The sequence below is a fragment of the Filicampus tigris genome, chromosome 3 (assembly GCF_054856515.1).
Source record: "Filicampus tigris isolate MCC_2025a chromosome 3, RoL_Ftig_1.0, whole genome shotgun sequence".
NCBI lineage: Eukaryota > Metazoa > Chordata > Actinopteri > Syngnathiformes > Syngnathidae > Filicampus > Filicampus tigris.
Genome location: NC_141219.1, coordinates 7,210,291 through 7,281,723, shown reverse-complemented (window position 1 = coordinate 7,281,723; position 71,433 = coordinate 7,210,291). Strand labels below are relative to the sequence as shown.

The 71,433-nt window shown below is 40.7% G+C and overlaps 3 protein-coding genes and 1 long non-coding RNA gene across 9 annotated transcripts in view; all 4 read left to right on the top strand.

Annotated features, from left to right (window-relative positions):
* The window catches only part of LOC147149719 (uncharacterized), a 29,002-nt gene extending 24,112 nt beyond the window's left edge, over positions 1-4,890 (top strand). The window contains exon 3 of the long non-coding RNA XR_015086300.1: positions 4,774-4,890. This is a non-coding gene — a long non-coding RNA (uncharacterized LOC147149719). The remainder of the gene's footprint in view (positions 1-4,773) is intronic.
* Positions 4,891-11,901: 7,011 nt separating this feature from the next.
* Positions 11,902-16,028, top strand: htatip2 (HIV-1 Tat interactive protein 2). 2 transcript variants are annotated; one of them, XM_086026745.1, is made up of 7 exons: positions 11,902-12,093; positions 12,821-13,010; positions 13,123-13,230; positions 13,708-13,845; positions 14,317-14,378; positions 15,226-15,449; positions 15,665-16,028. In XM_086026745.1, the coding sequence occupies exons 1-6, from the start codon at positions 11,963-11,965 to the stop codon at positions 15,440-15,442; spliced, it is 846 nt and encodes a 281-aa protein (XP_085882871.1). In that variant the 5' UTR covers positions 11,902-11,962; the 3' UTR covers positions 15,443-15,449; positions 15,665-16,028. The 2 variants fall into 2 exon arrangements, with proteins under 2 accessions (XP_085882871.1, XP_085882870.1); XM_086026744.1 differs by having other exon boundaries at positions 15,226-16,028.
* A 542-nt stretch (positions 16,029-16,570) lies between these two features.
* prmt3 (protein arginine methyltransferase 3) lies at positions 16,571-62,489 on the top strand. Of its 3 annotated transcripts, XM_086026444.1 has the most exons (18): positions 16,571-16,659; positions 16,734-17,800; positions 18,169-18,285; positions 18,509-18,629; positions 19,923-20,005; positions 20,114-20,163; positions 20,261-20,366; positions 21,045-21,189; positions 21,650-21,791; positions 23,566-23,631; positions 27,007-27,128; positions 31,297-31,396; positions 40,678-40,756; positions 45,315-45,502; positions 48,746-48,832; positions 55,553-55,603; positions 56,054-56,141; positions 62,251-62,489. In XM_086026444.1, exons 2-18 carry the CDS (start codon positions 17,572-17,574, stop codon positions 62,358-62,360), a joined length of 1,884 nt encoding a protein of 627 aa, XP_085882570.1. In that variant the 5' UTR covers positions 16,571-16,659; positions 16,734-17,571; the 3' UTR covers positions 62,361-62,489. The 3 variants fall into 3 exon arrangements, with proteins under 3 accessions (XP_085882570.1, XP_085882572.1, XP_085882571.1); XM_086026446.1 differs by having other exon boundaries at positions 16,614-17,800; positions 18,509-18,606; XM_086026445.1 differs by lacking the exons at positions 16,571-16,659; positions 16,734-17,800 and having other exon boundaries at positions 18,165-18,285.
* Positions 62,490-65,029: 2,540 nt separating this feature from the next.
* The window catches only part of slc6a5 (solute carrier family 6 member 5), a 24,519-nt gene continuing 18,115 nt past the window's right edge, over positions 65,030-71,433 (top strand). For 2 of the 3 annotated variants that reach the window (XM_086025787.1, XM_086025786.1), the window contains exons 1-6: positions 65,960-66,403; positions 67,162-67,312; positions 67,824-67,955; positions 68,060-68,233; positions 70,462-70,612; positions 71,056-71,188. In XM_086025787.1, the coding sequence (XP_085881913.1) occupies positions 65,960-66,403; positions 67,162-67,312; positions 67,824-67,955; positions 68,060-68,233; positions 70,462-70,612; positions 71,056-71,188 (1,185 nt within the window). Of the gene's footprint in view, positions 65,228-65,959; positions 66,404-67,161; positions 67,313-67,823; positions 67,956-68,059; positions 68,234-70,461; positions 70,613-71,055; positions 71,189-71,433 lie in introns of those variants that run through there. The other variant, XM_086025788.1, reaches the window with a different exon arrangement.

Here is a 71,433-nt window from a genome sequence, read left to right as displayed (position 1 = left end):
GGGTGCTGAAAGAGGAACAGTTGGGTGGGTGTGGTGCGCGGCGCTGTTTGCCAGCGGCCCCGTCGACTGCTGACACCCCTGGCCCATCTCCTCCTCCCAATGCTAAAGACTTGCATCCGCCCAATTTGGTCCTGTTCTCGCTTTAGTCACACCACCTGCCTTCATCATTCTTCGCCACACAACCAGCCCTTCGCTGACAAGACCAGCAGACGGAATAAACCCCCGTAACTCAGCCGCAACGCCCCTCTTTACACATGTATGCGCACACACACACACACGGACTGACAGCGCTGGTGTCCCCTTTATAGGATTATAACAATCAATAAAGAGCAATGAGAGATGATCATCGTCCAATTCTCCATCATTCGGCTCAGTCTTAACAGGGGCAGACAGATGTGACTACTTGACTATTGCGTCTTCAAATAAGGAGAATCAACTGAAGCACTTTTTAACTTTTTTTTTTAGAATTAGTCAACTTGTGTTTAGGGTAGTGTATTTGCTGATTTGCCAACTAATTTCCGCCTATATTCTCAGATTTTAGTCGAATTTTATATAAGGGAAAATGCAGTCATTTTTAGTTTTTATTGATTTTGTTTTACCGCTGCTTGTTATATTGTTAGAAATTGCAATTCCTTATCAACCGCCTTTAAAAATATGGCATGTTTAGCTTTGTTGAAGTTCTCGCCTATTCATATAGGCGAGCCATGGCAGGTTTATTTACTGTATATAGCACATTTCATACACAAGGTAACTCAATGTGCTTCACATAATTGAAAGTACATTTCAAAGCCTTTACAAACAAGAGTTAAAGACATTTAAAAGAATTGTAAAGAAATAAAAAGTAGCTTCGTAAAATTACGAAAATAATGTACAGTGCAAGAACAAGATTTGGGGAATACATTTTTTTTAAATGCTTAAAAAGACCTTAGTCAAAGGTACGGGAGGGGAAATGCGTAGTTTTTAACCTTGATTTTAAAGCATTTACTCTTGGGCCTGACTTCACTTCATTTGTGTGCAGCATAACAGCTAAATGCTGCTTCACCGTGTTTACTTTGAACTATACACCATTTAGGCATTTTAATGATAATGTTCCACTCCGTAATATTATCTACTCTATGTATAAAAGTAGGGGTTTTTTTTTGCGTGTGTCGTTTGTTGAAGTGAGAGTTTTAGCCAAGTGCTTGTCTACAAGTCAGCGCTGCCATATCCCATTAAGCTCGAACCTGTTCCTCCATGTAGCCAGCACCAAGCCACTTTGCCTATCAAAGCGCCTTTTAGTCCGAGGTTCCCTGACACAAAATTCCCCCAGGTGCCGCTCAGATCAGCACCAAAGCAGTCATTACTGGATCATAAGCTGCACATTCAGGCCGAGCTGGACAGGAATCCCCAGTAGAGTCTCATGTACGTGGACTGATTTGCAACCTAACCCTCCTGTCCCCACTGACAACGAGCAGGGTCGCATGTGTAGCTCCTCTTAACTCCTGTGCTCTGTCATTGTATCTTTGCTCCCATTATGTTCCCTAATTGGCTGTGAGGGGTATTAGAAGAGGTCCTGGCTATGGGGAATTAATAGTGACATCTGATCTGATGTCCACTTAAAATAAGGACGTCATTGAGTCACCGAGTGCTTAAAGAAGAGTTTTCCTTTGGGGTGCGGCTTAAGATCTGATGATTGATGGCTTATTATAATACAAACCCCCCTTTGGGGGAACAGATTTTACATTTGCCTTCCTGTTGTCCAAGGTGATGTTGCATTTAATACCGAATGGCATTTCAGCATGTAGTGTATAATGGCCGTTGTGTTATTTTACTGCTATAGTTTGATTATGAACTTTGACAACTTCTACAGCACATGTCAAACTCAAGGTCCGGCCCGTGACATCATTTTATGTGGCCCGTGAAGTCAAATCATGTGTGTTGACTTGACATGTTTTTTTTTTTTCAAATTGTCTTCACTCGTATCACTAAATATGATATTTTGCAAACATTTGTTACCAATCCCTCCTTTGAAATAAATTGGAAAATTGCACAAACTATTTACTGGCTTTTGATTGCAAAACTAGTTATTTCAAAGCATTTCACTTCTATTGACAGCTTATTCCATTTGCGTGCAGCATAACAGCTAAATGCTGCTTCACCATGTTTGCTTTGAACTCTGGGTTCCACTAACTGACCGGAGTCTGCAGACATCAGAGTCCTACTAGGTTAATATTCCGTAAGAATTTCTCTCATGTAATCAGGACCTACGCCATCCAGCTATTTATCTACCGGAAGCAGAATTTTGAAATTGATTCTCCAGCTGATTGTGAGCCTTTCGGACTGGAGTATTCTATTCTGATCTCTTTGTTCTGGTCAGAACCTGAGCTTCAGCGTTTCCGAATGAATACTTTACAGAGTGACGAGAAGTCACAGAAAGAACTGGATATCCTTGAAAATGTCTTGATAGATGAATATGTCTGGCTCAAAACACATGAATTTTTTTGTAAACAACTCTTGTTGACAAAAAGTTCAAATAGTTACACCGTTGTACAGCAACATTAGTAGATTTCCTCCCAACAAAGCAGAAAAAATTCTGTGACACATCCAATAACTGAAAAACCCACCCCTGAACACACAGACCTCTTGGTTAGACCGACATATTAAAAAAAAAAACAGGTTCCATATAGTAAACGAACAAATGAGCTTTGAGGTATACAGTACATACACACATCACATAAAAAAAAAAAAACTAAAAAAAAAAAACATCAATAAAATAATAAATCATAATTATAATAACAAGAATTAAATGAATAAATAAATGAAATATACAAATTAAAATAAACTAAATCCATTTTAATCATAAAATAAATAATGAATGAGCGAATGATGAACGAAAAAGAGGTCAAATAAAATAAACGTCATGCTGCTTGTTTTAAGCGCGAGACAATTGCTGCTCGTACGCAGACCAACCATCAAACGAGTAGAAATGTTACCGTTTGTGGTGAATCATAGCTGGGGGCTCCCAGTTGGGCACAAAATTAGCCTCCACTAGACGCAAGTGTCCCACTCCTTCATACTAGCAAAACACATTTACTTCAAAATAATCTTTTTACATTTTCCTCGTCTGAAATCAATACCTTACGCATTATGCGTAGCCACCATATTCTCCATTCACGAGTGCAACGTGTAACAAGTGCTCAGTGCGTCTGCAGACACCAAGTGTGGTCCGTGAAAATCTCCTCCTAATCAACCCCAGTGCCCCGCACTTTTCAACCAGCAGCCCTTAACAAGTCTCCCTCTGTTTACACACACTGATTAGTTTGGTAAGTGTGCAAGAATGTTCCAAGGACTGTGATCTCCGAATCAATGTGCCCCTCACTCGCATCCTTTATCTCGCCATCCCTCAGTCACAAAAGCCCAGAGATCCTCTTGGAATCAGGAGGAGAAATTAGCGGATCAGAGAGGGCTAGCGCCTGAGCAAACAGACTCTGTGAGCTAATGGACCAGCCGCTTTCTCCTCCCTTCAAATTATTGGCGGAGCAAGGGAATGTAGCCAGTCCAGTCCTGGTGATAATGCTAAAGCTCGCTAATCCCTAACACACACATTGGCCTTGCACTCTTCTTGATACACACACACAGGGAACGTGTAATCTCCACACCACCCAGGCAGTGCCTTCGGAGGGAATGGGAATGCGAGAGTAGCACAGAAGTGAGACTCACGGTGCATGTACAGAAGTAGCCTTGAGCCTTTTTGCGTGGTGTAGCATGCTAGTCCTGTGGTTCTGGGTGTCAAACTCATTTTCGTCGCGGGCCACATCATAGTTGTGGTGTCCCTCGGAGGGCCGTTACGACTGCGAACCCATGGAAATGTATGATGGCTTTATATTATCACATACACACAACAAATTGATGCGTAGCTAGTTTTGAAATCCGAAGCCAGTAAATTGTTTGTTCAACTATTTTTCGAGTTATTTTAAAGGAGGGTTTGGTCACGAATGTTTGCAATATCTCATATGTAGTGTTAAAAATGACGATAATTTGAAAGAAACATGTCAAGTCAACACACAGGATTTGACTTTGCGGGCCATATAAAATGATGTCGGGGGCTGGATCTGGCCCCCGGGCCTTGAGTTTGACCTGTCATCTAGATCTTCAAAAAACTAGCAACGGTGTATTTTTTTTTGCTTGCTACTGATACAAACAGTGACACCAACAGCACTTGGGAAATGTTTATTATTGTTTTTTTTACTTAGTATCGGTGTACACCGTGCCATGGTTCTCATATTAAATTAAGTCATAAATTAAAACTCATCAATTTGTATTGATTTGGATACAGATCTCTCATTAACTTGTGCAGGTGCATTTCATGTACTTGAGGATGATGTTGTTTCAAATAGACAAATGAATGAAATCTGTATAAGGGTGTCTAAAGGTAAACAAATAATGGAAGAGTTCTTAAACAACGTGTACAGTATAATATCTCTCCACATTTGCTTCAGCAACAGCTATCTCAACCGGGAGGATATGCTAATGTCAGCTCGAAGGCGGAGTACTTTGGGTTTATGAGGGATTAGCGCTTATTGGCCATCTCCGACTCCCTGCCGAGCAAGCACGCTAATACAGGTGTTAGTAAACTGGCATTAGCCTCCAGCTAATTAGCCTCCATTCACCAAGTGATTGTCCGGCGGGCTCTGCCATTTGTAGTCATGTTTGCTCATCAGCAGGGAGGTCTCTGTGCTGTGGTGGGTCTGTCATGATCTGACATGATCTCCCTTCCTGACCGTTCCTTCTCAGACACAGGCTCAATTGGCTTTTTGGGGAAGATCAGCACAAATGGAACAGCATCACACTGAGATGGAGACTGTGGGACGAACATGGCATCTCTGTCCTCCGTCAATACACACACTTAGCAGATGGATGATGACGAAAGACGTGTTATGAAGCTCATTGTAATGCAGGCCTGCGTTTCGCCTTTGACATGAAGAAAAATAAATAAATAATGATGTTTTCAGTCTCCGAAACCATTTTTTTGGTTTTAGTTTAACATCAAAGTTTGACTTGAAAATTAGCATTTTGCGCCTCATCAATACACAATGAATAACAAAATGGATAATCAAACACTGAGATGGTCCCAAATTGCTTCCCGGAGCTGGACGCACACATGTGGCTAACATCACCTACCGTGGGTAGTCGGAGGTCCAGGCAAATTCGATGTGTTACTTATGCCTCACCAGCTAGCAAGCAACGAGATTTGGCTGGCTACCAGTCCGGCTAAAAAACGTTGCGGGGTCGCTCTTAAGTCAGTAACAATCTGCTCGGTGGCGGTGATTAAGCTAACGGTACACCTCTGACAAGAATCCTTCTGGCGAAGGGATGCTGAGGAAAGACGAAGAAGCCATGCTAATTGTTAAGCTAACCTAAGATTGACACGTAATGGTAAAGCACCGGAATTACTGTAAGTGCTTGTTGATCAAGTACACTTTTCACAGAAGTTTGGCTAGAAAGGCGTTAAAGCGGAGCGTCCCCAACTTTGTACAACAGAATAGCAGGTAAATTAATAAGTGTCTGTACTCTGGAGAGAAACTCTAAACTGAAATAAATTAAGTTTCGCTACGGTGTACGTCAGCCAGGTGGAGTAGCCTGTAATCTTAAAAGTATTAATATAAATATCATGTATCATGTATCAACATAATTATATCAGTAATGTTAATTGTCTGTTTTTACAACTTAGTATTGAATTTATTTTGACTTTTGAGTTCTGCTCAGCAAATGTTCTCAAAATTACATTACAGTAGTTTTTAACTTGTTGTTTAAAAATCAAATTAACTTTGCAAAAACACCATACAACCCATTCAGAAATAATACAATGAGAAATTTCCCCACTGAAAACTAGACAAGAAAAGACAGTTTGCTGCCATTAACGATATGAATTGAAGAAATAAAAACATTTGATTCAAGAATTAATGCCAACATTCATCATATTGTCATAATTTTATCGGTTAATACAAACCTTGCTCCAAGAGATTGACCTGCAAAAAATTGTTCCTCTAATCTAGAAATTTGCTCCTCAAATGAAGTCATTGATTGGTAAAATTGCTCCGCAAAGAAAATAATAATTTCAAACCTTGAACATGTTAGCTTTTCTGACATTTCTGTTCTGCGCTTTGCAATTATTGCCATAATAGCTCCATATTAGCATGTGCGGCGGACAAAATGAAGACACAAATATCAGCGATGGACAAAAATTGAAAGATGGATATCACATGCTGCTCACTCTTGCTTGATGTGGGAACGAGACTAAAGGTTAGTTGGATGACATTCCCAAAGCCACTCTGTTGAAGATGCCGCCAGTTCAAAGGAGTCATTAAGCCTCGCCGCTCCTTCCACAAAGAGGAGATTTGAGACTGCAAATAGATCTGATCGTGGATATTTCTGTTTGGCTTTGAGTTTTCACTAAGAGGCTTTGCTGCATTATGCTATTATTACGTCATTTAAGAACATGCAGATTCAACTGTTTCAACTTTGATGCCTTCCTGGGAATGTCTCCTCGTAACTATCATTTCATCCTCCTTTGATTCAATTGAGAAGCTTGTCATTACTTCTCAGCGAATACAAAATTTGGACACTTTGTGAAGCCGTGGAGGTCTTGAAAATAGTGTGTGTGTGTGGCCGTGCATAATTTTACTCCTAAAATATATTTCAGGATGAAAAATCCATCTAATGGAGTCTGAGTGAATGAAATCCATTGACAGGGAAATGGAGAAACAAGTTAAGATGATTGATTTGAAGCCATTTTGATGAAACACATTCTTTCACTGAGGTTTATGCAAATGAGCAGTTTAACTCAAAATGAATTCCACTGAGTAAACACCTTTAAGGCTACAAATAAAACACATCTTGACATGTTAATTAATTCTGGTAAAATGCCGCTCGGATGACTTCTTTTGAATCCGATGCCGCAAGGCTTCACTGAATAATATTGGAATCTCGTCACTTTTCTTGTGCAAACATGGAGCCTTGAGAATGCTTAACTGTATTTGCACGTTGCTTCTTTTCAATTCTGTGTGGTCCTGTACAGCAAGCATTTGTTCAGTGTGCACGTTCTTTCTTCACACATTAAAAAACAACCATCCAATTCAGATTTGCACATTCACAAACACACCCCACATGCTTTCTGCACATTTCTTTTCGTTGCATATCCAAAAGCTTATTTTTAAAGACTCATTCTCAGAGAGCGTTCCAAGAAGTCAGATGGTTAGCCAGATACGCAAATGTCTTCTTCGCTCAACCTGCTGGGAGCTACCAGGTCCCCCAGACTCTTTTTTTTTTTTTTTGGGCGGCCTATAGAAACACACTTCTAATCTGTTTGCTCCTTTAATGAGCTCATTGTTCCTCGGAGGAGGAAAAGTAGGCCTCCCCACTGCTTAGCCGCGGCCCTTTGAGCGGGAAAGCGCCGCTGAGCAACACTGATACCATGTTTGGCTGGAGGTCTGAGCCGAGGAACAAAGCTGAGGAAGACACAATACTGTTCCTATTGTACCTTTGTTGTTTTTTTCCACGCACAACTTAATTGATTCGTTGAATTGATTGACCACTATTTTTATAACAGTTATTGTCGCATGAGAAAGAAATGTTTCCAATGCCCTCTGTAGCCAAACATGTATTTGTCGAGTGCAAACTAGACTGTTCTATACCATTTTTACTGGCAGAGACTAAAAACTACATCCAACGTCTGCGTGACAAAACAGCTTTGTACCGACAGAAAAGATCAGTTTCTACTTCTGCTGGCATTGAACATTAATTGATCGTGTATCAAACGCATGATGACCCGCGGTGGAGCTTGATTGCTATTGAGGTGCATGACATTAAAAGGTTATATTGTAGAGGGTCAAAGTCAAGAAAAGGCGTCATCTTGACACCAGCTGCATTCGAACACACAGCAACAAATAATGGCGACAGTAACACAAAAACACACACGCACACACATGCCTCGTATAGGTCCGCATCCATCGCCGCGTCTTGATCAAGCAGGGCCTCTCTAATTGAGTTAATCCCCACTTGAGGATCAGGACTGTCCCCTGAGGTGCGACCCTCCACCCAGGCCGCAGTCTGCTGCTCTCGCCTCTTCTCAAAGCGCTGTCCCCTCTGTGGCTCACGTGGACTGGAAGGCTGTTTATTGGGAGACAATGGAGAGCAGATTGTGCTGTCAGGCTCGATTAATTACCATCATTAGCATCACACTTCGGAGTCTGTGAACGGCACTCCTGAACCTTAAGCTGCGTTTGTATCTCGACGTCTTCATGTGTGCCATATATACAGAGGGTGCGCACGTGTAGGCAAGCTTTGTCTGTTTGCCTTGATTGTTTTATGCCCAAAGCAAACGGATCAAAAGAAATTGTCGATACAATAGTTGTGTAAATGCTCAACCGCGCAATGTCATTATTTTATAATGTTAAGCAACTTGACAGTGACCATGTTTAACTGTATAGTTTGGGGTGACCAACTCAAGTCGAAATTAAGTTTACACTTTGAAAGTTTTATATTTCTCAACTGGCCGGTGAGTAGGGATGTAATGAATCTGTAACAGAACCAAAATTGTGGTTTTCAAGCGTGCATGATCCTGTATTAGGGCTGTGCAATTAATTGGAATTCAATTACAATTACGATTATTACGCTCCACAATTACAAAATTGGCGTAATCGTAAAAAAAAGGTTATTCAAATTCATTTCTGTCCAACGAACCAAACAATGTTTGTTTACACAAGAAAATCATACTTGAATTTATACATTTGCACCTTTTAAAAAAAAAAAAAAATTTTGACCTTTGCAAATTTTATTTGAGTCCGCTGATAGTGTAGTGGTACACACGCCTGAGTTGTGTGCGGGCAGCGTGGGATCGATTCCCGCTCAGTGACAGTGTCTATGTGTGCCCTGCGACTGGCTGGCGACCAGTTCGGGGTGTAGTCTGCCTTCGCCCATTGACGGCTGGGATAGGCTCCAGCAACTCCCCGCGACCCTATATAGGATAAGCGGTTTGGAAGATGACATGACATGACAAATTTTATTTGGTCCAAAAGGAACTTATTTACACTTATTTGTCTTTATATATTTTGCATTTAAACATTTTCTTGTTTTATACCCAAAAATAAATGATCGTTTGAATCATCGTGATTTCAGTTATTACCAAAATAATCATAATCAATATTTATTTTTTATAATCGAGCAGCCCTCCCTTGTATCGTCTTTGAAATGGCGAAACCGCGACACGACCCTTTCAACTTCCAGAGGTTGTGCCTCCATTCCACATACAGCCGTATAAGATCACCGTACGACCTAATTGAATTCATTAATATTATTATTTTTAAGTTGATTGAAAAAAATGGAATCCTAGATTGAAGATATGTTTCTTAATCAAGCCTACTCCAGCTGCCTATCACGGGAGCACTTTTTCCAGTAAGCGGGGTGACTACATGGCTATGCTACTAACGCAACTACGGGAACAGAGAAAGATGATACTTCGATAAAACCTTGACATTTTGAACCCTGTGCCGCACAAAGCTCCATGACCATAACAGCACACTTTATCATTGCGCAATTGACAAATTGCGAACCATGTCCATCAAACGCACTGTGAACATTTAGCAGGAATGCTGGAAGTGGTTCAGGCACCGGGGAAAATCAGCAAGTTAAACACCCTTGTTACTGTGACCATGGAAAATGCTAGACATATTACTAATGCTTTGGAAGTGGACGGATTTTCACCACATGTCTAGAGGCAGCTGGTATAGGCTCCAACACACCCACAACCCTAATGAGGACAAGCACTAATAAAAATGGATTCATACTTTAATATAGGCTCTTTTTTTATTCAATTAAAATATTGTATACTTTTTTAAAAAATGTACAAAAAAGTAATGTCCGCTTATTTTCAAACTTTTGGAACACGGGTTTGTTCAAAGAAAAAAACAACAACATACATTTAAGTTATTTAATAGAATTGATTTTAATATTTTGACTCAGGCACAGGCCTTGGTTTAATATGCATTGTCGTAGAATGTAGCTATTTAACTGACTCCAAAGATGCGTAGCATGAATGAAGGTGAAATGTAGGGCCGTAACAGGTGCAAATTATAATGCTAATGCATGCTACTGAACAAATTTGAACAAATGTTGACGATTAAATGCAAAAAGCCACGTCCCTGTCATATCAATACAGCCGTTCCACGTCTGTGTGAAAGCAAAGTCTTAAACCTGTACGTCAAATGTACATTAAAAGTTGAAAAAAGCCAGAGACGAGTGAATGAAGTGCTGCAACATGAATTCTATACATCCTTTAGTAAAAGACCAACAATGGTCAAACGTGATTGACCACCGACCACCATTGGTATTTCCACCTCCAACAGCGAGGCTCTAAAAAGGAAATTGAACCACGTTTCTGCCACGCACCCAGTGAGCCATAAGCCTTCTTACTGCGACTTCCTGTTCCGATCAATGCTTGAGACAATGACCCAACAGGTGCGACAGACAGGAGCCCAGCAGCAGCTTTCCTCCCCACCGCTAGGCCCAATTAGCACCTGCGGCTCAGGAACAAAGACGCGACATTTCATTTGAGCAGAGTGCCAGTTTAAGGCCTCTTTTCTTTCTGTCTCTTACTGCTGACATCTTTAAAGGATCATCCCTGGCGCCATCATATTCTATTAGATTGGGTCGATGCCTTGTGTTCCAAATGGTAGGGGTGTTCCAAACATGTGGAGTTGATGAATTCATTGCATGTGACTGGACTTGCCTTCTTTGTGCGGGGCTTTTGCCTAATGAAACCCCCCGAAGATCTGAGAAAAGTGAAAGGCCTTTTGAGGGCTTGATTCACACTCTGCAGACTTCATGTCACACACTCTGATATAGTTACTGGAACGCTTTAAAAACGTGTAGAAAAAGTACTGTAGTCTGACATTGACCATAAATGTTTTCATTGTACCTGACATACAGGGAGACAGACTTCATGTGCTGTAATTGAGAAATTTTCAAAACTATCTGGTGTCCTAGGTGTGAACACGTGGTTGAGTGGTTAATACACCTGCCTCACAGTTCTGAGGTTTGGCTTTCAAATCTCAGGTGAAACATTCCCGTATGGAGTTTGTATGTTCTTGTTCATCCTTGCGTAGGTTTTTGTCCAAAAGCATGCATGTAAAAAAAAACAAAAAACTCTTACGTTAACTACACGTATTAATGTGTTTCTTTTTTTGTGCCTGGAGTATGATCAAATTCTACTACTGAAGGTTGTCTTAGTATTTCACCATTGCTTCTATATACGTACTTGTATGTCATAGTGATAAGAACTCACCACTATAGTATTTCCTACCGCAATAGCTATAAAATGAAATAAAACAAAATAACATTTTTTTAAAAACGTTTATTTTTCGAAGTTAATTATGTTGTGAAGTTCCGCTACGTAGGCCTACGTCTATTATTGAATCAACTCACCTATTAAAATGTCACCTATTTAAAATATTTCGACTGACACGTTACACCGTCAAACCTGAGAACAAAGTGGATGTCATAAATGGGTTTGTTTACTTGATGCAGTATTGAATATTGACAGCATTATAGATATATTCCTAGTGTGCAGCTTTTTTATAGATATATTCCTATGCTACATCATTCACTGCACACTTGGAATATACCATGATGATGACGTCTTGATTTAGGTTTTATTTAACAATCTCACGAGCAGCTCCGCATTGCAAAGTATAAGGGAAAACTATCTGTTTCTAGTTCATTGCTGCTCCGTGCAGATTAAAAAATAAAAATAAACGAATAGACATGACAACGGATCATTCAACGTTGAAAGTGCAGTACTATGACTGGTGGTTAAAAAAATATATATATATGACAAGGGGTTCTTCCGCATTCCACAACCAATCAGAGCAGCGGGAAGACGAGGCAACCAGGAAGTCTTCTGTCAGTGTCGTCCTTGTTCCGAGTGATGCCTCTTATCAAAGTGCTAGGCGTTCCAGTAGCAAAAATTTCGGGCACAACCTTCTGCGCCTGTTTTATCGTCTTCGTTGCAGTTATTCTAAAGTGTTTGGACGACCCTGAGCCAGCTCACCTCGCGAGGTAAAGGTTGCTGCTTGACACCGGAGTTATTGTTCTATATGTGCTAAAGCTCAATGTGTACGTAAGTGGTAAGTTTACGTAAGGGGAAATCAGCTCGTGTAAACACAAACCGTCATTATTGTGGTTTGACGTGGTATATGAATGCACCACGTTAATTTGAGAACTGATTTAATTATTATGGTTACCTTTATCTAGCTACAGTTTCCCCTGCAATTTATTCAACCCCCATTGGCAATTAATGTATTCATTTATGCTTTAACATTTACTTTCAGACTTTGAATAGATGGATCATTCATAAAAATAATAGTGGCAAAGACAATAAAAAAGTTGCATTTGTTCATTCAGAACAAAGTACTGTTTTTTTCAAACCTTGTAAGCTTTTCAAGTTACAATGGGGGTTGAGTATTTTAGAGAACTGTACATGACAGTGGCCAAACATAACCACATTCACAATGTTCATTCAATAACTCTGACAGTGTTGAGTCTGTTGACTTAATTCCCCTTATTTCTGTAAAGGCATCGTGTTTAGTATCAATCTCGTATTGGATCTTAATCGGATTCAGTTCATTGGTCCACTGGTTTCTTTTAAAAATAATGTCATTACAGGCATCAATTGCATGATATCAAGGAACCAACAATTCGTTGCATGTTTATGCTTGCCTGCGCAATGTGATGTGTGAACAGAAAGTACGCGCGATGGTAAGAGCCTTGTTTTTCTGGTACACAGAATGACATCCGACATAAAAACTCTGGAGGAAAATTTCAGGCAGAAGAATAAGAGCTGTTTCATTCTCGGGGCGTCTGGGGAGACTGGCAAGGTGCTGCTTCAAGAGTTACTGCAGCGCAACATCTTCTCCAAGATCACAGTTATTGGGAGAAGGCAGCTCAACTTTGAGGGCGACGCCTTTGAAAATCTGGTCAGTGGGCCGACTATGAAGCCACATATCACACCTCCCATTGAGGTTGTATATTATAATATTATATATGTGTAATATTTTTCTTCACTTTTTTTGTCTTTTCTGCCTCCAGGTTCAAGAGGTGGTGGACTTTGAGAAACTTGAGGACTATGCTGCTGCTTTCCAGGGCCATGATGTTGGCTACTGCTGCATGGGAACAACCCGAGCAAAAGCAGGGGCTGTGAGTTGAACAGAATATAATAGAATGCCTTTATTGCTCCCGCAAAGAGGAAATTACAGTTTTACAGCAAAGTGGAGAGTAAGCTTGCACACCATGAATAACAAATGCGTTAATATGTAACATGTTAAGTTACATACAGATTATTAAGTCATACAGCAGCAGGACATGTAATACTGTATATTTTCACCATTTGAGGTGCAGGAGTGGCTCCTCTCCCCCACTTTTTACACTGAGTAAAGGGGATATCGCAAGACAGAGATAGCCTGACTAATCCTTTGATGTAGGGTGTGTTAATAGTATTTTTTCCTCCCCAATCTGCGCAGAAAATTGTAAATGTTCCTGTTCCTTATGCGTGTTGTCAACAGAGTTCGGCAAGTCACAAACTCCATGGTCGTGATGTGAAATGGGAGCATTTCTTTGCTTAACAATCAGAATTATTATTGCTAATTCGTCTGGTATATATCCGTTTGATTTCAGCAAGGATTCATCCGAGTTGATCATGACTATGTATTAAAATCTGCTGAGCTTGCCAAAGCTGGAGGCTGCACGCAATTCCACCTGGAGTCTTCAAGAGGAGCAGACAAAAGCAGCAACTTCCTCTACCTTAAAGTCAAGGTTTTTCTCCTTATGATTACATCTGATAAATATAATCCTCTTATGGTTTGTGTCCGCTAACACTGATGTTAAAGCAGTGATTCTCATCTGGGTTGTGGAGCCATTTTGGCCTGGTTGTGGAGGTAGCAAAAACGTGTAGTGGTTGCTCAGGTTACAGCAATGCAGACATAAGACATTTTTCATTATTACAGATGCCAATGTTAAGAATACATTTGTATTCACACTTCATCATCAGTTTATTAATAAGGTTCTCTAAAAGTTACTTTGAATATCTATCTTGAGAATGTGTAGTTAAAATATGATACGCATGATTTTTAAGCTAATTTTTAAAGAGCACATTTTCTTAGGTGTTCTTAACATCCGTTGAAGTGGGTCGCAACTTAGCTGCAGTTGGAAAATGCAGTTTGCCGTGTGTCAGTAGTTGAGAATCAATGTTTGGGAGCACCACTAAAAGTAATGTAATTCTTTCAGGGACAAGTGGAAGAAGACATACAGGCATTGGATTTTGACAGGTTTGCTGTTTACAGACCTGGGTAAGTTAGCTTTGAATTTCAAACCTTATAAAAAAATACATTTAAACCTTAGAGAAAAAAACCCAAGAAAAGCAGAATGTGTGGAAAAAGCAACATTCGGTTGTGTTTTATTCATGGATTTGAAATGGCTTTGAGAAATCACTCCCATTAAACAGGAAAGTAAAACCAAACATTTTCTTGACTATAATATGTTCTACGCAGCCCCACTAATCTAAACACAGCATTTTGATTAATATTGTGTTTGTGGAATATGAGTTAAGCAATAAAATCCACCCATTTTAGCCATCTCAGGGGGCGGCCATTTTGTCACTTTGGTCGAATGAACCACAAATGCTCAGGGCTCATAACAACCAATCGCGACTCATCTTCTAAAGCTGGGCTATGATTGGTCGTTATCTGAGCCCTGAGGGTGTGTGATTTCACCTTTAGTCGACAGAAGTGACAAAATGGCCGTCCCCAGAGATGGCTAAAAATGGGTGGATTTTGCTGCTTAAATCATATTCCACAAACACAATGTTAATCAGAATGCTGTGTTTCAACTAGTGGGCCTGCATAGAACATATTCTTAAAAAAATATGTTTGGGTTGACTTCCGATTTTAGGGTCGCGGTTTTTCAGTTTTGCAATTCATTTTGTGTTGGCGCTTTTACATTAATGATGGTTGCTGCCATTGTGTGACGCAAGACTTGTGCATTTCAATGAAAATGGTTCGCAAGTAGAATTTTAAACTTTTGTCAGAAATTTCCATACACCTAATGTTCTCAAATGCAGCACAAGTTCCAGAGAACATTTCTAATCTACTATCTCTATGTTTGGCTGTTTTTAATATTTGTACTGCCCTCCAACAGGGTATTGCTGGTGGATCGACAAGAGAGTCGTCCTGGCGAATGGCTGGCCAGGCAGTTCTTCGGTGCCGTCTCTGCTGTTTTCTCCACATCCATGTCCATCCCCATCCAAACAGTGGCGAAGGCTATGGTGTCAAACACTGTGCTTCAGTCTGGACACAAGGTTGAGATCCTGGAGAACAAAGCCATCAGCACTCTGGGAAAGACCGACAAAAAGTAACTCTCGAGTGAGTTTTGTGATATTAAAACGGACCTGTTGTTCTGTCCTTGTTTTAAATAATACATTATTCATACCGGATTTTTTCTTTCTGTTGATGTATTCTCACCTCAACACACAACTGCAACTTTTGTGTAATGACAGCAGTCAATGCTACTTTTGCATTTACATTTTACTGCTGTGAAGTAAATTAAATTAATCTCAACTACTAATTTCGCTTCTCAGGTGAATGCTGTTCGTAGCAGACAACTTTAAACTCAGGGTCATCGCATCATGTCAAAGGAGTATAATTATTGTCATTTTTTTCCTTTCTGTCTTACTTTTGCAACTGGAAGTATATTTGTATGCTCTGCTGTAAAATATTAAGTGCCCGGATTGTAACCCAGAGTTTTCACTCTTCATACATTGTGAGAACCACTGCCTTACATGTTGCTTGCTTATTTGCATGTGTTGAGTGTTTCGGATGGTTTGAATATAAGTTGACTTTGGTCAATGATTTTTCAATGAATGTTGTTTCTCTTTTATTTTATTGTATTGCACTTTGAATCTATTTTTTAATAAATGCAAATTGCCTTGTGGGAGAACTAAACTTTTTGTCGCTAGTCTCTTGTGTTGTAGCGCCCCCCTGTGACCCAGTTGGGTACACCTAACTGCGATAAGAGTTCTAAAAATGTATTTTTTTTTCCCATGTCATAAAAAGTTATATTCTGTAGTAATAATGTAGGCAAAAAAAGGTTCCTGCTTGTCTTACAATTATATTGTTCAAGCAGGCTGTTTGTGTTAAGATTAATTTATTTTGCATTCAAATACATTGCATTTAATCAGTTCCTTTTTAGAGATACAGTACAAAAAAATACATTTTCCTCAATAATATTGGGGGAAAAAACGTGTTTTGCATGCACTTTTAACAGCGGATAAAAGCTAAAATACATACTGTATTTACATTTTTCAATTTCAGTGTTTAAACCTAAATAAAGCCACACTATTAGACACATTGCGCATTTGTACTTACCTGCAAAGACTTCAGGAGGCGTCAGGAGGTTTCCATAGCAACCAGGAGGTTTCCATAGCAACCAGGCATACAGCAATCAATCCAAATGGAGAACAGCTGACTTCATCTACAGGACGGGAGTTTATAAATAGTAGCCTCTCAACTTGTGGCTGTTCACATCGAGCAGCCGAAACTATCGCTGAACAATGAGTCTCACAGGTTTTATGAGGTCAATTATACCAACATTTGAAGTTATGTTACTCATAAGGCTAATTCTTAATGAACGACGCTTTTCTTTTGCAGCCTCTTTTTCTGGCTCCTGGGTGGTCATGTAAATTGTGGGGGGGACGCAAATAGTTAACGACTGCAGCTGACATCCTTGATGAATGGAGCAATAGTTTGGAGAGTTGGTGTATTTGTTTGTGTAGGTGACATGCCTCACATCCAGGCAGGACAGATTCACGTAGGCCTCCGTGGGGACAAAGATTGGTCTCAACTTTCTGGTTTTATTAGCCTGATCCCGGATGGAAATTCCACTCAAGCAAGTTCTGATTCGGGAATGTCGTCAGCTCAGTTTGCTGTCAGTGTTACATCTGGACATTTTTTTCATATTCAGAATGAGACCATTGCATCAGTTGCATACTCACAAAGTGAATCACATCCAGGCCTTCGTGTTATAGCCCGACCCCAGATGCAAAGTCCCCTCATGCAACCTCTGATTTGGGAATGTCTTCGGCTCGGTTTGCTGTCAGTGTTACATCTGGACAGTTTTTTCATAGTCAAGAGACTGCTCTATCAATTACATATTCACAAAGCAAACCACATCCAAATATCGGATCTCATGATGTTTTTAACCAACAGGAACTGTCCAAAGTACTCGGCAGCAAGATGGACTCTGTAAATGAGGGACGTTACCCAAGTAGCGAATCTGCTCAGTGGCATCCCAGTGATGGGATTGCAAGAAAAAAAAAGGCTATGCCCAAATTCGCCACATCAGGCCTGGCTTGGAGCACAACCACAATCTGGCTCTCGTGGCAAAATTTTTCCATTCAAAAACCAAAATCTGTGAGTCTATGGGACATCAAGTAAAACAAGGCCACAAGTGAACTATTTCTCAAGCAGAAGCCAAGCCATCTTTCGAATGCAAGCCACAGTCCAAGGCAGATTCAAAGCTTTTTCGCCTCCTGTAATCCAGCCAGCAGAGAGTGAAGGCACTCTTGATCTTGGGTGGACTCCAAAACCTCCTGTGAATGCTACTAAAGGAACTGTGAGGTGGTCATTGCTGGAGTGGGTGGACAATCTCATTCCCTACAAACAGCTGAAAAACATGTTCCCTTTGCGCTTAAACCATCATAAGAGCGACACTATTGGTACGGTATGACAATGAGTATGTTAAGCAAAGTGTATGTCTAAATTTGAAATATTTATGTGAGGTGTTTGCAAAAAAAAAATCATTGGTATCACATATTTTACGTATGAACTTTTTCAGTAAAATACATTGAACTTAACTGTTAAGAATCAACTCTTCAATTCAAGCCCTTAGTTTTGTTCTGCTGAATAAAAACTCAATTTTTTAAAATCAGATTTTTAAAGGTATGTGTACGCTTTGTTGACATAGAGTTTTAGTTCAGCATTTATATATGCTTCATAGTGCAATATTTATCAAGAACGATCAATATGACTAACAAAGTCCATCAGATAAAAATAGCTTGGATTTTCTATTTCGCATTCGAGTTAGGGCGAGCAGCGACATCTTGTGGAGTGTTTTCCGGAAGTGTCAACCGCGTGGCCGTGACGTCACCCGGAAGTAATCGGGGGAAACAAAGCGGTATCATGGCAGAATGCACAGAAACACGTGAGTCTTTGAAACGATGAATACACGTACGTGATAACACCGGAGAATATAAACTTCGCCTGATGCACGCATTTCAACCCGGAATGAAATGTATAGCCCATCTAGCTAATGTGTTTGCACCACGGTTTGCACGGTGTGCTAATGGCTGCTAGCGAACTTTACATACCACAGGAGTGGGTCACTTTGACAATTAACTAGTAAAGTATCATTTTAATTTGACTAGATCCTTGTGCTGATGCCGAGGACATGCCCGCGTTATCGGACACTGGTAGCGACTGCGCTGATGACGACGAGCAGTGGATGGACGAGGACATTCAACAGGTCACATGTTTGTTTTGTGTCAGGTGAGGGCACAGATGTATAAAAGTTGGTAGGTCCGCGCGCTATGGCAGTCCAGGCGACGTGCTTTATGCGGCGGTCATGTTGGCGGAGGCAACGTTCCCATCGAAGGCAGTGAATGCACCCATCAATCCATTATCTGAACCGCTTTAGCCTCACGAGGGTCTGGTGTTGGACCCCATCCCAGAAGTCTCCGGGGAGTAGGCGGGGCACGCCCCCGGAGTTGCTGCCAGCCAATCGCAGCATGTACATTGCAAATAACTTGCTTGATAATTTCTCAACCGATTTTCATGGATGTTATTGTCAACGTCAAAACATGTGCTATTAAAACAGAATGTTTGATTTGAAAACATACAGACAAACGAAAACAGGCTTTCTGCCAATGTACCCCACAATTTTATTTGACTCTTTAGAGGCCAGGGAATCTTTTTTACATGCACAGATATAGTTGTATGTTTAAAAATATAAATAAATAATAGTTACTGAACTCGCAACAGATTGGAAGCTCTCAACTAAATTTAATAATTAAAAAAAAAAAAAGCAAAACTATTATTATCTATGACATGTTATTTGCAGGTTTCTTATATTGACTGTACGGTATAGTGTGTAACTGTATGCAGCACAATATGCAGACTTCCTTGCTATGTTTTGGTGCTGTCCACAAACATGTAATGTACTGACACCACCTTGCCCCCACTAGCTTAGACTCGCCGTAGGCACGTAGCTCAAAGGGGTGTGTTGTATTATATCCACCGGTATGTAAGTGAGGGATGCCAAATCTGATCTCTTATGCTCAAGCAGTGGTCACCAAGCTCCTAAGGACCACATTTCAGAAGTATGTAGAATATTGGTAGCCCTTCGCATTAATAACAGTTTTCAACAGCTCTTAACACTTCGGGATTGTTTATATCGCAGCGAGGCGACCGTTGATTTCGAATGATATCTGAGTCTAGCGGCTTGAGGTAGCTTGGCTCAATGATCATTCGATACTGTTACTGGTAATGTTTTTGTCAGTCCTCTACTGGCATCATTTTTCAGTAACTTTATTTTATTTTATTGATCACTAAGGGATTGCACACAGTCATCTGTTAGTTTTGCTTAGAGCACGCAATGAGAAAAATGCCTTTCCTGGCTTCATGATAGACCAATAGTGGCCAATAGTCCGTCCATCCATCCATCCATCCATTATCTACGCAGATTGAAACAGGTGGATTTAGACATAAATATTAAATGTAGTGTTTTTTTCATTATTATTATGTAGTATATTATATGTTATTAATGTCGTTTTTCCCCCCCAGATTACTAAATTCAGTGCCTGACACCCTGCAGCACTGCACAGTTGAGCACCAAGTGAACCTTATCGAAGTAATTAAGAAACACAGTAAGTACACAGAGAAGCACTATGCATAAACGGAATGTTAAATGATATAAATCCAAGTTCTGATTACAGTATTCCTCAGTTTCACTGAAACTTCTTTACCCCTATTAGATTTGGATGACTACAGTTACATAAAGCTGATCAATTTCATACGCTCAACAGTGAGTATTTGTCTCTGAACGTATTATTTCAATACCGGGTCATAAATTAGTGTATGACTTTTATTTTTTTCGATGACTTTTATTTTTTTTTTCTCAGAAATGTGATCCATCCTATCTCATGGGGCTACCAGATGGTCCCTTACCGTGGGAGAGTGAAGACTTCCTCCGGCCGGTTATACAGGATGACCCCTTATTGCAAATTGGTACTTACTATTGTTCCTTCTCGGTGTCTTTTGTAATTGAAGCATTATTTTTTTTAAGAAATGACGCCTTAACTAGTGGATCTGTTGTATGCCTCTTTTGCACTGCATTTGTCCCTGACCACTCTTGAAAGAAGCCCTCGCACGTGTGAGACATGAATTTGTACTGCCTTAGATAATTGTGTATGTGCAGATGTCTTATATGTGCATCCATCCATATTCGACAGTGCTTGTCCTTATGAGGGTCGCCAGCTGAGCTTGAACAAGAAGCAGGGAACATCCCACACTGGTCTCTAGTCAATTGCAGGGAACATATAGACAAACAACCAACAGTTCACACTCACTTTAAAGAGTCAAAATGTCCAGCAGCACGCGACAGCAGTACAACATGCAAACTCCGCAAATCTCAAAGGCCCAAGCTGAGTATCAAACCCCAAAACTCAGAACTTTGAGGCAAATGTGCTAACTGCTTGTTCACTGATGTATATATTTGATTTTTAATCGGGTCAAGTACTATCATCTTACTGTTCAATGCCCCCCTAGAGCTTATGGATGTCCAATAAAACATTTTCAGCCACCATAATTGACTTGGATTGATTACAAATGACGGCACTAAAGTAAAATGACAACTTTAAATGACCCATTCCACATCGGGTTTAAAATGTATTTTGTTCTTTGTAGACCCTGAGGACCTGTGCGGTCACCATGGCACGGGTGCAGCAGCATGCAGGCCATCGGAGGCGGAGACCGATCAGGCGCTACTGCTGAGGATATCTTCTGCTGAGGAAGCGCTTGCTCGATCCTTTGAGGATGTGCAAAACCTACGGTCAGTGATGTTTCTGATTTGTATTTGTAGCCTTCTAAGTAACATGTTCACACTTAGAGCTTTGTTTCGCGTTTTTGTTTGACCTCTGACGGACCATATGACTTGCTATTGCAATACAGCAGACCGGCCAGCAGGGGGACTCAATTTCAGCTACCTTAACAGCCAATGCTACCATGTGGAAGAAGTTTTAAAGGAAGGGAAAATTCCACTGCAGCACAGAGGTTAAAGTGAGGGGGGTGTAAGAGGGGGCTATAAGGGAAAATTACAGAAAGAGTTAGGAAGGGGAGGGAGAAGATGGGTGAGTGAAAAGGGAGCTCCAAAGATAAATGCCTCTCATCTGCTCCATTTACCGCTACGTCCTGTATGCTATAAAGGTTGAGTGTGCTTTCTGCTCACTGCTCTCGCTGTGCGTCCTTAATATATGAAATATTAAACTCAAATTTATCTCCCATACTTTTAGTCTTCTCGTCCAGGATTTGGTGCTGGACCAAGAAACCGGAAGGCCCGCTAACCCGCGCAGCGTTGCCGAGCTTCACGATGACGAGGACGAAGCCTACTTCGGCTCCTACGGTCATTATGGCATTCATGAGGAGATGCTCAAGGTGTGAGCTTACAATGAAAATGCGTACATCTTCCGAGCCGCTTCCCTGCCGCGCAGCACGCTCTGCAGTGGGTGGCGTGGCCGCACAATTTGAAAGCGGCATGTTAGTGGTCGTACGCATGTACTTTGGATGAGACGTTTCATCGAAAGTGGCAAGTCAGCAATAGGCTGTCATGTGAGACACCAACATTGCCCCCACGTTGAAATTCATTTTTAGACCGCTTTAAGCACTCGGGTGTCAAAATGTAGACAGCTAAGGTGTGTGCGCACATTTCTTACTGCAGTACTAGCACGTATCCTGGCAACGATCCTGATTGGACCACAGAGCTTTACGTTTTGTGTTGGTCGCACGTCAAGCCGATGCGAGTCGCCTCTGACGCACTGTGTTGGTGGTGAGAGGGACTAAGGAAAGTAAGGGAAACAAGGTGTGGTTCTTTTTCTTGCTTTGCAAAACTTTGAAATTACCCCCCAGTTTTATAGGTCTTTGCCAATTAGTAATAAATAGCAGAGGTTAGTTTCAGATGAAGGGTTTCAATAAAGTGCGCTGTCTACAAGAGACACTTGTTTAAGAGGAAATTAAACTACACCACTAATCTCTGGAAGCGGTTGTGGGAAATCGACATTGAAGTGTTGGTGTATATTTTCATTTGTTTTTCAGTTGTAATGCGGTGTCATTAGTCTGTGCTGGCCCGACAGGTGATGTAAAAAAAAACAAAAAAAAAAAACATATTTTTTTTATTGATTGCAAGTGGTGTTAAAAAAAAAAAAAAAAAAAAAAAAAAACATACTTCAAAGGCAAACTATGTGTTCCTCTTCAATTTAATCACCTTGGAGTTTATACAGGAAGTCTGACCTCAGCTCTCTGCAGTTATCCAACTTTTTCCCCCGCAGGCTTTTATATGCAGTGCGTCAGGTTGTCAAGACGTGATCACAGAGCTGGCGACGTGTAGTTTATGGTTTGGATTTCAAATATATCTTTTTGGTGGCACCAGTTCTGGAACTATTCGGACACACCTCATATTTGATGAAATTGCTCTTAGTTTTCGAAGAGTCCCAAATGAAGAAAAGTTGATTGAACCTATGTGGAAGAGGCTTACTGGTGTGGTCAGGAATGTCATGCCTTTTCCAATATATATTGATTGTACAATATGCACATCGGAATCATTTGATACATGGGAAAAACATGAATTTTGGTGCACGACTTTGAATTTATTTAGTGTCTTGGCTAATCCGCTCTTGACCAGAATTATTCACAGTATCATGGCTTTGAATTTAATAAGGCCAATCCTTATTAGTTTCCCCCATTAGTGATCATTAAGACACGCTGAGGATTTTTGGGCCGATCCCCGATCAACAAGTTTAAATGAACCGATGGCAACATAGAGTAATGTTTATACTTATTTGCTTACTTATTGGTTTGTAAGCCTCAAGTTAATGAGAGGAAAAAATAAATTCCATGAAAAGGAAATTCCATGAAATGAAAATGAATTCCATCTCACAAAAGCTAAAAATATTCTGTTTTGTGACAACAATATTGACACAATCGATGTTTGTAGCCGCCCTAAGTGCAACAAGTGTGTTCTTATGCAGCATAAAACAGGAAGATACACATGGTAACCGTTCACAACCATGATGAACAGAGTGAAATTGAAGATTTACCCAAATTGGGAAACTCTTTTGGAGAGACTTTGAATCAACCGTAGATTACAAAATCATCCATGCAGACAATGCCTCTCTCGGGTTTAAATGAAGGATTTCTCATGTTCTTTTCGCAGGACAAAGTGCGCACAGAGAGTTACCGTGACTTCATATACAGTAACCCTGAAGTGTTCAGAGACAAGGTGAGCTTATTCTACACAAATACATCCAAAACCGCACAGAGAATGGTTGTTTGTGCCCCATGTTTGCTTTCTTTAAATGGCACGCACATAAACTTCTACTACACCATCACAGATTATGTAATTTTATGTAAAATCCAAAGAGGTATTTTGTTAACAACCAGTACCAGCATAAGTTGTAACACTACTTGAGGTTGGATGTAACAACTACATTAGTATGCTTAAAAAAAAAAAATCCATACTAATAAATGTATGGAAGCACTTTATTGAATGATAAAGAAGGAACCATAAACTTGTAAGACTACAGTAGTAATAATACAATGAAAATACATACAATAAAATAAATATATACATAACATAAAGTACAAACCGGCCTGTATTGTGTTTTTGTGTGTTTTGTAACAAGAAACAGGTTAATGTGAAAAGTATTTGAACACTTGGAGATATGTGAAAGTGCCTATTGTGAACAGCGCTTAGTACTCAGTAAGTACTCAAACGCATTTGAACAGTTGAACAACAAACAAAACAGTTTTTAACAGCGTTTTTAAGGTGCAAAATCACTTAGTGAGTAAGTAACAATACATATCATTGCTGTCCTGTGAAAAACACTAAAGTCCATTTAAAAAAAAAAAAAAAAAAATTCACGTTAATGCGAAACATCATTCACGTAAAAATAAGAAAATTGAAAAAAAAAAAAAAAAAAGACAAGTGTTTTTCACGGCACAGCGACGATGTGTTAAATTAGCTTGTTGTTAGCAGTTGTAGTAAATGTAGTTGTCTCTTCAATGGGCCCAAAATGTACAATGCTGACATCTGATCCACACTTTCCTTGTCTGTGAGTTAGCAAAGTGTTTTACTTTTGTTCTTCTAAGTGTTGTCCAGGCAAGGGGAAGGTTGTAACACTTTATTTATTTATTTATTTAGCATCAAAGCTAGCAGAAATGCAACACATCAAATTAAACTAGAGAAACTACTACTTGAGCTCATGAAAGTGAAACAATTGTACCTAAAACACAATGGACACTATGCCAACATATTTGTGAGGAAAATCGCGTTTTGGCTCCAGAACAGGCAGTTTTTTTTACTCAAACTGAGAGTTTGTTAGTGGGGGCAAGGTGGTGTCAGTACATTACAACCATCCCCCGGTCTCCGCTACATACCAGGTATATTAGCACAATATTCCCTTGTAGAAAACGTACCATTTTCTCAGCAATGTTAATTCTGTGTAAATTTAATGACAGTCATCAAGGTGCCTGTGAGTTTAAATGTGCAGATTAGCTTGTTTAAATGCGCCGCTCGGCCTTTAACGCAAACATTTTTCAGGTAAAGCATTAATACGATGATAGTGTCTGATTGTAAAGCCCTGGGTGACTTTATTAGTGCACTCAATGTCGACTGCAGAGGGCCGATAACAAACGCTGGCTTCTACTAACAAAACACAACCCCCTCCCAACATAGACCGGAGTAGCCGTTAGTCCCAGGAAGCGGCGGTCCATATCGTGGCCATCCATTATATAGGGGGCTGCTGGTGAGCTCTGGGATGAGTGTGTGGAAGTCTGAGAGGCAGGTTGCGGTGATGGGGAATGTACATTATACCTGTCAGAGCCAAGCATTTGGCAAAGAGGAGGAGGGAGATTGAAAACAAGAGATGAAATCCTCTTGTTTTTTTTTTTATTTATTTATTTATTTTTTTTTTTTTCAGCCCCGCAAAGATTGTTTGGGAGAGTGCACATAAATGCGGCTGGTGGTGAGCACAGAGGTGTTGTTTATGTTGTGTCAGCGCTGTGCCGGCAGTCTTGTATGCAGGCGGGCCCATAAGGGCAGCGGGGTACCTGCAGGCACAGCTGCCTCAAATAGAGAGATAGGAAGTGTTACGTACAGATGAGTGCACGCTCACTACAGCTGGTGTCAGGCATTTACCACCAATGGTGGCATACGTTGAGCAAATGAGCTGATCGCCCCTGAAGCCCCAAAATAGATGTGATTAAGAAGGCGACAGCAGTGGAAGGGTTGCTTGGGGTCACATTTTTTTTAAAGCGGGAGTCAACTCAAACATATTTTTTTCAAGACTATGTTCCCAGCAGGCCCACTAGTTGAAACACAGCATTCCGATTTAATATTGCGTTTGTGGAATATGAGTTAAAGCAGCAACAGCCACTTGTTTTTCGTAGGGCTGTCAAAGTTAAAGCATTAACTATGGAGATTAATTTAAAAAAATTAACTCAGTTAACTCCTACTTCCTGTAGCAGCTGACCTCTGCTCACTTTGCATCCAAACTTAGCAAAGAGTCACTGACTCTGAAACTGACTTTTAGGAAGTTTTACTTTCAGGAGTTGCTCGACGGCCCTTTGGAAAAATCCAAAATAATTTGCACATTTTGCAAAGCCAAATTCAAATACCATATTAGTTGTACGTCATTGGTATATCGTTCAACTATTGTATTTTACAGGAAAAGAATCGTATTCAAAGATCAAAGAAAGCTATTAGAACAGTCTTTGAATCTAAATATACTTTTATTTTTTTCCCACATTAATTCCAAGATTGTGCTCAAGTAAATATCGGTTCCAAGCTTTGTAAAAAAAAAAAATAGTACTTGAAAAATAGATGATCAGTTATGGAAAATTTTGCGATGAATTAAAAAATTTTGATCGCTTCACAGCACTAGTTTTTAGCCATTTCAAGGGGCGGCAATTTTGTCACTTCTGTCGAGTGAAAATGACATCACAAATGCTCAGGTAGCGACCAATCACAGATCACCTGTTTTCTGAACAGAAGTGACAAAATGGCCGCCCCCAGAGATGGCTAAAAGAATTGTTTCCAATGGAACCTCCCCCATCTTGCGGTTTGGGTACAACATCGACTTTATACTTGGAGACGGAACATCAGCCTTTTGTTCCTCAGCGACAGGAACACAGACACACAGTTGTGACCCTTTTAAATCTTTGCTTGTCATCTCATTAACTTTTCATGTTGTTTTTAAAACCTTACAACTGCTCCATCTATTTAATATCAACCGACACGCGTGCCTATTCATCCTAAACAAGGTTGAAGGATTGATGGCCAGCGCTCGTTCTCTGACCATGTTGCATCTTTCTTCCTGCCGTGCCTTATCTGACCGTTTGCCAGCCGAGTCTTGATAACACAGGGCGGGCTTTATGCATTCTTTTACAATGATGAACGTTTCCTACTGACCCGCAATCCGGCACATGCTCCTCTTTGCTGATATGCAGTCTAACATCACAGACATGCAAATACGCACCAACGTGAGGACGTCTTGGAAATGTCATGTCCATATGCCTCTAATCTATCACGCCATCATTATTTCACATTGTGTTTGTTTTTTTTTTTTTTTTTTTTTTTTTTTTTGTCTCTCAATAGGTTGTTTTGGATGTCGGCTGCGGAACTTGCATATTATCGATGTTTGCTGCTCGGGCTGGAGCCAAACAGGTCATTGCTGTTGACCAATCAGAAATAATCTACCAAGCTATGGACATAGTAAGGTAAGACAATTTTGTGGGGACTTTTACTGTGCCTTGAACAAGTATTCACACCCCTTGCACTTTTTCCACCGCTTTTTGGTCACCTTGCAATCATAAACTTGTGTATTTTGGTGACGCGCATCTGTATTCAGCCCGCTGTACTCTGATACCCCTAAAAACAATCGAGTGCTTTTAATTGGCTTTAGAAGTCGCCTAATTAGTAAATAGAGTCCACGTGTGTCATTTCCTCTCAAATACACGCATTCTGCAAAGGCCACAGCGGTTTGTTAGAGAACATTAGTGGACAGCACCATGTAGCTGCAAACAAAGGTGGCTTTACAAAGTCTGCTGATTATCTTGGTAGCTTTTTCTGTTTTGGTTGCCATATGTCAAACCTTCAAGAGTGTCTCCATTATGTGACGTGGATGTGCTTTTGCTTTCCTCCCTACCGAGTGTCATTAGTTTGGCCCCGTTTTATTTATCCGTTCGTTTCATTGACACCGCGCCGACTGATTCTGCCTTGCTTGCTCCCGCAGTTGGGGTCTGAGATTGGCTTACCTGCACACATCGTTTTAACATGACCCAATTTAGAGCGCTTGGTTGTATGCAGGTGTCCGGCGTATGCTTGGGTTCTTCCAATCCATTTAGCTCCACCAGAGACGGCACGTCCTTCTTCACAGCTCTGCCTCTTATAACGTTTTTTACTTAAAAGCCTTTACGACTGCCATTATCGCAGTTATGTTAAGGGGTTCCTATAAGCAGAACAACAGGGTTTGCTGAAGGAAAAGGACATTTTAATTTTACAGCCCACTGGCTCGCTGTGGGAGCAGGAGTTGGCATGCGGGGGTGCAGCTCAGGTTTGCCAGCGGTGAACGCCGAGCTCCGCCCTCAAAGGAACACGCGTGGCAAAGAAGGTTCCGCTTTGGTTGCGACTTTATCGCTCTTATTTCGCTGTGTGTCTCTCACACTTCCCCTCGCTGCTAATATCAGGATTGTAATTAAAGTGGCTTCTGTTGGTTGCACAGGAGCATCCATCTCCTGTCTCCTCTCCGTAGCTGAAGTTTAAATGAAAGGCTGAATTTCTTCCTTCACAGTCACTTCCTTAATGGATAATGTCTAGATAGTTTTTTTTAATGGCTGGAATTGATGGATTGTCCAATAAAACGCTCTGGATTGTGGATGTTTGAAACTCAACCTTACTAGTCATAAAGGTATGGGATTTTTTTGGACCCACTTTTTTGGGTCAAATATGAAATAGAAATTGTTTTTAGATTGTTGCCAAGCCAGAAAAAAACTTAAAGCGAACTTGCTTTGGTCAGAACATGTTAGGCTAAATATGTTTTTTTTTTTGTTTGTTTACTGCAAGCCAAAAAGCACCACAATCCCATCATCATAGTATTGTACATGACTATTGTCAGCGAAATTGTAAAAATGCTGAATTAAGAGCAAGATGGACAATGTGAGCTTACATGTACCACATCTCAACAATACAAGTGCCAGGAATCACATAATGAATACAAAAGTGCTAAGTAATGAAACATTTGAGAGGTTGAGCTTTAAAGCGGAAGTCAACCTAAGCATATTTTTTTCAAGAATATCTTCCCAGCAGGCCCACTAGTTGAAACACGGCATTCTGATTAATTTTGCGTTTGTGGAATATAAATTAAGTAGCAAAATGCACTTGCTTTTAGCCATCTCTGGGGGTGGCCATTTTTTCTTCTGTCGACTGAAAATGACATCATAACTGCTTTTAACGACCAATCACAGCTGACCTGTTCTCTGAATCTGAGCCGTGATTGGTCGTTGTGAGCAGTTGTCATGTCATTTTCAGTCGACAGAAGACAAAATGGCCGCCCCCAGAGATGGCTAAATACGAGTGGATTAACACTTATTCCACAAACGCAATATTTATCAGAATGCCCTGTTTCAACTGTTTTGCGTTGACTTCCGCTTTAAGAACACAAGTTTGACAGCTTGTTCTGAAGGCCTTGATTTACCTCAGTCTGAACACTAGGGGCACTATTTACAAGGATCGATAAGATATATACAGCAAAGACAAAGAAGAAATAAGAAAGTGTAGTGTGGCTACTGGCTTTACAAGTAGTTCTAAGGTTGTCGTGTTGGCTCTATATGCAAAGCTGTCAGTAAAATTAATAAAAGAAATATTATTAAAAGACTGCTTGTTCAGGATATCCCACCAAGCAAACCCAACCGTCTTGAGCAGGCGCCCCGGCCCGCCCCTGTGACCACGTTTAGTAGTGGATCTCGCTTCTTGTTCCCGGATGAAGAACGAAGCAAGCTACGAGAACTAATGCGAATTGTGGCAAACATTAATCATCCACACTTCAAACGCACTTTTCGGCCTTTGTTGCTCCCCGCGGCTCGGGGGAGTCCAGAGCGTTGCCGGTGCGGCTGTCGGTGGACCTGGGATGGCACCCATTGATGCTTATGCTCAAGGCGATGCCGAGGCATAATTACCACGCTCTTTGTTTTCTGTGCATTTCTCACTATTGATCTTGCACAAAATGTCCAAATTTCACAACCAATACGCTTTTGTGCTGACTAAAGCAATAGCTCGACCATCCAGAATAAGCTGTGCATTTTGTTGGTTTGACTTCATCAAATTTATTGATCGACGGTGCTGCCAAGCACAACAAAAAAAAGTTTTTTTTTTTTTTTAGCATATATTATTACTGTGTATGACTGTCTTTCAATTTTAATCGATGAAAATCTATAATTAATCGCGATTAATCGTATTTTACAACTCGAACTTTGTACGAGGCTTGGAACCGATATTTTACTTGAGTAAAATCTTGCAATTAATATGGAAAAAAAATGTAAAGTATATTTTGATTCAAAGATTGTTCTTATAGCTTTCTTTGATCCTTGAATACGATTCTTTCCCTTGAAAAATACAACTGTTGTTGAACGATACACCAAAGACATACAACAAGTATGGTATTTGAATTTGCCTTTGCAAAGTATGAAAATTATTTGGGATTTCTCTAATGAGACGTTTTTAAAAGTAAAACTACCTAAAAGTCAGTCTTTGTCACAGTGACTCTGCTCTAAGTTTGGCTGCAAAGTGAGCAGAGGTCAGCTGCCACAGGAAGAAAATAAAACAGAGTTAACTGAGTTCATTTTTTTTTAATGCGTTACAAAATTTAAATTAATCTCCATAGTTTTAACTTTGACAGCCCTAGTTGTTACCGTTAAATCATCCCCATTTCCAACGTTTCTGGTAAAGTCCTGCCAAAACACATATACTTGCTGAGGAACCAATATCCTTCACATTTCCAAGAGATGAAATACACAACCTTTTGACTGCGCTACACCCACCCTGGCACATATGCATTTCTGTACTAGGCAGACACTGACACTTCTGAGCCCTGACATTGTCCTCTAAATTACCGCAATAATGAGTTTACAGTGTTCCCCTGTTATGACGACGGGATTGTGGGGGCTTGGGGGGGTGTCGGAATCTGGGAGGATGTGATAGCGGCCCGAGCAGAGTGGTAGAGAGGGGGAAGACTGTTCAAGATAAGCATCGCGGCTACAGAAATGCACTCTGGGCCGCGGTGAGTAATTGTTCCGTCCTCTGTAACATTAGGTGTCATGATAATGGAATATTCACAGAGATTGATACCCAGAATGGCCGGACTGAAGGGAGGGATCATTCAAACGGTATTGGTGAAAATACAGTTCCTATACCTCATTCTGCGGCGCCTTGATTGCACTTTTTCAGTTTACATCCGTAATACAGCCATGGCAAGGGGGGGAAATATCCAAAACGTTACATTTGACTTTCATGTATGTATTGTATTATGAATAAAATAATTGTTAATAATTTCTGCTCTTGATGGAAAGTTTCTTTTTTTTTTTTTTTCCCAACCACGATCTTTCATGGAAATTAAAAAAAAAAAAACATTGCTGCAAAACTCAGACCACCTCTCTGAACTTATTTTGTAGTTCGCTGCGATTCCATCCCACTGCACTCAAACACAGGGCAGAAAGTCTTTCCCTCTGTGAGAGAAACAAGAACGGGGCTGAGCGAACAGCCTTGTAATGAAATATGTCAGAATTTGAGATTCGGGGTGAAACCACAAGAGCCCTCTCGAGGTGAAGAATGTAGCTGTTAGCCAAGTTTGTTGCAAGTTTTTGTAAAGCGTCGATATTTACTTTACCGCAGGTCCAACAAGCTGGAGGACAAGATCACTTTGCTCAAAGGCCGCATCGAAGACATCAGCCTCCCCGTGGAGAAAGTGGATATCATCATCTCAGAATGGATGGTCAGTATACAATAAGGCAAAGTATAAACTGTAATGTAGCCGATGTAAGAACAAATGAGCCAAAGTGCTTATTGTAAAACACTACCACTGCCTTAGTTTCTTTGCTGCCATATTTGCAAGTATTTTTTCTTGAACATCCAGCATGTAAATGGAAAGTCTTTAGATGCCCCTCTGGCCCAAAAACCAATCGATTGGATCAACCCAAGAATGAATCACTTAGAACAGGGCCTGACCCGTCAGCTCGCCATTATCTGACTTTCTCACCTTACAGGCGAGACATTTTGAACTATTATTTTGCTGCCAGCTTCGTCGGAACTTTTTGTGGAAGTCTCTTTTTGTTTTCAAGCATGATTTGACATAGACTATAAAAGACATATCGTCGCTGTCCTGTGAACAACACTTATGTCCAATTTTGGAAAATGTTTTAATTTTCACATTAATGCGATGTCTGTAACGCAGAAACACCTTTCACATAAAAATAAGAACATTTAAAAAAAAATGGACATAAGTGTTTTTCACATGACAGCGACGATATGCTATGGATTGATCAAATATGAGAACCACACGTAATACCTCATTTAGAGTAATCAAATCTATGAGGATACTCCAGTCAACCTTGGTTTGTTTTGTTATCAACCACACCTACACAATCCTGTGTCAACATGTATTCGACATTTTTAAAACGCGTCTTAAATGGGACTTAAACCTTACTGTCCTCTGAATATCTAACCAGCAGGAGCAGTCTTATTTTGACTGGATGCCCATTTATCAGCGAGATTCTGTATGGCGATACGGCCAAAGTTGAACGCACCGCTGAAGTCATCCCTAATTCATGAGCCTCCTGGATATGTCCGCAATCTCCCCCCCCCCCCCCCCCCCCCCCCCCCCCCAATCCATCGTGAAACCCCAGGGTCACGAACAGGGGTCGTCAGCCGGAGCCTTCCTATCCCCTTCGCTGGGGAAATTGAAATTCAGCGAGTGACATGCTCGTGGAACGGTGAAGGATATGGGGCATAATATCGAATGACACTGGCTCGCAGAGCGCTAATATATCGAAGAATCTTCTAGTCACTTCTCATCAAGGCTGCAGTGGCAGGCATTTCTCAGAGACAACAAGGTTTAAAAGGTTGCCCTCTAGTCAGCTTTTACAAAATGTAAAAAAAAAATCTGTGGACTTGCTGGCTATCGTGAAGATCTGAATAATACTTTGCGTGACCTTAGTGAGTAGAGTGTTCAATGATGATTAATTCTCATGTTGAAATGGTGCCGATTCTGATCAGCTAAAAAAGTGTAGCTCGGGGTGCCCAAGTCCGGTCCTCGAGAGCGCCTTAGCGGCCTGTTTTAGATGTCTCCCTCCTTCAGCACATGATTCAAACGATCAGGATCGTTATCAGGCTTCAGCAAAGCTTGCTGATGAGCTGATCATTAAATGTGTCATTACAATTCTTTCATTAGTCACTGAAAAAATGAAGATGGTGATTTGTGGATGTGCAAATCTCCCAAGGGGTCAGCAAAATGAAAACATTCCTGGCTTGACACCACCATATATTGTCTTCTTACTTTGCTCCGTCCTGACAAATGGTGCCGTGTTCACACAACATTCAAAGCCATCAGATAACCGCGATGGTCACACTACATGACTGGCTGTCACAAGGTGAGAAATTATTAGTAGTCAAAATGAGCAGCGAGCTACATAACTGAGTGACATCGGTGGGTCACACACACACACACAAGATTATTTAGCACGGGGTCTCACAAATGGTCCAGATGTTCACTTTTCAGGAGCTCTTAGGAGATGTGCGGGTTGATCATCTAGCCCACTTTGAAAGGGAAAAGCTGAAGTTTGGATTTGAAATATTGTAGATCGTTTGCGGCAGCAGTCCCGGAACTTGTTGGATCCGCCTCCTTTTGTTTGAAGGGGAAGTCAACCCAAATGTGTTTTTTTTTCCAAGAATATGTTCTATGCTAGTTGAAACAAGGCAATATGATTAATTTGGAATATGAGTTAAGCAGCAAAATCCACCCGTTTTTAGCCATCTGCGGGGGCGGCCATTTTGTCATTTCTGTCGACTGAAAACGACATCACAGACCCTCAGGGCTCAGATAATGACCAACCACGGCCCACTTGTTCTCTAAAGCTGAGCTATAATTGGTCGTTATCTGAGCCCTGAGGGTGTGTGATGCCGTTTTCAGTCGACAGAAGTGACAAAATGGCCGCCCCCTGAGATAAAAACAAGTGGATTTTGTTGCTTAACTCATATTCCAGAAACACAATATTGATCAGAATGCTGTGTTTCAACTGGTGGGCCTGCATAGAACATATTCTTTAAAAAAAAATGTTTGGGTTGACTTTCACTTTGTGTATTTTCCCAGCGATTGTTTGGTGGGGTAATGAGTGACACCACTCTTTGAGGAAATAAAATAACCAGCCGCAACATTGTGTATATAATCTGGTGATTTATTGATACAAAGCTTGTCATTGTTACTTTATAGAATGAGACAAACTTTGACATCGTATGATTTTGTGATCCCAAATCCAGGGTTGTGTTGCTTTATAGATTAAAACGGCACACTCTGTTGTGAAGCAATGTTACTTTCTTTGTCAGTACAGTCAGTTATGGAGCAAAAGGGAATCATACAGTTCATTTACAGTTGTCAGTGCCGTTAATGTGCACAGGGGACAGTGTTAACAGGACTAATGGACAGAGGTGTGTGATGAATGTGCCGTGTCAGTGGTGATGGTGATGGAGGAGGAGGAGGCGGATGAGCGTCCGTCCGTCTGCCTCCGTAGTGTTTGAAAGACTGTTTTGAGTAGCGCCGCTGTCATTTCATAACTCACACCATTGATCGCTCCGCTCTCTTGGCACACCGAAAAACAAACACTGAGAATCAGTTAAGAGACCAGAGGGCTGGTGGCGATCATGAGGTCCCAAAAGACTAGATAAAGACTCGCGGCAAGATCAATCACAGGGGAGAGGCCTGCACACTTGGTAGTGTTGCTTTAGCGTCGCACCTACGTATGCTAATAGAGAACAAAATGTTTATTTTTCTTTTCAAGGCAGTGTACATTCTAAAACGCATTACGGTGGAGAATGAACGGATGTTCTCATGAACAACTCAACTCCCAAGTGTACCTACCGCATGTACAAGGTATTAACAGCAGATGCTGAGTTATGTTCATGTACATGAAGCTTGCACACCTACCAGTTTTGATGCGCAATAAACTGTGCTGGCTCTACACTAATTCATTCACTGCCAGACCTTTTCAGACCCGCTTTTACCCAAACGTTTGAAAAAAAATAGAAAAAAAATGTAAAGACAAATTCCTGGGATTGAATGGCTGAACTGTGAAAAGACGGGTAAATTCATCAATGGCAGCGAACGAGTTATGAACAAGTGTTGCCAATACAATTGTTTGAATAAATAAATGCCGATTAGTAATACACTAGTCTCATGATTGTTAATGTTGATAGGAATGTTTTTGTAAATAATAACGATGGCTGTCAAAGTTAAAGCCTTAAATGTGGAGATTAATTTAAATTTTAAAAAGCATTGGAAATGTGGATGATATTGGTTCCTAAGCAAGAACATGTGTTATGGCAGGACTTTACCAGAAACGTTGGAAATGGAAATGATTTAATGGTAACAACTAGGGCTGTCAAAGTTCAAGCATTAACTATGGAGATTAATTTAAATTTTATAACGCATTAGAAAAAAAAAAATAACTCAGTTAACTTAGTTTTATTTACTTCCTGTGACGGCTGACCTCTGCTCACTTTGCAGCCAAACTCAGAGGAGAGTCACTGTTGCAAAAACAGACTTTTACATAGTTTTACGGGTACTTTGAAATGTTGCTCGACAGCTCTTTGGAGAATTCCAAAACAATTTGCGCACTTTGCAAAGCCAAATTCAAATACCATATTATTGGATGTATTTGTTGTATCGTCCAACAGTTGTATTTTAAAGGAAAAATAATCTTATTCAAAGATCAAAGAGCGCTATTAGAGCAGTCTTTCAATGGAAATATAATTGTAATTTTTTTCCCACATTAATTCCAAGCTAAATATCTGTTCCAAGCTTCGTAAAAAAATGTATTTGAAAAATAGGAACAATTGCTATCAATTATGGAAAACTTTGCAATTCATTTATTTTAAAAAAAATGAATTGATTGACAGCACGAGTGTTTGTTTGTATGCATGGCAGTTTTCATTGAAAAGGACTAGTCGTATCTACTTGATCGAATGTTGCGGTGCAACTGGAAAACTTTAAATGCACAAATTCCAACTTGTCACAATTCATCACGTCAGATGAATGTGCGTGTGTCAGCAGGTAAATTAATAGCTGCCCCTCCTTTGGCCTCATTATGGGCACTGAGAGCATTACCTGCCTCAGAAGAGAATGGAAGTCATCACTCTTCCAGTCTTTTGTCTGTCTTACTGTCAATCACTCACGTCACGCACACTCACTTGATAGGTTCACAGGTGTGTCTAATGTAAAATGTTGATTCATCGGTTGCAACACGTCAGATGGTTTATAGCTGCTTGGTGCATCAAAAGTCTTAAGAGTCTTATCGCGAGATGTATTTCAAACCTAAACTACTATTTTTTTTCCCTACAATCATGGCCGGACTATCAACCAGCATGTCCACAAAGGTGAACCTGTGGCATTTGCTCTATTTAGTGATCGAGAAGAGGCGAGAGTTGTGGCAGAGCAGCACATGGCTGCTTCACCATGACGACGCCAATGCTCACTATGTCCTGTGCATCTGACAGTTCCTGGCCCAGAAAAACAATGCTGTGGCTCCATATGATTTTTTTTTCACTTTACTAAGCCCAAAAGGGGCATTATTTTAAGCGGAAGTCTACACAAACATAATTTTTTTCAAGAATATGTTCTATGCAGGCCCACTAGTTGAAACACAGCATTTTGATTTGTATTGTGTTTGTGGAATATGAGTTAAGCATCAAAATCCACCCGTTTTTAGCCATCCCTGGGGGCGGCCATTTTGTCACTTCTGCCGACTGAAAATGACATCACACACCCTTAGGGCTCAGATAACGACCAATCATAGCTCAGCTTCAGAAAACAGGTGAGCCATGATTGATCGTTATCTGAGAAATGACAAAATGGCCGCCCCCTGAGATTTTGGGGTGGATATTTCGGGTGGATTTTGCTGATTAACTCATATTTCATATTAATCATATTGCCTTGTTTCAACTAATGGGCTTGCATAGAACATATTCTTGAAAAAAATATGTTTGGGTTGACTTTCACTTTAAGTCACTAACAGTGAAAGGAAGATTGATTAAATAAATAAATGTGAAATAAAGAAAATACAGTGTTGACCATTTACATAATCATGTCGGAAAAGAGCCAAACTTCCCTTCCTTCTGGCTATGGTTTAATTCAACATAAGAAAGAAAATATCAGAAAATATACATAAGTATATATTTTATTTTGTCCTTATCGGTTTATTTGGTATTGGAGTAATGTAGACGTAAAAATCAATATAAAATAGATCATAGTTGTATTATGATACTTGGATTCATACTGACCACATTATTTTTAACAGGTATCTAGTAGCTATCAGAATACATTTGTGAAGCAACTCTCCCAAGCCTTTGGTTATGTGGGATTTGTAAATAAAAATCATCCAATCGGTGCATTGGGCAAGCTAAGACCTAGCTAACAAGTTGATATTGAACCCATACTAATAATGCTGCATCTGTAATATAAGATGGCTGCTCTCCTCGTTAACTAAAAATTATGAATGTATGACAATAGACTTTGTAAGTACAGTACAGTACTTTTATTGCTCATATTTGCATACCGTTAGAGTAAACCTTGAATTAAAATGACTCGAGTGGGAAAAAAAAAAAAACTACAATTCCCTCCGTTGAGTTACAGTACTTTATTCCCCTTTTTATTCGAACCTGTTCAATGTTCGGTCACCAAGCGATGACACGTGGAATCTGTCACAGTAATACGTATGATATGTTTATGTTAATTCGGTGTCATCTGACCACAGAGTCCTATAGAAGAATCTTGCTGACATACCGGCCCTGCCCTCTGTATTTAATGAAGCATGCCGGCCCTCCCATACACACTTCCAGACACACAGATCCATGCACACAGGCCATCTCTTTTATTTTGCTCTGGCACTCCTGGGACTGTGAGTGATGATGATCTGCAGTAATTGAGGCAGATGTGTTTTGAATGCAGGAGAAGAGTGGAGTGCAAACTGCTGATGCAGATTGTCTATTGTAACACATTCTTGTGAGAGTGTCCAATGGTCATAATACCAGAAAAGTAATGCAAGTGTCCAGTGCCTTTGTGCATCTTTTTTTTTTTTTTTTTCCAAAATCATAACATGGCCTTCTTAACTCATTCACTCATTCACATTTTCAGACCCTCTTTTACCCTCACGTTTGGAAAAAAAAAAATTGAAAAAAAAATATAAGTAAATTACTGGGATATAATGGTTGGACTGTGAAAAGACAAGTAAATTTATCAATGGCAGTGAATGAGTTAATGTTTTTTTTTTTTCTCCCCACAATAGGAGTGGTTTACTTTTTAGTTTGTTATTGGGACAGAAAATACTAATACTAAAACATTGGATGTCAATGTTAGGCTTTTTAAACTGTAGCTTTTACCCAATGACCTGTTCCAATACACAATTGAAGTAATCGAAAAAAAAAATGTTGAGCGATTGCCAAAAAGGGTGACGACAAGATGTTCTGCTTGTCCGAAAAGGATTGAAAAAACCCTTCCTCACCCTTCACCGTCACATAAAATGTTTTCCCGAAGCCTGGTAGTTTTTGCTGGCTCAGCACAGGTCATTGACCTACCTTGGTTGAAAACAGTTATCTCGTGCGTTTGGAAAAAGAATACTGTCGAGAAACGGAACCTTTTGGGTCAAGGTGAGTTTGTGGAAAAGCAATCCGGACAAATGTAACAAAGCTGTGAAAGAGTGTTTTCTATTTTTATTTTTGTGTTGGTACAAACTTAGACGTGCTTGAGCACAGTATGTGAGGCCACTGGGAGATGTGTTTTATATGCTAATTTTGTTACTGTGTATAAGCTGTTTTAGCCCGTTCTCATTAGGGTTTTCATTAGTCTCTTATGTAAATGCAAAGTGGCTATACGGCAGTATGTCATTCGCGCAACCGTGGCTTCCTGAACTTGGCTCTTGCTTCACACGTCGTCATATTAGCGCCACAAAGCTGCTGGAGTTGTGCATTCGATGCTTTCACACTGCTTGGGGGGGGGGGGGGGGGGAAGCGTACGTGCGCGTGTCTTTCGGCAACGCTTCACCCCAACTCATATTATATCATATACAACATGTACATAAAGTGCAAAGCACCCCGTAATGAAGTGGCCGTCGCTAATTAATATTTAAATTCATAAAATTGTTGGGTGTGGAACATTGTGAAGGTAGGGGGGGGGGCGGGGGGGGGGCAGTAATCCTGGACCACGATTGACCATTAAGGTGTGACTCTTCTCACAGGTCTCTGTCTCATATCCCTTTTTTCCTTCAAGTGAGGCAGTGTCCCGTGAAATTGGCACTAAATTATGAGGCCGGCGTACGCTGTGCGAGGGTTTTAAAAACGGTACAGCGTTAAGGTCATTGAGTGGACCGTAGTCAGCAACATTGAGTGCATCAGACTTTGGATCGGGACCAATACAGCATCGACAAACAAGAAAAGTAACATGCCGGTTGGTTCGGGTTTGTTTGCATCACCACCGTCATAGTTTTATCGGTTCTGAACCTTGATGCCGGTGGTGGTGATTTATGAGGTCAGAGTTATAAATCATTGTTGCTTCCCTTTGTTTGTTCCCTCCTTTCTCTCACCCCTTCAATGAAATGCTGTCCTAATTTGAATATTAACTCGTATCGCTTATCTCAGTTGATTACTATTTAGCTGTCCCCAAACCTACTTATTGCTAGGGTTATACCCCTTGTCCAGAATTTCTTTGTCACGTATTAAAAAGCATCGTCATCACACACTCATATGCTTGCCCTGTTGAGTTTAAGTTTGCTATCTGTCGCCTATGTGCCCTCATAAAAGAGGAACAGTCCAATGCATGTAATTCTCAGTATTATTGATGGTTTACTGTGCAAAATCAGAAAAAAAAAAAAAAAAACATCTTATTATTCTTTTAAAAAAGAAAGCAAGAACGGAGGTTCACATTTTCACTGCAGAAGTTAATCTTGTGAGTCATTGTATTCTTCCTAAAGGGATTATCTGTCAGCATCATTATTAGAAAAAAAGAAATGTGTGTCATTATCTTACTGCCCAGTTATTTAGACTTACCGCTAAGTTTGTTGTTGTTGTTTCGATCCAAATGAGAATCATCCTTGTCATTGTTTATACAATCCAATGAAATTTGAGGTTGCTACTCCTTGGAGCCAAAAATATTTACTGCTAATGCAATATGAAATGATAGAGAAAAAGGACAAAAAATGTTTAGTCATTATATTCTTCCTAAAGGGCTTACCAGTAAGTTTGTTGTTGTTGTTTTGATCCAAATTAGAATCATCCTTGTCATTGTTTATACAATACATCGAAATTTGAGGTTGCTACTCCTTGGAGCCAAAAATATTTACTGCTAATGCAATAATATGAAATAATGAAGAAAAAAAAATGGACAAATAATGTTTAATGCAGAAATGTACATGCACATAAGAATAGTAAACAAACTGGTAAAAGTAGTTAGCAGTTATTGTGCGCCATGTGAAAGGATGATATTCCACAGTGGTAAGAAATAAATGATCAAATAGTATGTGCTACAAGTTTTGGAGAGACCTTTCTTTCTAGATTGGTTGAACAAGATTGGTTGAATTGGTTAAAAGACTGAGCGCCTCAGATATTGACGTCAAACGTAATGTAGTGAATTAGGTTGTTAGCCGATCGGCTGGTTAGAGTGATAACGGGTAGAAAAAGCCATTTGTCAGCAGAAACCGACATGATGTCGACAAAACGCAATTTCAGCATTAATGAAATAATACCACGGTTAATGTATTATCTGCTGGAGCAGAACAGTACGTCGTCTCAGGGTCAAATTTGGGTGTTTTGTTGAAGACAGTGTTGAGGAATGTTGTGCCTTTCATGGTCGTAGTGAATTCAGGTTTCCATTGCTCCTGAATAAACGAATTGGGTTATTCAGTATACATGTTTGTACCAAAATGGTGTAGGCCTTTTTTTTTGTATCCTAAATGTTTGAGCTGTACTTATGAGAATGTGACATGGATTTAATTCCTGCCATTTTGTCTTTCGCAGGGTTACTTTTTGCTATTTGAGTCCATGTTGGACTCTGTCTTGGTGGCCAGAGACCTCTATTTGGATGATGGTGGTTCAGGTAGTTAAACTGTTTCCTGAGTCATTTTTTTCTACTGTATTTTTAGACTTGGCTCCGGAGTATAAGTCACACTTGCCACGGATCAGAAAAAAACATAGTTTGAATTTTTTAGGAGAAATGTATTTTATAAAAACTGAGACCAAGAACAGTGCCTCTCAGATTGTTCCCCGGTCCTTAATCGTGTTGATGGCAGCGAACAGGTTATTTTAGATTAACTCATTCACTGCTAGACATTTTCAAACCCTCTTTTACCCTAACGATTGAAAAATTTGAAAAATGTATAAATACGTTCTGGGGATTGATTGGCTGGACTGTGAAATGACAAATAAATGCGTCAATGGCAGTGAATGAGTTCAAATGGCTAAAATGGAGGAAGAAGACGATGCCCAGCTCTGAGAATAACCAACTAAGATTCTATCTTTGGCTACAATGTGACGCAGGATTCTAGTTAAGGTAAGACAGTTTCAAATAAAAAGAAAAACATTTCCAACCAGAACCGCTGACGTCAAGATGATAAGGGAACGGAGATATTGGATGCCAGTCCGAGATCTAAATTTAATCTATAAGTCGCACCTTAGTATAAATCGCAGGACCAGCCACAATCTGAAAAAAAAAGTGTGACTTATAGTCCGAAAAATGTAATTTTTTTTTAATGTAATGCTGAAAGCAAATATACTAACCCACCCCCACAATTCTTCCAAATGTACACAGCACTGAAGTTGCCATATTACTTATTCTAGATTTTATTCATGTCTGTATGAAAATGCACTGGTGCATGACTTGTACACAATAATGAGCCAGCCCACTAATCAGGGTGAGACTAATAGGAGTTGCGCCAAACAGCTGAAGGGGAACAATTCATTCCACTGGGAATTCATTGTAACTGCCATCATTATGTCCACTCGTGGCTATTCAATTAATGTCTCCTGTGGAAGGAAGAGAAACGTGTTCACAGTGTGGCGGTAGTGTATTGGTTCTCTGCCATCATCTTTCTTGCAATAGCTTAATGGTCAAAATTTTTTTAAAAATGGGATTGAAAATAATTCGATCGAGGACTTCGATGTAATATAATTTCAGTTGATTGAAGAAAATTTTTTTTAGAAAGTATGATACAAAACATTTTTTTTTTTTTTACTTTCCTACCAGTAATCTTTTTCTGAGTGCCTGTAATTCCTCACACCGTTCTTTAATGTACTTGAAAGACATTGAATGCTTTAGTTTAAAAGCTTACCTACAGCCAATCTGTTTGTGCATGCCGTAGCCTTATGAAAAACGAATATTTTGTATGGAGTTTGGTTAACTTCATGTAGACAGTGGATACAAAAAGTCTACACACCCCTGTTCAAATGCCTGTTTTTTGTGATGACATTAATATAAATCATTTAAAAACTTTTCCCCCATTTAACATGACCTATAACCTGTACAACTCAATTGGAAGCCAAAAAGGGAAAACATTTAAAAAAAAAAAAAAATAGCATAAAATAACCTACGTGCAAATCAAAATACTAGAAGCACAACTTTTGAAATAAAAACACACATTTTAACTTTAACTCATTCACTGCCAGACATTTTCAGACCGTATTTTACCCCAACGTTTGAAACGAAATAGAAAAAAATATAAATAAGTTCCCACGATTGAATGGCTGGACTGTGAAAAGACAAGTAAATCCGTCAATGGCAGCGAATGAGTTAATGTTGACTTAACATGTCTGTGGACAGGCCTGATGTGGCTTGCGGACTATACTTTGCCTATGTGTGATCTAATCAGTGACTCAGATTTGAAAATCATTGCCTATTGTGCCAGATATTTTGACTGATTTAAAAAGACAATGAATGACCTAACATTCACAAGCTGAGCCATGATTGTCTGAGCCCTCAACACGTGATGTCATTTTTAATCGACACAAAGTGCCAAAATGCCATTTCAAAGATATTTGATTGCACATGAAAATAATGACGTTATCAAATTCATTCTAGACAAAATATTCTTTTTTTTTTACTGCTGAAAATTGCAAAATTAGGGAAGTATCTCTTCAAGTATGCCTCAGCTTGCCTTGCACAGCACAGTGCCCTGGGAAAAGGGATCTGTTCCCCCCCCCTCCCCACTCCCTCCCTCACCATCTACTCGTTCACAGCCGACCAATGAGGGGGGCTCAAGAGAGCAAGTGTAGTGGCGGGGGGGGGGCATGACAAACGGGCTGAGAGCAGCGAGTCGAGAAGGACGCAGATGTCAAAGCCATGAATCTGGGGACACCAGTGTGCCCCTTCCTCTTAGTCGTTTCCCCCTTTCCATTCGCAGTACAGTAACCCCTCCTTCGCCTGCTCAACTTTTTTTTTATTTTTTTTTTTGTCTCCATTGCTTTAGCGGTGCATTTTTCAACTAAGCCGGTGGCAAATTTTGCCAAATCATCAAAAAGCCCACTCCCACCCCGGTCCTCACGATCACTCTCTCGCTTCAGTAATCGGCGTAAAACGATGTTTCTGTATTTGCAAGTGTGCAAACACCATCATTAGGTATGGTGACACTCACATGGTCATGAGCAGAGGCGTGAGCTAATAATGAGAGACCATGAGATGCCCATCGCTGAGCTGTCACCATTCATCCTCGCAATTTATGGACCGGTGTGTTGAAGGTTATGTGAGGCTGAACGGCAACCCATATGCCGAGCAAAATAAATTGAACATGCCTACTGGACAGGTTATATTTTTCCCAATGATAGAAAATTAGACATTTGCTCTTGTAGGTAGTAGCCTACAGCCAAGGTTGTTTGAACTGCCTTTTTTTTTTTTTTCTGCTCAATTATTTTTTTTTTTTACCCCCTATAAAGCGCTTTATTAGACTCTTTGTAGGGCTAAAGAAGTGAAGGCTTAATAGCAAGATATTAAAAAAAAAATACTCCTGCATAATCATTACCAGAGGGTGTTTTCAATTTTATAAAAATAAAAAGACATGAAATGCAACGTAACTAGTGCGGAGCATATATTCTGCTCACCTTGTTGTATTTGTAATGTACCTTGTTTCTAAGACAATTTTTGCGCTGAATTACGTCAGTTTGATTAGCATAATCATCTTTCAGACAGAAAAAAAGCTAATGAAAAATTCATTCATCCTGGCTCACCTTGTAATTTGCACACATCATCACTGAGCTGTAATTTTTTTTTTTTTTTCAAAAATGCACCAAAAAAAAAAATGCACGTGAAACTCAAGATATTTCTTCGACAGAAAAGAGTGAAATTTCTGGTGTTTCTTTAATAGCATTTTGTTTACAAGCTATGCTCATATCATTTCTGAATATGTGCAGTCATAGATATTGTGTATGTGGGATTATATAACACAGGGAACAATTTGAAAAAAAACATTGTTTTTGCTGATTAAAATTAAAACGGTCATGCTGATTCGAACATGCAGTCATTTTTTTTTTTTTTCCTAGCATGACTATTTTTTTCTCCACCGCTTAACCTAACCATAACCCTCACAAAAAGATTTCAAACAGCTTCTCAGGCTTATAGTTGACAAATATTGGTGACATCCCATGATCCAAACTCCCCAACCAGGCAAGGGAAACGCTCAAAATCCCATTTTGGGGAAAAAAAAGGAGAAACCTAGAATAGGGACCACAGATGAGGGTCTAAACATGAGCGAAAACTCATTCAAATTTGCACACACATAAGGCCTGGCAACAATTCTATATGTTACAGGTCTATTGTGCCATTTTCAATAAATTTCAATTCCTATTTGCCTGTAGCCCAGCGTGCCAATATCCCAGAGCGCCAGTGCCCAACGTGACTTGTGAGGGCTCTTTATAGCTCTCGTTTGTTGCGTTTCTCAATTTGCTTTTTTTTTTTTTTTAATTTGCTGTTGTGTTTGACACTTCAGGGCCGCTGTAGTGTCGGCTCAAATCAGCATATTCCGCGTGAGTTAGTCGTTTTTTTATTATTATTATTTATTTTTTTCCCTGTAAGTTTGGCCCTAGGCCTCTTTCGTGGCTAATGCTGGTTCACAGTAGGGGTGCCGTCGTCTTAGATGTGATATTGTCACCCAGCGGTGAAACCACACCAATACATCATATGTGAAAACACATTAAAAGATATTTAATACAAACTGCTGCGCTTTAAATAGGCTGTATAATGTAATGGAATGCAGTATGGAGTTTGTAAGTAGGACAAAAAGCAGGCCAGACCATATTTTGTCATTGCTATTGCTTCAGGAAATTGATGGAACATACCCCGCCCACGGGACTTTAAGGCGTTCTCCAATTAGTTGTTTAATGCTTTGGAAACCTTCAAAATTGAGGGCATCAAGCTCGCCTTCTCTTCCCTTTTGGTCTTCTGTAGTTGATCTTATTTGTGGAGGTGAGCGGCTCATGGAAAATATGAAGACAAATTAAATTGGAGCAATTGCTTTTTTCTTTTATAATGTAGAGAAGAGAAGTAAGCAACTGCCAGTGCTAGTTTCCCTTAACTTTTAATGTTGATCTTGGTTATGAATGTGTTTTTTTTTTTTTCAATTGCTAATTAATCAGCGCTTGTCTTTTCTTTGTTCCTCCGGTCTCCTCAGTCTACCCAGACCTTTGTAACATCAGCGTTGCAGCAGTGGGAGATAAAAAGAAGCACCAAGAGTGCATTGCATTCTGGGATGATGTGTATGGCTTCAACATGTCATGCATGAAGAAGATCGTCGTGCCAGAGGCTGTCGTGCAAGTGTTGGATGCAGACTCGCTCATCTCCCAACCTACGGTCGTACAGGTAAACGTTCTTCAGAATTGATTGCGGGTGTAAGGGCGTACGAGGAGCGAGTCGTCAAACTTTTGTGCTCAAGGGCCACGTTTCATTTTCTATTATCGTTTTATTGTTCGATTCTCATGCGTTATCGTTAGTTTAGAATTAGCCAATTGTTTTCTAAAATAAAAAATATGTTAACTGAATATTTAAAATGTTTTACTGTTTGCATTACTTACAGTAAACCAGTGAGATGGTTTACTGATGGGGGGGGGGGGGGGGGGAAATCTAATAAATACACCAAACATCACAAGACTCTTGATAAATGCTCTGTGGGCCCGATTAAAGAACTGTGAAAGACGGATACTCGGCCCACACCAGTTATTCACGATAACTGGCACAGAAATAATGACAACTCATTAAAGTGGAAGTCAACCCCAACATTTTCTTCACAGTAATATATTGTTTGCGCCCCCACTAGTCTAAACACGGCATTCTGTTTACAATTCTGTTTATACAATCCAATATACAACACAATGTTATTTATATAGCGCATTTTATAACAGCTGGAGCTGTAACAAAGCACTTTATAAACAATAAATAATAAAAATAATAAACAACAAAAAGGCCATATTACACAAGTTTTGATCAATAAATTAATATAAAACACTATATACAATTGACTGTGATGTCATTTTCCGTCGACAGAAGTGTCAAAATGGCACCCCCGAGGTACAATACAATTTTATTTATATAGCGCATTTCTTAACAGCTAGAGCTGTAACAAAGCACTTTACAAACAATACAATAAATAAAAAACAATAAAAGGCTGTGATACATGTATTATATAAATATAGATAATAAAAATATACATAAATAAAGCCAATAAGTTAACATAAAACACTATATACAATTGACGCCGGAAAAGAGCCGAAAATTTCAGGTCTGATCAAAAGCCAGAGAACAGAAATGTGTCTTCAACCGGGTTTTAAAAATGGACAGAGAGGGAGCTTGCCTAACAACCAATGGGAGGTCATTCCAGAGGGAAGCTTTTCACACAGGCCCGAGTTTATTATTATTGACTGTTTCGATGAAAAATGGAAAAATAGTGTCAGTACAAGAGAAGCACTATTTTCAATTTAAAAAATCAAGTGATAATTACCATCCTCTATTGTGTCTCGAAGCCGTCGATATCGTCTACAAACGTGTCCTAACCATATATCATGATTGACTCGTTCCATTGGTTCAAAGTCCACAAGCGTGTCATCCATATCAGTACCGTCACTTACTTCAGAACTCCCGCTATCGTCCGCGTCCGCCGTTACTGCTTGAAAAAATTCTGCGATATACTACGACGGCTCACGACACCGTCGCACGTATATTCTGATGCATTTCATTGGTTAAGAGACCGAGAATTGATTAAAAAAAAAAAAAAAAAAAAAAAAATCTTCTTTCCTGGCTGTAAAGGTAGGGTCACGCAATAGCGCTCCCTCTAGTGGTAGAAATGTGGCAATGCTCTCCCGGCCTAAATGGGTTAATCAGAATGCCATGTTTCGACTAGTGGGCCTGCATAGAACATCTTGTAAAAAGAATTTTTGGGTTGACTTCGGCTTTAAATTCTTTAAGGTCGCAGTAACACTGCACTGAATAATGAAGTGATAGCTCACTTGAACAGGCCTGGCCTATAAAAGATGAAGACCATTTTAACTAAAATTATTCATAGGTAGAGTGGTAACTTGGTTGACTGAATATTCCGATAACAGATTCAGTGGTTATAATGAGGACGTTACAAATGAAACACATTATTACAAAAAGTTGAGGATCCTCTTAAAGAAACTTTCATACTTTTTTACGCTGGGCATGCTGTGAATAAAGCACTTTACGAAACAGAGAGTTGAGCACCGAGATTAAAGAAAGTCAAAGCGGTTCCACACCGAAACATAGTTACCTCTTTAGTGTCTTTTCGTGTCGCGGTGCACTCTCCTCCTCTAATCTCTAATACCATTATGCCTTTTTGTCTTCGGTTGGCCTGTTTGCTAAGTAGCATGTCCTCCGCCCATGTGTGGATGTGATGAATGAGAGCAGAACTTGATGTAATGGAATTTGAATCCTCTAATCGATAGTTTCTCCCCTCCAAGTGACAAATAGACAGCCCCTCTCCCCAAATTACGCCGACTCTCATCCATTGCCTCTCATTGATACAATCCAATAACATTCTATTAAGGCTGACTGCCACTCCGTAAAATTGAGAGCCCTCTCTTGGAATTATATATTATGCAAGCCTGATGACTTTTCTCTTTTTTTTTTTTTTTCTTTTTTTTTTCTCTCAGTGAGAACAACGAGGACAAATTGAGGAAAGTTAAACCCGAAACCATTTCAAGCTGCATTGAACCGGCTCTGCATTACTTTTCATGTTCTGTGGCCGCCATTTTGCCTCGTGTTTCTATCAAGGTGCAATGTATATTGTATGTACCAACCTTTTTGATGGGCTGTTTTCAGTGGGTATTGAGCTCCAATTAAATGTTGGGATTTTATTTTGAGTGTCATTTGAAGTCAGGTCTATCTACTCTCCTGCGCCCCAATTGCATTTTAGGATTGGATGCACGTTGGAAGTCAACAAAAAAATGTTTTTTTCAAGAATATGTTCTATGCAAGCCCACCAGTTGAAACGAGGCATTCTGATAAATATTGCGTGTGTGGAAAAAGTGTTAATCCACTCGTTTTTAGCCATCTCTGGGGGCGGCCATTTTGTCTTTTCTCGACAGAAAATGACATCGCAACTGATCCCAACGACCAATCACGGCTCAAATTCAGAAAACAGCTCAGCCGTGATTGGTCGTTACCTGAGTACTGAGCAGTTGTGATGTCATTTTCGGCCGACAGAAGTGACAAAATGGCCGCCCCCCAGAGATGGCTAAAAACGAGTGCATTTTGCTGCTTAATTTATATTCCACAAACGCAAAATTAATCAGAACGCCATGTTTCAACTAGTGGGCCTGCTGGGAACATATATTCTTGAAAAAAATGTTTGATTTGACTTCCCCTTTAAACCTGGAGCGGTGCCATTAAAAAATCTTAGCTACTGTTGCAATGGTATGTAATGTTCTTATGTTGCGCAATCAGTGTTCTAAAACATCAAACAGAATGTTTACCAAGACATTACAGCCAATATTATTTGGATTCAAGCGCCCCCAAAACGGGAAATAGACAAAAACAGTCATTAATGCTAACATAACATTGCATTTTTTTTTTTCTTTTTTCACTCAACAGACAATCGATTGCAACAAAGTGCGTCTGTCAGAGCTGGAGTTTACATCCGACTTTTGCTTGAAGATTACCAAAACCACAGACTGCACGGTAATGCACACAAACACACGGGCAGACTATGACCCAGTCACACACTGAGGCAAGACAAGATGGCTGCATTTAAATTGCACATTTCATTCAAAAGTCAACTCAATTTGCTTCACACACGCAAAAGCACAACACTTAAATAGTAAAACTGTTTAAGACATTGAAAAGCAAATAAAAAAAAAAAGACTAGCTTAGAAGCTTAGCTAGAATTAGTTGTGGCAAAGTGTCAGTGCATTTATGTGGATGTCACAAACACTAAAATAATGTATACAGCAGAACAAAAATGCAAGAGGCACATGAAATTTGTAAGAACATTTTGTACTTGACGAAAAGAAATAAGTGCTCAAGAATAAAGCGTTTAACCGGCAGGGGTGGATAGGCATGTGGGAGGGGAGCTGGGACAGTAGACTTTTCTTTTAGTATTGGCTGATGAACACAACAGTGAGCGGCTTTTTTTTGTTGTTGTTTTTTTTGCGCACAGTAAACAAAGTTTTCGCGTCTCTAAATATATGACAGAAATAGACTTGGGAAAAGAAAAGTTTGAAGCTAAAAACTGAGGTGTAGGTCAACCGCAACACATGAATTAACTTGTGTCCTCAGTGAGTGTTAGCTAAAAACACAAAAGTGTATCAAATGCTTTATGGGCCTATTTTCCCTGCCACCCCATCCCTCACCTGAACTTCCTCCAACGACTAAGCCACATTTCACTGTGTTGTGAGCAGCCTGCAGCAGAAGCGCCTCACTTTAATGTCTTCTGATGCTCTGCATTGTGACGCGTGTAGCAGACTTTTGTGCTGTGGTGCAGTGCTACATAATTTGGTGTAATGCGTTAATGGGTAATCAATCTGGCCTCTAACGTTGTGTGTATGTTTGCTAATTATTCGCGTGTGTGCATTCATATTTTACCTGCTTGCTTTTAAGTACTTGTACACCACGTCTTCGTCCGCAGGTGTTTAATTGGGTTATCATTTTATTGCAAGAGTTATTTATTTGAACAAAGCTACGCCACTCGCTCAATCTACGCGAGTGGTGGCGCACGGACGGCGGGCCCGCACGTATGCTCCGTTGGGTTAGCGTTAGCTACTTCTTCGTTGGTTTAGCGGTTTCTTCTTCATTGGTTTAGCGGCTTCTTCTTCGTTGGTATAACTTCACCTTTGGAGGTGGATGTGCGCTGCCTACATTACACACCATGCCATTGTTCATATATGTATATATATATGTATGTATATATGTATATGTATATATGTATGTATGTATGTATATATGTGTATGTATGTATATATGTGTATGTATGTATATATGTGTATGTATATGTATGTATATGTATGTCTATATGTATGTGTGTGTATATATGTGTATATTTATGTATGTGTATATATATTTGTATTTATATATATTTTGATGCCAATATTTTCTCTTAATATTGGCTCCAAATATCGGTTATTGGTCGCCTTGACTACTAATAATCGGTATCGGCCCTAAAAAAAAAAATATATATATATATATTAGATTTCTTTAGTTTCTACTCCAATCTTTCAGAGTCATATGCACTGCTGCAAAATGGATAGGGAGGATCCCTTTTCCGCCTTTGCTCCTTTTTCTAGTTGCAAATTGCTTTTCTCTTGGTTTTTTTTATTGCAAAGCAGAATCATTCATTTAGCCTATCAAAGTGCGCCCGCGTCTCGGAATGTTTTATGTACAATGGGATGTATCATTTCTTAATGCTCTCCAAAGCCAAGCGTATATAATGCAGGTATTCTGTAAGGAAGGGTGTATATAGTATGTCTAAATTGTTCCTTTGTACTCTCCTTCAGCATCAACGCTGCTTGTGTCAGGATTCACAGATGATTATTGACCCCCACAAGGGGTGCTCTGCTGTCATAAAGATACCGATCTGGAATCAGTATTGTCTGCAGATCTTCAGTGGTAGTTAAGGTTAGGATGTGTAAAGGGTGAACTGCTCCCGGACCAGTGCTCGGGGATTGGTGAGGGAGAGCTGCTGTGCCTGTCGCCCCATGATGGAGCGCCTGCTTTTGTTCTCCTGTCGACAGTCCATTCATCAGCTCAGCCTGCCTAACCTTGCATTAAATGAACAGCACAACCCCTGCGTCTGTGCCGCTCACGCGCAAGATAAATCCTCTCGTGCTCTCTTTTTTTCAGCCACCCTTTCTTTACCCGTCTTTACATTTACATGCTTGTGTTTATAGTGTCTGATTAAATTCCCTCAAGCCACACACAAGGTATAGAAGAAGCAGAAAATCTCTGTTATTGATTGCAATACGCAGACGAAAAGAAATGTGTGAATTCTACTGCACATTTTGTATGAAAATGTCTCTCAGAATTAGTTGGTCCTTGAGCTCTGCACCGGTCATCCATTTAACCAAAAGTTAAAAGTAGCAAGTAGTAGAATAAAATAGTTTTGTTTTTTTTCATATATTTCAGTCCAATTCGGTACACAAATCTAACTCAAAAGTACAATTTTGCATAAGACTCGGATAATTGGTGCCAGTGCCAAGGAATCACTAATCATTAATAATGAAAGAAGTTTCAAAATCACGTTGTAAAATGAAACGTCCTCAAATTCAAAGTGACAAATGAACATGATTAACTCATTCAATCCCAAAGATATAGTTATGCCTTTTCACAGTCCAGCCATTCAATCCCAGGAATGTATTTATATATTTTTTTCACATTTTTTTCAAACGTTGGGGTAAAAGTGGGTCTGAAAATGTCTGGTACTGATATCACATTTGCGGAATATGAATTAAGCAGTAAAATCCATCCATTTTTGTACATCTCAGGGGCCCGCCACTTTTCCACTTGCTGTCGACTGAAAATGACATCACAGTTGCTCTGGGCTCATGTAGCGACCAATCACGGCTCAGTTTCAGAAAACAGGTGAGCCATGATTGGTCGTTACCTGAACCCTAAGCAGTTGTTTTCTGAAGCAGTCTCGTCGGTTATTCATGGTAACTTTGTCACCTTGGAGAGTAGAAATCAACAAAACTACTAGAAATAATCCTTACAGCGGAAGTCAACATCAAAAAAATTCTTTGCAATGACATGTTCTATGCGCACTCGCTTGTTGAAACATAGCATTCAGATGAATATTGTGTTTGTGGAATAAGAGTTCAGCAGCAAAATCCACCCGTTTTTAGCCATCTCAGTGGGCGGCCATTTTGTCACTTGTGTCCACTGAAAAGAACATAAGGACAAAAGGACGGCGCACCTGTTTTTGGAAGCTGTGCCATGATTGGTCGTTATCTGAGCCCTGAGCAACTGTGATGTCACTTTCAGTCGACAGAAGTGACAAAATGGCCGCCCTCTGAGATTGCTAAAACCTGGTAGATTTTGCTGCTTAACTCATAGTCCACAAACGCAACATTAATCAGAAAGCCATGTTTCAACTAGCGAGAGCACATAGAACATGTTATTGCAAAGAATTTTTCTGGGTTGACTTCCCTTTTAAATAAATGTGTTTCTCAGACTTGGCGTAAATCTGATTTCGTCATCTTCAAATAAGATAAGGAGAGTAAGGCAAAAATACATTTTGGGCAATTGTAACCAGCAAAAGTGCAGCGACGCAGCTTAGTGCAGTCTGTTTTGCACCACTCCGAAAAGAATACCTCCAGCTGTTCGGTTGCACTGCACTTATTAGGCGTATATGTTGCCTGAGGACATCATGCGCAAGGAACTCCGTTTGGAGGCATCGTACAGGCGAGGACGGTTTGGGGCTCCAGCTCAGTGGAACAGCAGCAATCTGGCAGAGGCTGAGAGGAGGCGCACGGGAGGTAATTCACACCAATGCGCTTGTGAGGTGGTCATGCTTGAAGCCTCCACGCCTGGGTAAACCCTATCAAAAGTGCATTAGACCTCCCCTCTCATGCCTCCCCCCTCCAAGTCCCCGTCAGCAATCCTCCATTCCCCCCCCTCCTCTTCATTCCCCCTCCCTTGCCCCTCCCCCCCCCCCCCCCCCCCCCCCTCACTGTTGTATAATAGTATCTGTTCGGGCCACTCGGCTAACTGACACATAGCCAGGCGAAAGGGGAGCAATGATGAATTGCTCCCTGTTGGTGTTATCCTTGATGATAATTATTAATTTTCCCTCCGCTCTTCCTAGAGACTTGGCCGGAGCGCTTGCAGTGTCGCAGAGCTCCCTCCACGGGCCATCAGGAAGCCCTCGGTCATCACTTACCACAGACACGTTTGGGGCCCGGGGCGAAATGCTGATGAAAATGAAATGCACTCATTCCGCTTTTTCCTGTTTTCGGTGCCCGCCGTGCGTTTGTGACAATCATGACTACTTGCTCGCCTTCAACTTGGGTAAATGCACATTTTTTTTTTTTTTGATACCACAGCGCTGTGGAAAGGAGCACAGATTGGCTACTTTTTAGAATCAAATCCCAGCCAATGCTTTTGGTTTCGCAGCATTGAGTTTGTATTTAAACGACTAGGCCAGGATATAACTCTCGCCGGGGTTTCAAAGCCCGGGCCTCAAAAGATGTTGGCTTCACTATGTGGCTGACACGTTCACTCTTGAGTGCCTGAAGATGAGCATCGGTCATTTCAATGAAAGAACAGATGCTTGATAAGAGATTGAGGAAATGTGGTCAAACGCACACTAGAATTTACTGCTGTATTCTTTGGGCAACTCCTGAATTAGACCTTTTATTGTAATAATGGGTTAAAAAATGGTTTTGTCGCGGGCCACATAGTAGTTCTGATTTCGCTCGGAGGGCCGTTACGACTATTAACCCATGTAAATTTACGATCGCCTTAACCGCAACTAATGGATGATCACTATTTTTGACATCAGAAGCCAGTAGTTTGTCCAACAAATTTTCCATGTATTTTAAAGGAAGGATTGGTAACAAATGCTTGAAATATTGAATATATGCTGTGTTAGCAGTGAAGACAATTTCCAAAAAATATGGCAAGTCAACACATGATTTGTCTTTGCGGGCCACATAAAATGACGTCGCGGTTCCGGATGTGGCCCCCCCGGGCCCTGAGTTTGACACCTGTGGTCTTTCGTATCTCTTCGGCCGGTTCACCGGTGCGCCCCAATCCAGTGGGCATGATCTGCAATTATGAAAAAGTTCAAAAGAGAATTACGCCAAATGTTTTTCAATCATCTCAGATTTATATACGTATGATTTTGCAACATTTCTCTTATGCATGTGCCTCGTAATGGTCAAACGTGTCTTAGTGTAGTTATAAAACTTGGACAAGGGACCAAGAGATACAGACCCTTTAACTCTTATGTAGTGAGGTCGGCATGAGAACCGAGTACTAGAATCCACTTTTCACAATGAGGCTCCAAGATCAAGTCCCGGTCTGTCATTTCAGTTTGAAAGTTAAGCAACACAAGTGACAATCAATCTCGCTTATGAGAGGCTGTCATCTACAAAGTGACGATTGTCTCCATTTCGAGAGAAGTGAAACCGCTCGGCCTGCCGAGTAATTACAGCAAATTTCCTAATTACCACAGCTTTGGGCATCTCTGCTGCGTTCATTACGAGCCGTAATTGTATTGGGGTGACATGCTCTTCTTTTCTACTTTGTCCTCTTCTGCTGCCAATCCCTCCAGAATTTAAAAGAAAAGAAAAAAAAAAAAAGACTGCTCGATTGATGTTGTTTACTACACTTCACCTCTTCAGTCATTGTATACCAACAAAAAGTCGCTCTAAATAGGAATCTCCCCTCTCTTTGCTGCATCGATTTAGTTCTTTGTCTCTGCAAGCTGGACGCCAAGTTGTCAGCTGTGTCAGGATTAAAAGCTATTAGTTCTGCATCGTTGCCACTACAAGTGTGCTCCCGAGATTGATAGAGTACCTCTGTTCCTCCAGTGGGGGGAGAAATGGGAGCAAAATCATCCTGGGGGTTGTTTTTTGGTGAACCAAAGGCAGTCTGGCCATGGACTGTCCGTCCTCTGTGTTGCAGTTGTTTACACAAATCCTTTATAGAGATCATACACGGCTGGTTTTTTTTCCAATTCAAGTCTAAACCGTACATTTGTCAAAAGCGTACCATTAGTGTAGAACAGTTATTTAAATTAGTCGGATGCCAGGTTCAACTCATGCCGGTTATTTTCCTTTTGCAATCCATCCATTGCTGCACTACAGTCAATATAGCAACATTTGCTAATTCCATGTTCCCAGATGGATTTTTTTTTTTTTTTCTTCTTTTTTGAAATCGTCAGCAATATTTCCAGCTTGGAGTTGGTGGCCACTTCATAATGCATTTCTTTTGTGCGATGACAAGCCTCTCTGATGAGGTTAGAAGGGAGCACATGCAATATGTTGTTGACTCAGCCCAAATGAGAAAGCAAGTTCATATTGAGAGGAAGGAGATTTAAAAAAAAATATTAAAAAAACACAGCTAGTATAGCTTTCACTGTAACACATATACACTGAACACTGTAAATTTCTGTCAATGTTGAGCATTTAACATTCAGAGAGTTTCATGTTGCTCATTAACTCATTCACTGCCAGACATTTTCAGATACTCTTTTACCCTAACGTTTGAAAAAAATAAAAAAGTTCTGGGTTTGAAAGTCTGGACTGTAAAAAGACAAGTAAATTCGACAATGGCAGTGAATGAGTTAAAAAAAAAAAACCTTCTCGGGCCTTTGAAGTCAGCCCATTCCTTTCCGTGATGTAGGCAAACAAATCCAGGTGTTTATTGCACACATTCTAACTCGCCTCTCATATTTCGTTGCAGGCAATTGTCGGCTACTTTGACGTTTTCTTTGACAAAGGCTGCGGCAACAAGGTAAGCAGTGCTGGCAAGACAAGACGAGAGCCATTTAACAGAAAGTCAATTATGTTCACGCTTTAGCCTATTTCTCCTCCTCGGGGCGTTTGTCGGCAATCGACACGCAACCGCGTCCATTGCTGATATAAGCACTTATCTAACACGGGCGGCCGGTTGGAAAACAAATGTCAAGCTCATCTAACCTTCCAAGTGCTCACTGTGTTCTACCTGAAACTCAGGGCTGACAATTTATTTCATGGCTGACAGTGAAATATCCTTCCATAATGTTCTTAACTCATTCACTGCCATTGACGGATTTATTTGTCTTTTCACAGTGCAGCCATTCAATCCCAGGGATTTATTTATATATGTTTTTTTCAAATGTTAGGATATTCATTCTGCATTCTCATTTGAAGTCAATTTTGAATGTATTCAATCTAAACTGCTCAACAACGCTGTTTTGGTCAGGTGACGTTCTCCACGGGTCCTCAGGTCACAACGACCCACTGGAAACAGACCGTCTTCCATTTGGAGAGACCCTTTACAGTCCAGGCTGGTTAGTATGAACCGTTGTCCGATATTGTTTTCAAGTTGCGTCGGCGTGTGCGTGCGTTTGCGCGCGAGGCGGCACCGCGGCCTTAATGGTGCTCGGCGGCAGGCTGTCAGGTAATCCGTCTCCGCTGGTGATGTCCTCAGACTGCTTGACACTCGTTATCTGTCACAGCGAGAGACAGCAGGGGATCCAAACAAATCACATTCAGCTGTCAGAGACGGCATGTGAAACTCATCCGATAACCGCTCTCACGCCTTTGATTCATGGCGCGTTGAGAGAGAAGAGCTTTGTTACTGACCAATGAAAAATAGTGCATGCAAATATTACAAGAGAAAATGACTCCAGACAGTAACGTCTGGTTGTTGTCATTATTTTACTTTTTATTTATTGACTTTATTTATTTTTTTGTTTGTTTTATACCAAGATCTCTTTTTTGGACTTCTTGGGATAAATCTGAGATTTTGGGTCCTAGATTTTGAGTCAGCTTGTGTGTAAATGTGTGTTGTTATGACAACTTAGGACAGGATGAAAATTATGAGCTTAGTTTGGCTATGAAGAACAAATAATATGGTAATTGATATAATTATCCATCAAGCTTGTTTGGCCATACTCTAAGTGCACAACTTTAGGATGCCAGGTTTAAGACATGCGAAACAAATCCATCTATCATCCATCCATTTTCTGGGATTGGCTACAGCCCCCACAATGAACAAATACTAATGGCTAGTGATTGATGAATAAAATTCAAAATTCTTTTAATTCCACTAATTATAGATATTGTCGTTTTGAATTGGAATCTGTTTTTCCAGACTCCAAACTTGGTCTTGCTTACATAGAACTAGGTCAGCGCTTCTCAATGATTGTTTTTGTTAAAATCTCAATAGATTTAAACCCAGTCTTTATTTAATGAACTACATTTTCATCTCCTCTTCATTATGCCAAGAAAATGCATGTGGATTTAGTCCCGGTTATTCTTTATCAATGGCGGTTTTACTCTCATCTAGTCTAATTTTCGCCTGGTGAAAAACGTGTGTTGAAGAAAATATTTTCGTCTAGTTTTCGTTAAAGCGGAAGTCAACCCAAACATTTTTTTCAAGAATATGTTACCATAAAACCCACTAGTTGAAACAAGGCATTCTGATATTACGCTTGTGGAATAAGAGTTTATCTACCCGTTTTTAGCCATCTCTGGGGGCGGCCATTTTGTCACTTCTGTCAACTGAAAATGACATCACAGATCCTCAGGGCTCAGGTAACAACCAATCACGGCTTACCTGTTCTCTGCAGCTGAGCCGTGATTGGTCATTACCTGAGCCATGAGGTTGTGTGATGTCGTTTTCAGTCGACAGAAGTGACAAAATGGCCGCCCCGTGAGATGGCTGAAAACAGGTGGATTTTGCTGCTTAACTCATATTCCACAAACGCAATATTCATCAGAAGGGCGCATTTCAACTATTATATTAAATATTGAAGCAATATAAATATATATAAATATATATATATAAAAAAATGTTTGGGTTGATTTAACGAAATTAACACAAGTAAACTGCTCACCTGTTTTCAAGAATGAGGCACTGCTGGAGATCACAGCTTGAGCCCGATATTGTCTGGATGTACAGGGTGTGTATGTTATTTTCTCCGCTGAACAAGCTCCGGTGCTCCGCGCACTGTATCATAATGGGAAATCACGGATGTGTCTGGTGATGCGGGGACGAATTGAGCGCGGGGGCAAACTGTCCACTTACTGACCTGATATCTGATGGAGCCTACTGTAATAAATGACCCGTGGGTTGAACACATACACTCGGTGTCCGTTGGCCCTTGGCTACGCTCTCTGGCAGCAAGCACCATGATAAAAACTTCAAAAGCTCTGTAGCGGCTCAAGCACTGTCGGAGACTCTGTGTCCTCATTGGTCAGATAGCGGCAGCTGAATGTGGGCGCAGCGGACGGCCATATGACGGCGCCGTGCCGCAGTAAGGAATATGCAGAGCTGAACTGATTCGATTTGGTCAAACGATGATCTATGAATGCAGTTGCGCTTGACCGTCTGCGAAAGCACCGGAATTGAAAAGTTTACAACCTGATCTGATTTTCACAGGAACGCAGTAGCAAATTGAGAAATGTCAGGTTTTTAACCGTTTAGTTTGACAAAAATGCTTCGATAACGTAGCTACACGTTTGAACCTTAGCATGCTTACCACCTTAGCATGCTTAGTCTCCTCTTTACTTGGTGTAGGGACGCTTGATACCGTACTTAACTATAGCTTGCTTATCAGCTCGTTCATGCAGCTTGTATGACTTGTTCTTCACATGGCAGTGTCTGAAATTGTATTTGCAGATGCTGCAATTATTGGCACCGGCTTTACCGAGCTTGAGTAGTAATACGCTATATGAATTCAGTTTTGCTTTTACTGCTGCACCGCCTGAGGGATCTGAAGTCGTGCCGCGCTCCTTTAGTGCTTTATTTCTGCGCTTGCCGTTTCCCCTTTAAAGGGGAAGTCAACCCAAACATCTTTTTTTTTTTTCCAAGAATATCTTCTATGCAGGCCCACTGGTTGAAACAAAGCATTCTGATTAAGCCATTAAGGCCGAAAGCGCCTTTCTAAGCATCTCCGCAAAACCTAAAGTCGTCTTTGGAATCACCCTGGAAAACCTGAAGATATTCAACGGCTAGAAAATAAAATGTCTCAGATCCTGTCGCAGATAGAAACATCATTTCCAAAGAAATTGAAATCTTAGACGTGGCTTTCAAACCGGCCCGAGTTTATTAATCGTTACTGTTTCAATCGAAGTTGTAAAAATAGCTACTTTTTTTTTTTTTATCAGTGCAATAGAAGCACTATTTTTCATTTGTCAAAAATCGAGTGCTAAATACCATCCTCTATTCTGTTCCAAAGACGTCGATATCGTCATTGTCACGATACCGTCAAATGTATATTCCGATGCATTTTATTGGCTAGGAGACCGAGAATTGGATTAAAAAAAAGAAAACGTATACGCTCTCCCAGCTTTAAAGGTAGAAACACGCAACAGCGCTCCCGGCTTTAGTGGTAGAAACACGGATATGCGCTCCTGGCCTTAATGGGTTCATATGAAACATGAGTTAAGCAACAAAATAAACCCGTTTTTAGCCATCTCAGGGGGCGGCCATTTTGTCACTTCTGTCCACTGAAAATGACATCACAGTTGCTCAGGGCTCAGATAACGACTCACCTGTTTTCTGAATCCGAGCGATGATTGGTCTTTACCTGAGCGACTGTGATGTCATTTTCAGTGGACAGAAGTGACAAAATGGCCGCCCCCCCAGAGATGGCTCAAAAACAGGTGTAATTTGTTCCTTAACTCATATTCCACAAACGCAATATTAATCAGAATGCTGAGTTTCAATCAACTAGTAGGCCTGCATGGAACGCATTCTTGCAAAAAGTACGTTTAGTTTGTCTTCCCCTTTAACTCTAGAAACTGAGTGTACTTTCATGACCGTATCGCCTGATTATAACGATACGTTTATTTTGAGCTACTCACATTTTTGGAAATGACATATCTCTTTGTCACAAGGGTTTATTGTCAAAACATCTTTTGAGGCGATGCTAGAAATACACTGTGTTCCAAATCGGGTTTAATTGTTTTTTTGCTCATATGGGCTCTTTGTGCACAAAACGCTACGATGTCATGTCCGCTGGGGATTTTTGCAGCTTAATCTTTATTAGTTTGTAGCCAGCAGTGCTTTAAAGCGGCACTGTTGCCGTTTTGTGTAGCTCAGTAAGTTGAACGTTGGCCGTACCTTTTGCGCAATTTTACACCACGGCAAACGACACTATAACTACAACCATGAATGTTTTGTTACCTTTCAAATTGCGTCGGTCCAAATATATCTCATGAAAGACGATTTTTGTGTAACCTCAAAATTTGGCTGCTGTGTGAATGCGTATAGAAGGAAGAGAATTAGCCCAGTGGTAGGTGAGCAAGGGAAAGAGCAGCAGGTTATTGATGTGTTCTCTCCAGCTCGCCACCCAGACGGTCTTCAACCTCCTCCAGGGGCCGTAAACCAGAAATTGAGTTTTTAACAGCATTCTCTGTTCACTTGATAGGGTCCATGGTATACTTTATAACACACACACACACACTGCTCCTTTTTTTTACACTCAAATTCAAAATAATTCTTGCATAGTTCTATTCTAAACTATCCTCTGGCAATGGAAAAAGAAATCCCCGAAGTCACCTTGAAGTTGATGAAAGTGTCTATGAACGCACTAGGAAAAACACACAGTGACCTCCTACGTGTTTTGGCTGCGGTGGCCTTCAGCTCTGATTGGCCGTAGTAAGGGCCAGGCGTGAACATTCCAGCGGTTTGTGCCGACTGTGCGGTGATTTATCACGGTGGGAAAGCGAATCCGCTTTCGTGCGTTTGGTACCATCGCAACAGTAATTAACTCTCAGGCTGTGTTTCGGTGTGAGGCGCCAGGGAGCGCACGCACGCACGCAGCAGGCTGGAACCAAACATCCCCGCAAATCCTTTTGGCTGGCAGCGTAATAAATTAAACAGCAAATCATTTGTCATGCTCCGGTGTGTTTGTTTGGCTCAGCTATTGAAGAGGAGGGTCATTCTTTTGTGGTTTTACCGACTTTGTGTTAACCGGAGAAAGGCAGTTGTTTGGTCCGTGATGTTTGAGCAAAGGCGGCGGATTATTTAACTGTGCTTGGAGTCACTTATGAAACTCTATTCTTGTCCTTGTCAGGTTATACACTAATTCAGCTTTCACATCCCACCTAGCCCTCTTTATTTGAACTTTATTAGCACCGAGTCAAGCTAAGGTCTGGAATGCACGAGTTGCTTCAAAACGAAACGAAAATGACACCCCGTGTGATGTCATTTTCATTCGACAGAAGTGACAAAATGGCCGCCCCCTGAGATGGCTAAAAACGTGTGGATTATTCCACAAATGCAATATCTATCAGAATGCCTTGTTTCAACTATTGGGCTTGCATAGAACATATTATTGAAAAAATATGTTTGGGTTGAATTCCACTTTAATTGGCCTTGTGGATGGTAACCTACCGCAAAGAAGTTTAGCGTGTGATTCCATATTGGGCTATTCTTTCACGTGGTCAAATTTCAGAATGATTATTCTCTAAAAATGCCGTAGCACTTCTTAACCCAAGTCCTCTTCATTGCACGCAGAGAAATCTTCCTGTCACATTTCTCAATTTTTTGAATGAAGCTGAAGCTGATGGCCATTTTCATTTTCAACCTGTCATCCTCAGGGATGATTATTCAAAACAAGAGGGCCACCATAGCCCAAATAATTATTCATCCGGCACTTGTTCTCCTAAATACAGTACCTTCCAAATCTGGAATAGCCATCTACAGTACTGGCAATGTCCCCCTCCCCCGCAACCCTCTTTTTTTTTTTTTTTTTTTTTTTTTTGTCAAGCAATGTTAACTCGCACAGCTGCTCAAACTCTCTGCAGTGGAGTGACAGACCCAGAGCGCGGCGCCAGCAGCAAGGACTGCGTAACAGAAGCGTTGGTACGGCACGGGCTGAGACGTGACAGAAATAATGGCCAAAGCTCCACGCTCAGCATTTTTCTCTCCACGTCCTCTTATAACCTCCAGCGAGGAAAAGCGTGTAGCGTAGCGAGTGGAGCGTCTGCGCCCGTGCACAAATATAGGCGCAAGGCAGCGGTGCTTATTAACATATATTAAACCGCATTTGCTTTGCGCGCATATCATCTTTCCTGGCGAGCACCAGTGCATTTGTGCTTATACTGCAGAGGTGTGAGCTCAGCGAGCTCAGCGCTGCTGCGGGGCTGTTAGTATTTCTTATCAGCAGTTCGTATGCTACGTACGGGGCATCCCGTCCATCTTTGACGACGACATGCTATGACGCATTCGGACTCAAATGGGAAAAGTCTTATTTGGCATTTATTTTCATTTAATGCACGTATATTCACAGACATGGGGGGGTGGGGGGGTGAAATGTCCATCTGGATGCGTTGTGATTAACTTGACTGGTTTACCATGGCAACCATTTATCTTTTCTTCTTAACTGCTAAATGTTCAATTGGAAATGTACTGAGTCTTCTAATATGGTTTTTCATGCTTTGTAGGGGAGGAGCTTCAAGGAAAGATCACATTACGCAAAAACAGAAAGGACCCCCGCTCACTGATAGTCATCTTTAAACTCCGAGATACGAAGCTGACCTACACCGTGCAGTGACGTCTTGTAACCGAAATGATTTGCTTTTGTTGGTATGGAAATTGAACGTGCATTCAGCCATTTTTGGATTGTTTTTCTTATTTGTAATAAAGAACACAATGTATCATAGTTTTGTCCGTGCCAAAATAATCTCCTTGTCAATGTGTTTTATGTTAACAGTGACAGGATGTTGATAGCTCCAGTTTGTTTGTCAAAGCTTTTTTTTCTCTGTCCAAACTTTTCCTTCCCTCACCCCGTTTAAGTAAAGGTAAATATTGTCACGGTCGGACAAGGCTTTCCCCAAATTTGGTCAATTTTATATTTCACAATCTGATATATTGGTCACTTCCATGCCCATAGGGGTGGGCATAGCTCAGCATGGCCCAGTGGTAGAGTTGTGGGTTCGATCCTCGGCCATTGTGACCGTGTCAAAGTAACCTTGAGCAAGATCCCGAACCGTTAGTTGCTCCTGATGCCGCGTCATCAGCAGGAAGATGAGTTACAGTGTGAAGCGCTTTGAGTACCGAAGGTAGAAACGCGCTCTACAATTGACAGCCCTTTTACCATCTACCCCTGGCCACCATGTAGCGCCGCCCCTGGCACAAGGTATTCGAGCTGCAAATTTCCACCAGAATGATGCAACGCGAGATGATTTAAAATGCGTTCATCACCCGGATGCTGAAAACTTACTCATTCTGAAAAGCTTGTCAATGCTCTTTCATGCATTTGGTCAGCCGTATTTTGTGAGGAGAGCAGAGCTGAGAGAATGTCGTAAGTGAGGATCCCTGTCAGCCAAGAGTGATGACGATGATGATGATGATGATGATGATGGTGGTGGTGATGCGAGTCGCAGGCCTCCGGGTGACCTCCACCACTGAATCACTAGTTTCCAGGCGCATCGGATGGATGCGGCTGCTTATCACCCACGCGGCAGTGGGAGTGACCCATTAATTATAGACGCATGTGTAATTAACCGGCACCAACCCAGAGGTAGTCAAGCAACACTTTCCCGTAATTCTCAAAAGATATCAAAACAGATATTTTATAAATAATTGTGCAACAATTATTTAAAAACAAATACGAATAGGGCATTGAGACTCGAAATATCGTGTAAGATGCGTGTATATATTGTGACGTGTGCGTGTGCTTGCGCGTCGTGTGTTATAAAGCCACAAATCAATTACAATTATTCCCAGTTGACAATGTAATTAAAGTCAAGGCTAATACAGCGGTTCCAGTCTCTTATCTGGAACGGAGACACATTTGGAAGGAGCGCAGTGTGCATATTAAAGTCTTGCAGCTACTGCATCGAACGTAAAAGGGTGCGGGGGTGGGTCCGTCCATGCAAAAGTCGCAATTCCTAACTGTTATTTCGTTTCCAAGCGACAGTGTTCTTTTGAAGTTTCCGTTTTGGGTTCCGTGTTATCAATCGACCGGACAGATAACGATCCAACAGTGTTAATGTTTGTTTTTCATCATGCAAGAAAAAAACAGGGTGAATCGTCTTAGTGATAAAAGACCCCAACCACATTGCAGAGTTTTATTTTTCGTTTTGACTATTTGTAAGAAAACATTGACTCCAAATGTGGTGTAACTGGGATTACAAAGATAATAGTAATGTTTGATGAGAGGTAAATAGGCTAATGTAACAAACAAAACTGACCATTATTACACAAATTTTGGTTCATCTGTTGTAATGGATCTAATTTTACACTGGATGTAAAGTTAATTTATGCATCTGAAAATTTATTCCTTTATTTTAAATCGATGACAGTTCCGTGCTGCATTTCCGGGTTGTAATCCCAAATAGTTTACTTTCATTTCAAAATCTAAAATACATAGGACAGTGATTAAAGTCACTATCACAGTGCAGATTAAAGAGCGATTATGTCGAAATGTATCAAGGATTATCAAAACAAACGCCCCGTTTTTAGTTTTCCCCGTCATTAGTTTGCAACAATAGCTTCATGCGGTCGCTAGGCAACAGTACACGGGTATAAATGTATTTTAGCGGAGAAACAATTAGCTACAATTTAACGAATAAGTCACATGCTGCTGCAGGAAGGGTTTTGCAGGATGTTTGCTAACCATACGACGATTGTTAAAAAATAAAATAAAAAAAAGACAATCCGGAGGGGAAAAAATGCGATTCATGAAAAGTATTTTCCTTGTTTAAAGGAAAGCTTGGAGACTACATGCGCAATGCAGCATTCAAGGATCTACCAGCCTGACGTGCAGGGTCCACTTTTTCAAATTGATTTAGGATACTACCCCCACCCATTTTGTGCAAGACTTGTAAATGACACATTAAGCGTACAGAGACCCCCAAAGTTGACCAACGTTTCTGTTAGCACACAGAGAAGGCCTGTAGTGTGTTTAAAAACATGTTTTGGTACACTATATGTTCACTAGTCATCTTCATAAAGCGTCAAATTTTTTTACGTGTACATTTTGGCCACATGCTGTGGACGTGGATGCGTGTTCACGTGTACGCGCAAAAGCACCAGGGCAATAGCGGAGTGCGCGTATGAATGTATATATGACACGTGTTTAAATGCACGCGCCCGGCGTCCACGTATCATAGCTGCGTGCGTAACGCGTCGAATCCACGCGTGTACACGCACGTCCTGTCCTCCAGCCGCGGAGTGTCCCTTAAAAAAAAAAAAAAAAAAAACTTCCAATCCACGAGGCCAAATGATTTATCAAAGTGCTATTATCAAGAAAATGTCCCGCCAAGGGCACCTTGCTCTGCACTGACGCACGGAGCCCGGGAAAGAAAATCGGTGCACACTCTGGTTTGGCGCGCACACGAGCAAGTCAGCTCGCTCGCACCACTCGTCATTTCCACCCACAACACTTTGAGCCTGTCCGGAGAACTCCGCGGAATGGTAAGTGTTTCCAAACAGCTCGTTTTGTCCTCCTTGCGTACGGTTTCTCATTCTTTTTCGGAACATTTTTGACTTTGTCACATGGGTGTTGGGACTCATTTCTTTGCGCTGTCTGTCGGTGGTGCTGAAATGTGCCATGCAATCGGATTTGACTTCACTCCTTATCCCCACACATAAGATACTTCCAGGTTTAGTGACTTTAGTTATTTAACAAAGTAGTATGAGATCCAACCTGGGCAATTACAACAGTTTTCGTCCAGTTCGTTCGTAAAGCCCTCATTATTCTCAGATACTGCATTTCCAGGTCGTCATTTATAATTATGCGCCCCAGGTCAATCGGCGGTAATGCCGGTGGTTGTGCATGCTTGCCGGGGAGAGCGAAGCCGCAGAGACCCGCAGCAGCTTGTCTATTGCCCATAAGAAGAAAAAAAACGTGTGTGTGTGGCTGAATGACACGAGGGGGAAATGGGCCGTAAAATTAAAGAATCCCGCAGAACGACAGAAGAGGGGGTTTAGAGCAAAGCAACCCCCTCCCACTAACGCACACACACATCCCCACAGCCGATCCACACCGTGAGCTGTGAGTAGAGAATGCGTCCCCATAACGTGGCAGAAAGACACTTTTCCCACCGTTTTCACACCAACGCAGACATGTGCTGCGTCCAACCGTCACTCGTCCACTTTGTGCACTTGTGACACTTTGTCGCGATCATCCCCCCCCACCCCACTTGCATGTTCCAGGACGAGCAGAGAAACATGGCCAAACAACCGGTGGCCCACATCCCCACGCAGCAGCCGGACGGAACTGCGGGATTAACAGCCAACAAACCCGAAATCATCCCCACTCAACCGGCCACTCCTCAGCACAACCACCCGGCGCCTCAGCCGCCGCCTCCATGCAACGAGAGCCAAACTTTTTGCCCCACGGAAAATATACAGGGAGCACCGGACGCCAATAAAGCATACGGGACGTTCAAAAACAATCCACCTGTCGTCCCGGCGACGATGACGGCCAATTCGGCCTTTGGGAAGGAGCCCCCGGTTGCTTCCTGCGGGGCTGGGGCGCAGTACGCGGAGCAGAACAACACCGCTTCCAACTGGACCCCTTTGAGCCAGACCACCGTCGTACTGGGAATTGATGGCAACATGTCTGTTCAAACCGGCTCCTTGAGTCGAGTAAGTCTGCGAAAAGAAGCGCTTGACTGCATGCTTCCTGCAGGTTGTGATTTGAATTAACATGTTTTGTTCTTGATGTGATTGCAGCAAGCTGGTTAGAACGTGTGATCGTTTCCCACATTTCTTGTCAAATCGATGCGCACTCTGTACCAACGTATATTATTCAACGAAATAACGAGTTTGTGTCTCTTGGCAGACTTTTGGGAAACGTGGACATGGCCGCAAAATGCTCGCTTGCATTCCGGGTTGGGCTATGTTGGGTCTTTCAATGTAGTCACATTAGTTCAAATGCCAACATTTTATTCATCTGAGTGTATTCTGGAGCATGTCACGTGTACATTAAGGGCGTGAAAGGATGCGTTGCGTGGCTTTGGAATGATTTATTCAAACAGTGTTTTACATCTAAGCAAGACGTTTTTTTGATGTGTGTGAAGTGACACAAGAAATTGTTGCTCTCGCGATAGTTACATTTTTTTTCTTTGCGAGTCTATAATGAGATTTACACCAGATTGCGGATTAATTCTCCTCCTTCTGTCTTGCTACATTATTAATGAAACTTTGTGTGTTTTTGAGACCCACTGTTTTGATAGAAGCTCGTTATTAGCACAAATGCACAATTTGTGGGCTAATTGTCTCAAAACCGCAGAAGTGTTCGTTCGTTCCAAAAAATGCTCTCAGAATTTGGGCCCCTGGGGCGTTTTTTTTCCTTCTCCAACTAAGAGATAATTTTGAAAATGATCTCGTCGTTTTTTCCTCAGGACGAAGGCGACGACGACGAGGGAGGGGACGAGAACAAGGCCAGAGGAAACTGGTCCAATAAACTGGATTTTATTCTCTCCATGGTTGGCTATGCAGTGGGATTGGGGAACGTGTGGAGGTTTCCTTATCTTGCTTTCCAGAACGGCGGAGGTAAGAGAGATGTGGAATTTGACACTATATAGAAGAAATAATAAAATAGCACCCTAAACAAAAACGAAACTTAAGTTTATTCATAACATCTCCCGCAGGCCCTTAGCGGCACAAATATTTTATTGAAAAATATTAACATAGTGAAAGTAATAATAATGATAATACGCTTGTATTTATTATATACTTTCATCAATAGCATATGCATCTTTACATATATCATTTTGTGTAACGAGTTTTATAACCGCCAATATGTTGAAAATGGCAGCGGTCTGCATTAAATACTAGAAACTAGATTTTTGGGGGGGGGGTTAGCAAAGCATTGTTTTTATTCTTTTATTATTAATAATAACAATAGCAGTAATAGTATTTTCAATGTCCTGTAGCCTATTATTATTAGTTTTGCAATTTCCTGTCCCCTGTGCAGATCTATTATGGATATTGTTGAATATTTACCAGCCTATTATTGTTATCCTTGCAATTTTCTGTAGCCTGCCTATTATGTCCCTCACAGGTGCATTTTTGATCCCTTACCTGACAATGTTGGGGATCGCCGGCATCCCCATCTTTTTACTGGAAGTGTCCCTGGGCCAGTTTGCCAGCCAGGGCCCCGTGTCGGTGTGGAAGTGCATCCCGGCACTACAAGGTACACTGGCCCTTGCAATCAACTGCAACAGCATTCACAATACTCACCAGTCTCCACTTTCCTTAAGAGTAATTGCTATATTTCGTCTCATTTATTTATTTTAGGTTGCGGGATTGCCATGTTGATAATATCTGTCTTGATAGCCATATACTATAATATTATTATGTGCTGGACACTGTACTACCTGTTCGCTTCGTTGAAGGGCTCACTGCCATGGGCTAACTGTAGGAATGCGTGGAACACGGTGGATTGTAAGGACAAAGACATGCTGCTATTAGGTAAGACACACACACACACACACATTCACAATTCCTACACAGTGCACATACACGTGCACGCACGTACACGCTCACACAGTGCACAATGCGCAATGCGTCACGATTCTCAGTCGAGGTGTCCTGCAGAAAATGAAGGCTGACCTGTGATCTAATGCGGTGGTTTCCATTCAACACCTCTATAGACAATACATTTAATTTTGAGGTTTTTTTTTTTTTTTTTTTTGACGAGACAGACAACCTAATGTGACCACATACAATATTGTTGTGTTAATCTATACTTTGCCAGACCAGATTAACTTGTTTTAAGAATATAATAGCAGTTGGATCGTTCCTATAATTTCATTTTTTGTTCGTAAAGCGTGTAAATAAAAACGTGAAATAATGTTTTGGCTGTGGTAAAATGTGAAGGCATGCGATTGAAAAGAATATGCGTGGAATTTGTATCGAAATTTAACGAATTTCTCGTGATATTTGCCTCTTGAGATTGTGTGAATTCAGCACAAAAAACTGCTTGCTTGACATATTTACTGTACTGACTGAGCTGCTGCTGCTGCTGCTGCAGTGCTGCAGTGTGCGCAGCACTGACCCCGTCTGGCTGTTAAAAGAACTGCTTGCTCTGGCACTCTTTCTCCAAAAACGTCAGACCCTCCTTAATATCTGGCCTCTGTGATGTGAATTTATTTCTAAAAGACACGTCATGACAAGTGTGTATCTAGTTTAGAGACACCTCTGACACAACAGTGTGCGCGTTTGTGTTAAACTGTATTAGATTTTGTCACATCTCGTCAGAAGTGGCAAAAGTTCGATTGTGTTAAAGCGCTAATTAGCCTTGGCTCGATATTTATGCTGTCAAAACATGTATTTCCATAGCTTGAGTAACGTTCTGAATTGACTAGCAAAAAAAAAAAAAGCAAAATTAGAAAATTATACCTCAAGGGGGGGAAAAAAAATTTCAGCGTAAACGTACATCTATATATATATATATTTTTTTAACATTCTTGCTACTCCTTGTCGTCGTGAATGTTCCATTGATGTTCTTGTTTGCTGCTGTCCCTGTTTTTCAGCCTTTACCTCTGTCGTTATCCACTGATGAGGATGAAAAAAAAGCCTATAGAACAGTACAGCATAAAAAGAATACAATGATTGGCAAATCCTTTCCACCTATATTCAATTAAATACAAAGACTAGAGATTTAATGTTGGAACTTGATTGTTTTTTTGGGGGACAAATATTCAATCATTTTGAATTTGATGGCTGCCTGACGTTCCCAAGAAAGCTGTGACAGAGGCATGTTTGTTACCGTGTTACATTACCGTTCCATTTAACAACCCTCAGTAAGCATGTTGAAGCTAAGGTGGAGTCTTTCCCATTCTTGCCTGATGTACAACTTGAGTTTCTCAACCCTCCGGGGTTTCCATTGTCATATTTTTCATGTGATAATGTTCCTGAGCCCACTTGTCAATTTCCTTTACACAATGATGCCAGTGTTTAGTGCAGTGTCACCTGAGGGAATAAAGGTTATTATGGAATGTAGATGATAAAATCCCTAAAATCTTTGCAATTGTATGTTGATATAAGGTTGTTCACAAAGTGATGAACCTTGCACCATCCATGCTTGAAATTCTTTTGCGGATGTTGCTTTTACAGTATACTCACGACACTGACCTTTTCCAATTTCCACATCTGGATCATTCCTCAACTTTCCCAGTCTTTTATTAGCCCTGTCCGATCTTTTTTGAAATGTGTTGCAGGCATCAATTTCAAAATGAGATAATATTAGCTCATTAACTGCCAGACATTTTCAGACCCGCTTTTACCCTAAGGTTTGAAAAAAAATTGAAAAACAAATATAAGTAAGTAAGTTCCTGGGATTGAATGGCTGGACTGTGAGAAGACAAACAAAAACGTTTTTGGCAGTGAATGAGTTAAACAAAAAAAAAAAAAATCATAAATTAAAAAACAACAACAATCACTTTCATCATCGTGAACATTAAATATGTTGTGATTGTAGTGCAGTCACTTGACTATGGTCTGAAAAGGATTTGAAAATCCTTGTAGTCTGTTTTTATTTACATTTTACACAACATCCTAACCTCTTTGAAATTGGGGTTTGTACTTTTTCCTGACCTTTTTGTACCTTCTTTGGTTCAATGAATGTCGGGATGTCATTTATTTCATCAACTTTTTCTATGAATCAAATTGAAGCATCTGATTTCTTCTCGCAACAGACTCCTGCATCTTGCGGGACAGAAACTTCACCTCGATCAAGAACACCTCTTTTTGTCTGTCTGCCAACACTGTTGGAAACCTGAGCAAACTATTAAACATGGCCGTGGAAGGTGGAAAGACATATGTCAGCCCCAGTGAGGAGTACTTCAAGTGAGTGAAGCTTCTAGCTGGTGAGAAAAAATAATCTATCCCTTAAAGCTACTATTTTTTTAGGTTCTCATGTGAACATATCACTTAATTTTTCCGTCCTACCGGATGTCCAGATTTATATTCTCTTGTATCCTTTGACAAAGGCAAAGACCTAAATTCGATCAAAACAAAAGTGCAATTGAGCTGTCCTACACTTCTGTTGTGAAACCTTGCAGTATAGTGCAGAACTGACTGCATCATATATTGTCTGTAATATTTTGAAACCAAAGGTCCTCAACTTCGGTGTGTGATGCTTTTTTTGTTTTTTTTATTGACTCCCCCCTCTCCCCTCCTCCCTTAATTCAATTGTCTTACAAAGCACTGCTAAAGTATGGCAAAAAAAAGTGTACAGTATTGACAGTATAGTGTTGTTGTGTGCTGGTGTTTGATGACTCCTCCTGCAGGTATAATGTGCTGCACATCTCCAAAGGCATTGAATATCCAGGAGACATTCGCTGGCCTCTGGCAGGCTGTCTGTTTCTGGCCTGGGTCATCGTCTACGCCTCTTTGGCCAAGGGAATCAAGACATCAGGAAAGGTAACGTTGGTGTTTTTGCACTTCAAGTGAAAATCAACCCAAATGTTGTTTTTTTTTCAAGAATATGTTCTATGCAGGCCCACTAGTTGAAATGCGGCATTCTGATTAATATTGTGTTTGTGGAATAGGAGTTAAGCAGAAAAATGCACCCATTTTTAGCCATCTCAGGAGGCGGCCATTTTGTCACTTCTGTCGACTGAAAATGACATCACAAAATGCTCAGGGCTCAGGTAACGACCAATCAT

What these genes read in the sequence shown, in the direction of transcription:
- htatip2 (XM_086026745.1), top strand. Translation starts at nt 11,963, where the DNA reads ATGCCTCTTATCAAAGTGCTAGGCGTTCCAGTAGCAAAAATTTCGGGC. An exon ending in GCGACGCCTTTGAAAATCTG is followed by an intron (nt 13,011 to 13,122) that starts GTCAGTGGGCCG and finishes TTCTGCCTCCAG; the next exon opens with GTTCAAGAGGTGGTGGACTT. An exon ending in CCCGAGCAAAAGCAGGGGCT is followed by an intron (nt 13,231 to 13,707) that starts GTGAGTTGAACA and finishes GTTTGATTTCAG; the next exon opens with CAAGGATTCATCCGAGTTGA.
- prmt3 (XM_086026444.1), top strand. Translation starts at nt 17,572, where the DNA reads ATGCAAGCCACAGTCCAAGGCAGATTCAAAGCTTTTTCGCCTCCTGTA. An exon ending in ACATGTTTGTTTTGTGTCAG is followed by an intron (nt 18,630 to 19,922) that starts GTGAGGGCACAG and finishes TTTCCCCCCCAG; the next exon opens with ATTACTAAATTCAGTGCCTG. An exon ending in TTTGGATGATGGTGGTTCAG is followed by an intron (nt 40,757 to 45,314) that starts GTAGTTAAACTG and finishes CGGTCTCCTCAG; the next exon opens with TCTACCCAGACCTTTGTAAC.